General features: G+C 36.3%; 1 protein-coding gene across 1 annotated transcript; it reads left to right on the top strand.

The window, feature by feature from the left end:
- The first annotated feature begins 29,675 nt into the window (after positions 1-29,675).
- LOC125823419 (electron transfer flavoprotein-ubiquinone oxidoreductase, mitochondrial) lies at positions 29,676-55,108 on the top strand. Its single transcript, XM_049502803.1, has 17 exons — positions 29,676-30,108; positions 30,191-30,267; positions 31,200-31,306; positions 38,394-38,475; positions 38,548-38,656; positions 42,606-42,652; positions 42,755-42,829; positions 47,485-47,670; positions 47,806-47,898; positions 48,270-48,372; positions 49,496-49,620; positions 49,915-49,964; positions 50,071-50,137; positions 53,577-53,656; positions 54,227-54,355; positions 54,439-54,505; positions 54,778-55,108. The coding sequence occupies exons 1-17, from the start codon at positions 29,763-29,765 to the stop codon at positions 54,859-54,861; spliced, it is 1,827 nt and encodes a 608-aa protein (XP_049358760.1). The 5' UTR covers positions 29,676-29,762; the 3' UTR covers positions 54,862-55,108.
- The last annotated feature ends 16,981 nt before the right edge of the window (positions 55,109-72,089 follow it).

Here is a 72,089-nt window from a genome sequence, read left to right as displayed (position 1 = left end):
CATCTCTCACCCTAACTAGATGGTAAAATCAACCCTTAGAAATTATCTTTCTAGCTTCAAGATAGGAAACAAATTAACCCTTCGGCATAGAATTTCCTCCCTAACACTCTAGGATAGGCTCATTTGGGAACTGAAACTTGACTACACGGGTTCTACAATCAATAGAAGCATAACATGAGTGCAGACAGTCCATACCAAGAATCACATCAAAGTCTAACATATCAAGCTCTACCAAGTCAACAAGAGTAACTCTATGGGACAAGGAAATGGGACACTTTCTATAGACCCTTTTAGCCACAATAGAATCACCAATAAGAGTAGAGACAAAAAAAAAGGTCCTAACAACATATACAGAAGGACATCAGACCTCATAGCCACATATGGATTCATAAAAGACAAGGTAGCACCGGAATCAAGTAAAGCATAAACATCAAGTTGGAAAACTTTCGACATACCGGTAACCACATCAGGAGAACCCTCTTGTTCACCACGAGTCTAAAGTGCATAGAAGCGGGTTTTCTTAGGAGAATTAGGACCTGAACCACTAGTAGTAGCTTGCTTACTCTCTCTTACTTTAGCTGCAAGCATTGAGAAATCTCTCATTTTGTGACCACTCTTACCACAACAAAAACAACCATATGCGCCGACTATGCACTTACCCTCATGCTTCCTTCCACACTTAGTACAATTAGACCTAGACAATGAAGATCCACTACTATTACCTCCCTGAGGCTTAGGGTTAGACACCCTGTCTTGGTTGAACTTGGGAGGAGCATTGGAGTAACCTTGACCGGAAAACCTTTGTCGAAATCTAGGACGACCTTGTCCATCGGACCTTGCATGTGAGAAATTTCCATCACCGCTCTTAGCCCTCTTTACCTCTCTAGACTTTTCCTTGAGTTTCTCCTCTTTTTTTTATGCATGAACCATGAGATGAGAGATGTTCATGTCATTAATGAGCATAGTTGTTCGGCACTCTTTAACCACCCTTTCAGACACACCCAAAACAAGTTTACTCTTCTTAGCCCTTGAATCGGAAACCATGGTTAGAGAATATTTAGACAATTGTGTGAACTTAAGAGCATATTCCCTCACACTCATACTTCTTTGTCGAAGGTTAATGAACTCAAGCACATTGGCTTCCCTCATCTCAAGGGAAAAGAACCTATCAAGAAAAGTGGCCTTAAACTTCTCCCAATCAAGAGGACCCATATCTTTCTACCTCCCTTCCTTCCATTAGTTATACCATATATGAGACACAACTTTTAGTTGATAAGTGGCCAACTCAACCTTCTCCACCGGCGTAACTCCGATGATCATCAAAACCTTGTAAACCTCATCAATAAACTATTGAGGATCTTTCTCAACTTTGGAACCATGAAACTCCAGAGGATTCATCCTAGTGAAGTCCCTCACTCTTGAAGCCGTTGTACCCACATTTAGGTTCATGGGAACCACTACCTCCCAATTGGCTTAGGCCGTCATGGCTTGATCCAACACTTGAAAAGCAACCGTAAACTCCGCATTAGACATTTGTTCAGCCAAAGGATCGACTGTAACTTGAGGAGCTTGGGGTGGAGCTTCTTATTCCCATTCTCCCTCACATTCCTTCTAGTATAAGCTCTTCGTAATGCCACGTCCGGAAGAACATATGATAAGTATTAGGAGAGATACCTCATAGAGTTGAACTCTATCGCACGACTTAAGAGTAATGAGAGAAGTGAAATTTCCTAATCATCTTGTAGTCTCTCATTCATAAATGTAGCGCTCTTCACACTTATGAACAAGACTCTACTAGACGTGGCTTATTGGAGATCCTAGGACCATTCTAAACCTTGTGCTCTAATTACCAAATTTGTCACGCCCCAGGGGTACCCCCTAGATGTAACATGGTGTATAGAACCCCGAAGGACTCCATACAAGCCACTTAGCTCTCATAACATAAGAAATATAAAAATTAGAGTAAAATAATAGTTTAAGTCCAAAACATTTTATAAAGGCAAAGAGAATGTCTAGTACACTTGTCTCATCATAGTCATCTAATACAATAGAATGAAATTGGGCCTAGCCCATACATCATGTCAAAAAGAGAAATATATGAAATAAACTAAAAATAAAAGTCCATCCTCAAAGCATGAGGACTCACCAAAGTTTGGAAATCTCAAACTCAACCACTAGCCATGAAACTGATGACCCTGACTGTCAGGCCCTATATTTGGGAAAATGTAGGAAAAAGTATGCGTTAGTACAAATAATTTACCAAGTATAATAGTCGTGCATAAAACATTTAAACTAATGCTAAAAGGGACATTTCATTTCATGACATGCAATTGACCAAGCTAAACATGATATAAAAGAGTTAGAAAACATAAGTCATAACATCATGGTCAATGCAAGCTAACTTCATCTTTAAAACCTTTGAACTCATATGCGATACTTCTTGAAGTAACCTTAGTTCATTATTACATGTGGGGAATTAGCCTTAATCGACATAGAGACCATGTGAAATATAACATGATCCCTAGGTGTCTTCCACACCGAAAAAGGTTGTCCTACTTGCCAAAGTAAGGACCATGAATTTCTAGCTTAAGTGGATCCACTAGTTAATCAACCTATGTGGGCACATAGTTAAGGGATAAGGAGATTGCTACTAGAAACCATGCATCTACTAACGGCGGAGCTTCCATCTCATGAGACTGTTTCTAGAAACCCGACCTCTACTACATGAGAGCTTCTATCTCATCATCAATATCCTCTCAGCCCTAAGCATAAATCTGACGAAATAGTCATTTCTTACTTGACTTCATTAATAATGGAATGGTGTCGTTGGACAACCAATCCAAGCTAGTTGATTAGGATAACTCTTACTCTTTGATTCAATTAGGTGAGAAAACCTTTCAACCTAAGAATCCTTTCTTATGTGAGAAAACCTTTTGCATCATGCTATTATGTGTTTATGATAATATCCATTTAGAACACAACATCATCATTGGTACTTTACTCTGAAATCACCCTTACACCATTTGCATAGATTGCATAAGAAAATGCATAAGTCCATAATTTACCTCTTGAGGTTCAAAACCCACTTTCAATCATAAATGCTTATAAATCATGGTTTAGATATGGATTTCATCATAACTACATTTAAATATTGCAATACATACTTAATTTCATAAAACTCTTCTTGAAGGTCAAAATTCCACATCATATGATTCATAACTTGAAAACATGGGGATTACATAGGTTCACGAAGAAATCATCATATAATCATAGTATTTCATCAATTCATACATAAGAGATCATAATTCAATTATTTAAATCAACATTTAAGAGGACCCATGATAATTGAAGAAAACCCTAACTCAATTGGGGAATTCTACCTTTTGAAATAGAGGAATTTGAAAACTCCATGGATGAAAGGAATCCATGGATGAAAACTATCATACCTTGAATCCAAAAGCTAGCCTTCAATGGGGGAATTGAGACCTTGACTTGAAATCCTAGGTTGAATCTTCTTATTCTTCAAGTTTCTAGAGAGAAATATTTGAAGAGTTCTTCTTTTGTGAATTTGGAAGAATTAAGTATATGGGTTAATTTCGAGGTTGAAAATAATTATATAGGGGTCTTAGTGAAGGGTAAAACGACGTAGTATAGGAACTAATTAATAAAGAAAAGACCCAACTGCGCTTGAAAATAATTGGCAGCTGACCACCAACAGACCTAATCGACGGACCGTGGTCTGACCCACGGCTCATCCTGAGACCGTCGTTAGTCATTAGAAAGGTGGTTTTGTGGCCTCGAACCACGAATCCCGACCACAGACTGTGGTCTGGCCTACGGCCATAGGTCAGGCCATGGTCTTGAGCCTCTAAACCATCTTAGGCAGGGCCATCCACGGACCACACCTACGGTCCGTGCTCCCATCCACGGGTCGTGGGTGGCCCTCGTAGCTGGATCCTCCACTTTTCCAAAATTAAATCATTTTCCCTTCTTTGGATACGGGGCATTACATTCTTCCATGTCATGGTTTCCTTTCAATGTTGATCTAATTGATTGTTTTATGAACTATTATGCATGAATTGAGATAATTCTATGTTTTTAAGATGAATTATCATGAACCCATGCTTAACCCATATTTTCTAGACTATAATGATTGAAATGAGTTTGAACTATGAAAGATGAATTTGTGAAGATATGCAGTTCTTATGAAATTGATGAAAATTATCTAACTTTCTTTGAGAGTAAAAGCATAAATATTGTTGTTGTTGATTGTTGTGAAAGGATTTCTCACATAATACTCAATACATGAATGTGAAAGGTTTTCTCACATAAAGGATTCTTAGAGTTGAAAGGCTTTCTCAACTAAACTATGAATAAAGTTTTAAGACCTATTCTAATGATAAGACAAGAGGCGATTACCCATGTCCCCATAATGACAAGCAAGAGGCGACTACACATGTCCCATAAAGATAAGATGAATATGATTTATGACTATTTTGTAGGAATTACGCTTAGTACCGAGTGGACAAGTGGTGATTACCTGTGTCCCATAAACTTTGTGCTATTATAGGTTGTCTTAGATAGACATTAGCTAGTGGATCCACTTAAGCTAGAAATTATGGTTCTTACCTTGGAAAGTAAGGACACCACTTTTCGGTGTGGGGTAGACACCAGATTCCATATTATAGCTCACATGGTCTCTATGTCAGTTAAGGAAAATTTCCCACAACAATAATTATGAAGTAAGGTTACTTCTAAACGTATCTCACATGTGTTCAAAGATGATTTTACTTGCATTAACCGTGATCATGATTATACTTCCAATCTCTTATCTTATGTTATAACTTGGTCTTTGCATGTCATGAAAATGCCTTTTAGCATAATTTGATACTTTTATGCATTGGTATCATACATGGTACATTAATGTACTAACGCATATTCTTGCCTATATTCTTCTAAAAATGTAGGGTCTGACGCTCTGATTCTGCATCCCTGTGGCTAGAGATCACTTTGATAGTCTTGAGTAGTGGTGAGTCATCATGTTCCGAGGACCGAACCTTTTACACTTTTATTCTTTGCTTTTCAAATGTTGTATGTGATGTCAAGGTTACGTCCCGATCACTCTTTATGGAATAGATGGATTTCAGACTATGTAGACTTCCGTATTGTTTTTGTCAAACTCTTTATGATATAAATTGTGTTTTTAAAGTTGTCATTCTATTATATTATTTATGTATGCTAAGTGGTTTATGTAAGCCCCTTTTGAGGTCTTATACACCATGTCACATCTAGGGGTACTTTGGGTCATGAAAAAACTTGGTATTTAGAGAACTAGGTTTAGAAAAGTCCTTCGATGTCTCATAAGTCATGTCGAGTAGAGTCTTGTTCATAAGTATGAAGCATGTCACATTTATGAATCAGAAGTTATAAGATGATTAGGAAACTACACTTCTTTCATTACTCTAAGTTGTGTGATAGTGTAACTCTATATGTCCTTTCTCCTAATCTCGAGCCGATGCTTTTCAAGAATGTCCCCTCAAAGAGCATACATTAGGAGAAATGCAAATTAGAATGTACAACAAAAAGCTCATCCTCAAGCTCCTCAAGTTCTTGTCAACCTTTTGGCTAAGAAAGTAACTAATGTGGAGTTTAGGGCTGACTTTCAAGTGTTGGCTCTATCATGATTTCTCAAGCCAATAGGGAGGGTGTGGTCCCCATGAACCCAAATGTGGGTACGACGACAACTAGGATGAGAGACTTCACTAGCATGAATCCCTCGGAGTTTCATGGTTCCAAGGTTGAGGAAGATAATCCAAAGTTCATTGATGAAGTGTATAAAGTGTTGATGATCATGGGAGTGACGCTGGTGCAAAAGGCAGAATTGGCCGCTTACCAACTTAAGGGTGTTGCCCAAGCTTGGTTCAACCAATGGAAGGAATGGAGGGCGATTGATGCGGGTCCTCTTGATTGGGAAAAGTTTAAGGTTGTTTTAATTGATAGCTTTTTCCCCTTGAGATGAGGGAGGCAAAGGTATTTGAGTTCATCAACCTTTGTCAAGGAAGCATGAGTTCACACAATTGTCTATGCATGCTCATATTATGATTGTCGATCCTAGGGCAAAGATTAGTAAGTTTGTTTTAGGCGTGACTGATATGGTGGTTAAGAAACGTCGTACCGCCATGCTTATTAATGAAATGGACATTTCTCGCCTTATGGTTCATGCTCAACAAATAGAAGAGGATAAATTTAAGGAGAGATCTAGGGAGGTGAAGAAGGCAAGGAACGGTAATAGTGACTTTTCACATTCAAGATTCGATGGACATGGTCGTTCTAAGTTCCAACAAAGGTTTTGCGGTAAATGTTCCTCCAATGGTCCTCCTAAGCTCAACAAAGATAGGGTGTCCAACCCTAATCTTCAAGGAGGGTACGGTAGTAGATCTTTATTGCCTACTTGTGTTAATTGTGGAAAGAAGCATGAGGGTAGATGTCTAGTCGGTTCTAATGTGTGCTTTGGTTGTGGTAAGACGGATCACAAGATAAGGGATTGTCCCTCAGTTGCTAAGAATGAAAGAGATATTCGTCCACGGGCTCAACCTAATCCTTCATCCGGTTATAGTGGGAGTTAGAAGCAAAAAAAATTCTATGGACTTCAGACTAGTCTTGAGCAAAGGGATTCTCCCTATGTGGTTACCGATATGCTGAAAACCTTTAATCTTGATGTTTATGATTTGTTTGATCTCGGTGCTACTTGTCTTTTGTGACGCCATATATGGCTAAGATATTTGATATTCTTCCAGATGTGTTGATTGATCCATTTTCTATCTCTACTCATATAGATGAATTTATTATGGCTAAGAGAGTCTATAGAAATCGGCTCATCTTCATACCCCATAGAGTCACTCATGTTGATCTTATAGAGCTTCAAATGTTAGATTTTGATGTCATTCTTGGTAAGGATTAGTTGCATTCTTGTTATGCTTATGTTGATAGTAGAACCGAGTGGTCAAGTTTCAGTTTCAAAATGAGCCTATCCTAGAGTGGAAAGGAGGAAATTATATGCCTAAGGGTCAGTTTGTTTCTTGTCTTAAAGCTAGAAAGATGATTTCTAAGGGTTCTTTCTACCATCTAGTTAGTGCGAGGGAAATGGATTTTGAAACCCCTACTCTTGAGTCAATCCCCGTCGTAAATGAGTTTCTGAAAGTGTTTCCTGATGATCTACCCAGTCGTTCTCCCAAAAGGGAAATAAACTTCGGTACTAACCTTCTCCCAGATACACAACCTATCTCTATTCCTCCTTACCGAATGGCTCCAGTAGAATTAAAGAATTAAGAGAGAAATCAAAATATTTGTTGGATAAGGGTATCATCAGACCAAATATCTCTCCATGTGGTGCTCCAGTTTTGTTTGTTCGAAAGAAATATGATTCACTCTTATTTTCTTTCTCTTAAATTAGAAGTTCTTTTTTTATAGGAAGATAGTATAAATCAGGTAAGAAAAGATTAAAGGACGAAAGTGCTCTACCTACACTCTCTTGTTTCAAGTATTCCACTCGTTCTCAGAGTATATAGCTCTAGTAGTCCTTTCTGCCTATTACACCCCTTCGCTCTAGTGATCGCTTCGTATACTACGCTTCTTATCCAGCGTATTGAACTCGTTTATTCCACTCGCTCCCTAACTCTAAGAGCAACTCCTCTTTTTAGAATTGTTGAAGAAACTACTAACTCTAACTATCTAACTGCACTGATCGGGGTCGATCTCACTGACCCCTTGCTTCACCACGCCCAAGCCGGAGGCTAAGGAGAGCAGAATAAGGTGAAGGTGGATACCGCTCATCAAGAGCTTGGTTAAGTGTCCAAGACCGTATGCCTTGCTGGTTGGATCTGAATCTGCTCTATAGTTATCTAATCTCTTTCTTTTTCCTACCCCCCCTACGAAGGGAAGTACAAAGGAAGCTGCTTCGAAGTTGAAGGGGCTCGTCCATTCACTATATGTCTGTAATTTCATACATAAAGAGGAAGATTAAAAACTCATCGATCTCCTTACCGCTCCGTGGGGGTCTTCATTCACTCTTCTCTTACTTTCCCTACTTCTAGAAAAAAAAAAAGAAATGTTGAACAAAAACGATCTTTCTAAAGTTAAGGCAGCAGATCGGTCGGCTGCGGGACGGGGCCGGGAGCAGCAGTAGGAGAAGCGATAAGCCCTTCAATCTACTCCTCAAAGCAGGAATGGAGGGCCGCTTTCTTAATAATTCAAATAGATAGTTCTGCTCACATCAAGGGAAGCTCTTCATTAACTGAGAAGCTCATTGGCTCGCCTTTGACTCTAGCCTCTCATTTAACTCGCTACTTCGTCAACTTCTCAGTCCCTCGTGAGTGTGGCACGCACCTCTACATCTTTTCCTATCTATAGTCAGGGGACTGCTGCTCATAACTACTAGCTATCCATCTAGCCCACGATAGCGAAGGCTCAAAAAAAGATTGAATGAGGTCATTAACATTGAATCATCATAAGGAAGTCAAGTAGTCCGTGACTGACTAGCCGACGCTTCTGCCTTTCCACTTTCCACGAGTAAAAAAATGTAACGATAGCTAATAGAACTAGAGAGCTAGGGCGAAATACTTGTAGCGAGTAAAGAACGATTTCACTTGGGTGTTTGTAGTAGAGGACAACCAATCCTCTAACTACAAGCTACCCTCCTGGCCACCCTCCCATTTCCGGAATTTTACCAAGAGGGACTATGTGCTCAGATGCACCTAAATTCTGATGACCTGCGTCCTTTCACCAGTAATGGTTAATTGACTGGTGCCATCATGACATCACCCTCATTATCTCCGGAAGAGTTTGGATAAGGACATAACAACCACCTTGGTGTAGTTGAGATATCCCATCCTTCACCCATGTCGTAGCATTTCCAGATTAGTCCAAATTTGATCAAATTCTGATCTTCATTTGTTCTTCTCCAGGATTTACTACACATAGGAACTTCCATCAATTGACTGATAGTAACCTCTTCTGACAGCGCAGTAATATGGTACCAGGAAAACCATCGCAGCCACTGTTCCATCCATTGACGTACAACAGTGCGTTCAAGTATCTCCCGCTCACCATCAAACACCAACCCTTCAGGGAAGAGTTGTAACTCCTTAGGTTTTAATTCCTTTCGGAGAAAATCTATTATCTTTCCCTTCAAATAAGGATTGAGGGGCGAGGGCGCCGCCTTCCAATCCAATATTCTAGAGGTAATAGATGTGACTTACCTGGCTTTGAGCAAGCCGCTTTCAATCGTTCCCATCGTTTTGACTGGGTAGAATGAATGCGAGAACGAACACGGAAGCCCGCACCCCCCAACCTTTGTAAAATTGATATATTAATATCATATTTGGTTGCAAGGGTACAAAGACCTACGGTTGTCCTACAAGACAACAACGCTCTAAGAGATATTGGAGAAAGATCAATTTGCATATCTTTCGTCCAATACCTTTTAGCAAACTCGATGGTACCATTTTAAGATATAATCGATTTTTATTCTGAAATGGTAACACCGAGCTGATCCAGTAATTGTCTGTACTGCTCTGCCACTTTTACGTCGGTGATTAGGATATCATCACCTAGTAAAGCGTAGTCATAAAAGGAGTCCTATTCCTCGGATATGCTCTTTTTGCTGCCAACCATACAATATAATGGTGTGACAATGCAAACAATGACCAAGATCCGTAGTAACCCAAGGGTGTCCAGTCAGAAAGGCAACCTCACTCATTCTTGCCTTAATCATGGGAGGTAAGACAAGAAATGTGTTGAGGCCCAACGAGCTGTTGACTATTGAAGATGCTAAAGTACTCCCGAATATACAAGACATAAGGGAGTATATAACACTCAATGGCCAACGGTCTGTTGCTGATTTTAAGTCAAAGGAAAATGTTTGACGTTTTCTCTTTGATTTAAATCTCAACAACGGACGCTCTTGGTCAAAGTTCCATCAGTTGGAATACTGGATAGAACCTTCATTGCCCACTTGTGGACAGGAAACAGTAATTTTGCTTAATATAGCTGCAAATTGCAAAGATACGTCTCTTACCACCTCCCTCAATCACCTGAGCTAACTGACCAGTTGCTAATGGAACCCCTGTGTAAGCCCCTAGCAACATACTAAAATAGGGACCCACAGCAGATTCAAAATAATTGAACATTTGTTAGCAAAAATTACCAAGGTAAATAATAACCATACCTGGAAATTGGAATGAATGAATTTTTTGAATATTCCAGATATAAGTTGCAATTTCATGTTTCAGGTTCACAAAGATATTATGATCCTAAGCATACTTTGCAGCCTCCTTATCGACTGTATCGTCCACTTTTAAGTCAAAACTACTGGACGAAATTGTCTAATAAGGGGGTACTTTTCCAAGTTAGTTCCCAAGACATTCCTAATTCCAAGGGAATGTTTTGGAGGTGTGGTAGATAGATTGGTTGGAGGTTCTAAAAGAGGTTTTAATCTATCTAGGACTTCCAAAACTCTCCCAATATCAGGGTGAGAGAAGCCATAGAAGAAAAGGTTGCCTTAGTCACTTTCTTGGCAACCAATATCAACTTAGCTAAACCAAACCAAGATAGGTAAAGTTTAACCAATTTATCACCTCGATTAGACATCGCTCTTAATTGTTTTCGTAATACAGGGGTATGATCTTGGGAATACCATACCTGGTCAAGGATACTGGAATAGAAAGTAAATCACCTTTATAGTAATTAACACATAGTACTGTTGTAAGGATACTACACATTGCTTTAAATATAAGCAATATACAAAATCCAGATTTCTGTTTTAAGTATCTGACTTTCTTAACAAAGTAACACCCCAAGGGCAATCTCTTTGGACATCGGATGCAGTGGCGACTAGAGGAACTCGAAAGAGATGTCCCTTTAATCGCCGGGTATGTTCAAACATGACCCCGCCTGGAAAACTTAGAAGATCTTTTAATCGCACAAAATAATCTTAATAAAGTCATAATAATATGTTTTGTGTGTTTCGATGATCCCACTAAGGCTTTCCACTCTCCCTGTCAGACCAAACAAATTGGTCTCGGGGGGGGGGGGTTCCCAGGGGTTCTATTCCTTTAAAATTATCTTTTCATTAGTTGAAGCTTTTGGGAAGGCTAATCGATATCGGGATACAACCAGATATTATAACAAGATATTAGTTCTTGACCAATAGTGAAGTAGCCTTTAACAGTTACAACACAATTGACCTTCGAACACAACCCTCCCTAATATCCCCACCGAGTATTGTCAAGTTGCATATATGTTATGTGTGTATGGGGTTCCAACAAATCTTAAGGGTCCATTCGATGAATTTATTATTGGTAGTGTGTTATTGGTGTCTGATACCTTCACTTTTGTGATATGATCTTCTCTTTCATGAAAATCACATTAGTGAGGTACACTCGCGTTCGCGAAAGGTCAGGTGGATTGACCCTTGCTTTTGCGAAGACCTCATCACTTTCACGACCTTTGCTTTAGTGAAGGTCGGATCGGGAAAGAAATGGTCATTCACTAGGCAAGGTTCACTTTTGCAACCCAAGGATCACGAATACGATGGTCACATAAGAAAACCAGGGTGTCCGCTTTTGCAAGATTAGAGAGGGTTTTGACTTGCAATTTTGCGATTTCACCCCATTTTTCTCATTTGTAATTTTGGGAAACCCTTAGAGGCCATTTCAAAGAGATTTCATGTGCTAAATCATTTGTGTAAGCCTTTGTGACCTCAAAACTTCAATTCCCTTTTATCATTTATGGATTTTAACATCAAAACTTGGAATTTTGATTGGCAAATGACAAGGTTTTTCAAGAACTTGAAATCTAAAGTAAAATGGTGATTGTGAACTGATTTTAAGTCCTTTTTTGAAATAGCTTTCACCAATGAGTTCCTAATGCATGTGCCAACATTTCAAGTAAAGATTTTAGAATTCAAACCTCATTTTCAGAGTTGGGTTTTTGAGTTGAATTGACCCATTTTTCAATGTGTATGTTATGGGTGTTTTTATTCCGAGAATATTATTGTGATTGCTTGATTGAATTAAATTGTGTGACTTTGGACATTTTTTGAAAAGGAGAGGCTCACGTCTTGAATTGAATTTTAATTGAATTAAGGCAAGTGAGATTCTAAATCTTGTTAAGTCTTGTGATTTCTTGAACTCTCTTTCTTATATGCGTTAGGGAGTAATGGAAATGAAGTGATGGGTTAAATGTTCAAATTGAATAACCTTAATGATAGAGGCAAGGTTAACGAAAAATTCAACGTGTTAATAATGGTGTAATGTGAATTGCCTTGAGTGATATTGATTCAGTGATGTGATACTTGATAGTATTGTGTGTATGTGAATTGCTTGAAATTGTCATCTCTTCATTATTGCGTGAACATGTCTATTTGCATTGGTTCTGAAACACTATGATGAGATGTTATTATGATTGATGTCGAGGTCTTTGTCAGGGAATTCTATTGATGTTGAGGTCATTTTCAGAGAATGTTATTGATGTCGAGGTCATTGTTGATGAGTGTTATTGATCCTGAGGTCATTGCCGGTGAGTATTGTGATATCGAGCTCATTATCAGCAAGTACTTGGGCTATTAGTATTCCCCATGATTCCCAATTGTCAATTATGCATGATAATCTTGATACTTGTGTTTGGCATACTTGATTATTTTGCTCGATGATCTTATTACTTGTGATTGATGACTTGATACTTGTGATCCATGAACTTGATACTTGTGATTTGATGATTTGTAACTATTGATCTGAGACTATGGAACCTTGTGAGTTGTTTATTGTAAATTGTTAGGTTAGGTTGATTTCTATGTAGGCTGTAGTTTTGGCAGTTTGGTTGGGATTAAAGGAGTTTCTCATCATCTATCTAGTTTTACCTTGTTTTAGTGGTTTACTTGTTGGATACCGTGTAATGTGGTACTCACTCCTTGCTTCTACACATGTGTAGGTTCCGAGTCCAGATCTGTGTGACCTTTCTCCTTCATCTATTTCTGAGGTTTTCTAAGGATACATTGAGAGGTTTTCATCCTTGCGATCCCTCTTGTTCGTTACTTTATGTTTTGTTCTATTCGAGAACCAAAGACATTGAGACTTGTATTATCTTTCAAATTTTGGATTATTATAGTAGTGGTTTGTACACGTGACAATCAAATTTTGGGGTGTTTTAGAATGACTAAGTTTTCCGTTTTTATGCTATTGTTGTCTTACTTTCCTAGTTTCTTTCATGTTTTTGGGTTTGAGGCTGACTTATCTTGGTTAGAATATGCGAACGTCATCACATTCATTTTTGGATCGTGATATAAAAGATAGTGAATGGAAAGGTATTGCATATTTGTAGCAGAGAAGAACACACTAAGAAACAAAACTCTTAAAAAGAAGAATGGAAATATTTTGATATAGAAGTGACTTGAATATACATTCTTCATAGTGCATTTTACAGTATGTCAAAATATATGAAAAAATTTATCAACTGCCGGAAGCTAAAGGAGTAAAACACATCTGTAAAAAAATCTAAAAAAACCTAGGCATAAAAGCTGAGAATTGTAATGGGTCAACATTTATATTAATTAATAATTAACATTACATGATTTAATTTATTGTAGGGATAAATTTGTAATCCAACTTTGAGGTTAGGATCTTTCCACTTTTAGTAATATATGATGATATGATGATATGATAATATACTAAATATAGTTAAAGTGTACATGTTATGCACGTTTGTATTACGTTAATTAATAATAAACATGTAAGTTGCGATAGAAGAAAATTGAATGTCATTTTCTTTTCTATTTTAAGTACAATTCTTATCCAAAATAGCCTATATATTTTTTATAAACAACTTAAAGAAAAGTTTTAAAAAATTCAAATAAGGATTCTTGTATGTCGTTTTTACTTTTGCCTTAGAATAACCTTATGTTATACTAATTTAAGAATCAATGTCTAAATAAATTAGCTAACTCTTTGCTCCTCCTTTTTTTGGCATTAGAATTAATTCTCCTCTACATAAACAAACTCCTAAACAAAGATAAGGAAAATTAATTATATTAACTTAGTAAAATTAAATTATAATTGAAGAAAATTACATTAACTTAATAAAATTAAATAATGATTGAAGGAACAGTCATATTAATTTTTTTATACCGAAGCATTGCTTCTCCCAAAAATGTATATATATGTTTATATATTATCAGAAAAATCTCAATTATTGATAAATTTGAAAAAAAAAGATAGAAAATATAATATTTTTTTACGTCATTTAATATAGAGATCATTGTAATAATTGAGAATGAAATAACGTTTAGTTAATTGTAGAATTTTTTCTTATGGGACTATCTATTTTGTTGCCTCATTTATATTCTGATGATTATCATGAACCAACTGTAACAACTCGAACTTCAAAAGAACTAAATAGAGGTTCGTACAAGTCACCCTTAAGTTTTTAGTTTTAGGTCAACTTTAAATGACCATATCATTTAGCACATAAAGATGAGGTGGCCTATTAACTATAAAATTAAAGGTCTTTGAGTTCTCTTTCCAACATCGTCAAGTTTGCTAAATTTCGAGCTAAAAAGTTATGCCTGTTTGAGTGAAGCTTCTCTATTTAATGCATTTCATCCGTTTTAGAACAGAGTATTTTGGTCTTTTCCTTTTACCCACTAGGTTTAGCAAGTTTCCCTGACCCAATTAAGATTCTAATTAGATTCTAAATCACCTATTCACGTTCCTAAACACTTGAGGATTTAGAGCGAGGTTTCAAGAGGAGAAAAAGGGCTATGTTCAAGCGTTCTTCAAGATTTGTGGAATTCGCCAAGAACATCGTTCTTTCCAGTTATGTAAGGCTTCCCACAGTGTTGGACTTGTTCGTCCTCACACCATACATCTAATTCATCCATGAATTCGTCCATGAAATCTTTAAATTACGAGATACTTGAGTAGTTCTTCATTTTAGATTCATTCTTTAACAATGGAGGTTTTGAGGTTCTTGGGTTGAGAATCTTGAGTATGAGTTAGGATTCTTGAAAGGGATTGTATGAAATTCTTCATGTATTCGTGTTGGGTTTGATAATCAAGAAGAATTTAGGAGAAATTTCACAATCTAAACTAGTTTGAAGCTTGAATTTTACCAAAAAAAATCGTCAAAGTTGTTGGGGAGGGGCTCGAGCAGCGCATCACAGTACGCATGGAGTGCTGGGGAGACGCATCAATAGTACACCCGAATCCAGCCCCAGTTCTTTGGGGCCTGGAGTGGCGCGCCCCCACTACGCTAGGAGTGTTGGGGTGACACTCCAGCAATACGCCCAAATCGAGCCCCAGTACTTTGAGGCCTAGCGCGGCGTGCCACCAGTACGCCAGAGTGCTGGGGCAATGCACCACTAGTACGCTAGGGTCACCTGGTCCTTTTTCTTTCTTTTCTTCTTTCAGATGTTCCTTTGAATCGTTACTACGTTCTCTTCTAAGTATTATCTCCTAAAGTCTCCATTAATCCTTGAGAGATTCTACATGTCTTAATTTACATTCCAAATTAAAGTAAGTTTAAGAGGAAAGTTCAAGAGGTCTTTTTGAGTCATTTTGAGAATTCTTTTGTATCAACAATGGTTTTGAACTAAGTTTTGAGAAAGTAAATATGAGAATGAGAAAAGTTGTATTCATGATTGAAAAAGAGTATAAGGGAAGTAAGTATTCCCAAATGTAACACTTTTACATTTAAAAGAGAGAAACATTGATTTCTAAATGAGTTTATGAGTTCAGATATGTTTTAGAGTATTACCTCTTTTAAGAGGATCATTGAAGTAATTACCTCAGATTGAGAAAGAGTTATGTTTTATACATTTGAGCATGAGTTTATATATTATTGGGAGTAGTATTGAGCACCGATATGGGGATGAGTTCAGACAACTCACACTCCTCATAAACCATGTAGCCAACATGGGTAAAGGGCCGTACATTTTAGAAAAATCCTTATTGTTTTTATGCATAGCTTAGTGAATCCACTTAGTTGAGGTGTTCTATAGGCTCGACAATGTATATGACAATTCTAGTAGTGTGGGCGAGATGCTATATCCTCACATAACTCATACTGATGGTTGTCGGTCAGAGAATCTCTCAAATAAGAATAAAGAGTATTTTGTTGTATTTTATACATCATTGAGTTATATCTATAATTTTATAATGCTTTAAATATATTGCATCTCTTATTGTTGCTTTTGTATTGGAGTTGAGTTGAGGTAAGTATGTCTTCTTGTCTTGTCAGTTTAGTTATCTATGTTTTCAGTTCCCCTTGCATGCTCGTACATTCAATGTACTGATGTCATTTGACTTGCATCTTATTTATGACGCAGATACAGGTGTTCAGGGTAAACAACAGGCACTCCGTTGATATCATTTGCACTCCAACTAGCTTTAGTGAGCCTTCTTGCTTTCTGAAGGGCTTCACACTCATTTCCAATTTTTATTAAGTTGTTAAGGGTTTTGTCCCAACATTTATCTTAGTATTTAGAATCTTCATAGATGGTTAGGATTTGATGAGTCTCTAATAGCTTTCGTTGTTGATGCTTTGAGACCTTGAGATGGTTACTTATATTTTAAGTATTTCAGAATATTCATTAAGTTATAATTGAGACACTTTGAGTTTAATTATGCACTTGAATTTCCATGTTGCTTGAGTAAGTCTTGCGCTAAGCAGTCAGCCAAGCTAGGGGTTCGCTTGGGGACCAGTGATGGTTCTTCAGTGCGGCCACGTCCAGGGTGTAGGCTCGGAGCTTGAAAAATTTGGTATCAGAGCACAGAGTTCAAGAGTCCTAGGGTTTCTATGAATTCATGTATGTGGAGTCCTTTTATCAGTGTGAAGCGCGCCACATCTATAAGTAGAAGGCTATGACATTTAGGAAATACTTCACTTTCTTCTTACTCCTTTTCGTGTGATAAAGTTCAACTCTATGAAAGTTTCTTACTCGTGCTTACGAATATCTTTTCAGATCATGCCTCCAGAGGTTCCCAATGCCCCAGAAGTGCAACCCCCTCAAGGAGGTGTCACCAATGTTGAGTTCTAAAATGCTATTCAGATGTTGAATCAGGTTATGGCTAATCAGGCTAGTCAACAAAGAGTGGCTCGTCAGGATGTGGCTGATACATCCAGAATCTGTGAGTTTTGAGGATGAATCCTCAAGAATTTACAAGGTTATAACTACAACACAATTCTGAAAATTAATGCTACAATTATTTCTTTCCTCATAACCATTCTCTCCATAATTGCATCATTAAGGGAAGGAACCATTACTAATTTAAAAATTCAAAAGTCATGTTACTTAGTGTGTGTTTAGAATAGGTATTTGAATTAATTTATTTTTAAGTTATTTTTAACTTTTAAATTATTATTTTTTTTTGAAAATGTTTGAGAAATACAAGACATGCTTAATTGAAAGAATTTTAAAAAAATTAATCAAAAGTCAAAAGTTAAGTGTTTCCAACTTTTGCCTTTCGTTTATAAATCACTTTAAAAAAATCAATCTAAACACTGCCTTACACTTAAAAGCCCAGAACCTGTGTTGAAAATAAGCAAAATACATTTAAAAATTATATTGAAGTTCTATAATTTTCAAAGGTTATTATGGTGCCATATTCTTTGCTAATATTTATATTTCGTTTCAATTTTTTTAATTATGTCCTAACTTACTTTGTTTATTTTTTAATATCGATTTTAATTGCATGTGTTTTTTCATGGGTTACATGGTGATTAAAACGAAATTCAATGGGCGATTGACGTGATAGCAAACAAGGGGAAGAAAGAACGTAACGAGTAAAGATTCCCAGGTCTTTTTTATTATCACTGTTGGAATATTTTTGTTGACAACTTGGTCAGGGCGGTTCACAATTTCTTTGTTGAAGGCGTTGTTAAGCCCTAAGTTTGAATTTCAGATGATGCAAAATATTATTCTTACAAAATCTTTATTCAAGATATAATTTTAAATATGCAATGTCCATTCACGATTTCAACATCCCTAAATAACTTTTTCACCTTCTAAGTAGGTGTTCGAACATAGAAGATTTTTTTCTTTAACAGTCATGTTATTTCAATTTTGGGAAGATTATTGAAACGTGTTTTGTTATACTTATTACAAATAATATTTAAAACAATGTTCATGCTTCAATTTACTTAATTAAATATAGCTTCAAAAGTGGAAAGTGAGATGAAAAAATAATTTCAAACTTGAAATATAACTTCAAGTTGGAAAGCTGTATTTGAAATTTTCATTATAATAGATCATTTTTTAAAAATAAAATAAAAAAATTATTCCAATCCAATGGGATGATATTAATGTGTTTCATGCATCATTCATCTCTATAAATTTACAAGTTTTGCTAAAAAAAAATATTTTTAGTAGCAACTTTATTTTTATTTTTTTGTCATATAGAAGTATGAATGGTAGCATTGTCATTTAGGTGCTATTATACATAATTGAGAGTTAATTTGAGACATTTAATCAATGATTCTGTTAGATCATTTTGAGTATGAACATGAGCAATCGGATGCTCAACTGTTATCCCAATTGATATACAATAATCATTAAAATCCTGGGATGTAAATTCACCAATATTATCAAGACGAATTTTCTTAATTGTATAATCTGAAATTTGTGATCTTAACTTTATTATCTGAGCAGGTAATCTTACAAACGTCACATTGCGAGTTGATAATAAGCACACATGTGACCATTTTATAGATGTATCTATTAAAACCATATAATATTTAAATGGTCCACATGATGGGTGAATAGGCCCACATATATCACCCTGTATACGTTCCAGAAATGTTGGGGATTCAATTCCCGCTTTGACTACTAACGATCTAGTAATCAATTTTCCTTGAGAACATGCAGCACAAAAGAATTCCTTGAATTGAAGAATTTTATGGTTTTTCAAAGAGAGTCTATGTGAAGCCTCAATTATTTTGTGCATCATATTAGAATCAGGATGGCCCAACTTTTCATGGAAAATAATAAAATCATTTGATTTAATAAATATTTTTTATATGGCATGTGTTTCAACCATGCTAATACTTGTGTTGTATAAGCCGGATGAAAGCGCGAGTAACTTTTCAAGTACAAACTTCTTACCCAACATTATTGTAGTAATATAAAGATATTCATTATTTTCATCACTTGTAGTCTCAATATGATAGTCATTTTGACGAATGTCTTTGAAACTTAAAAAGTTCTTACTACAATATAATGCTTCATTTATTGTCAAATATGTTTCTCAGATAAGTACTAAGTTAACTTTTTCGGAGCCTTCAATTAATTTTGTACTACCAGATATTGTATTAACATTAGCTTCTTTCACAATCAAATAAGAAAAATATTTCTTATCTCTTAAAATAGTGTGTTGTGGCACTATCTATAAGGCATATATCATCATAATTGATTTTGGATCCAACTGATGACTGGAGAATTTCCATATTCTTCATAAAAATAAAAGATATTATAAAAAAGTGAAAAACAAACAACATAAGAAACTTTAAGAAATTACACTAAAAATGTAAAAATTAGTAAAACATAATGCCTTATGAAAAGCATTTAAGAATAACTACATAGTAGTAAACATAATAGAAAACTAACAATTATTCTTTTTCACAATTTTATCCCCAATTAGATGATCAGTTCTTCAATCAATATTCTCAAGTCTTCATCTTTCAAATGAGTAATATTTGAGATGCCTTCAAAATCATCTTTATAAGCAAGATTTGCCTCAATATCATCATATTTATTTGGGGAGTTGCTTCATTATCATCATTCCAGAAGGTCAAGTGTGCCTCCACATTATTATATTTTCTTTTGAGAGAGGCTTGATAAATTTTCACAAAATGATCAGGCGTACGACATTCACGTGCCCAATGACCCTTCATACAACATCAGTGACAAATATTGTTTCTACCTCCAAAATGATTATTGTGAGAAACTTTGTTATTCTCGTGTTTATTTCCATCATAATGACGATAATTCTTTCGTCCTCTATCACGTCGTCCTTATCCACGTCCACGATCATGACCACGGTCACGGCTACGACAATTATTTTGTCTTGATTTAGACTGATTATGTGTTGCTACAACATTCGCTCCAGGAAATGGAGCAAAATCAATAGGACAAACTTCATGATTTTTTATCAATAAAATATTATTCTGCTCAACCACAAGTAGGCATGTAATTAATTTAGAATATTTCTTAAACCCCTTTTCATGAATAGTTGTTGTAACAACACATTTGAAGAGTGAAAAGTGGAGAAAATTTTCTCAAGTAAGTCATCATAGTATCTCCACATAATTTTAATATAGAACTTACTTTATGAACAACAGAATTATACTTAGCTACAGTTTTATAATCTTGAAATCGAAGGTGTATCCACTCATATCGAGCTTTTGGTAACACCATAAATTGTAGGTGGTCATATCGATCCTTCGGATTAATCCATAATTCAAGTGGATCTTTCACAGTTAAATATTCATTTTTTTAATCCTTCACGAAGATGATGATGGAGAAAAATCATGGCCTTCAATTTATCTTGACTTGATACTATTATTTTCTTGTTTAATAGTATCACCAAGACCTTTAGCGTCAAGGTGAATTTCAACATCAAGGATCCATAACAAATAAATTTTTCCAGTAATGTCAAGAGCCACAAACTCAAGTTTTGATACATTTGACATGATGAACACTCAAAAGGAGAAATAAGTTAGAAATAATAAATTTAACTAAAACTAAACTTCTGAAGTAGATACATATAAATAGATTCTTAAGGTATGCTCATATAAAAATAAGTTGGTCACTATCATTTTCAGCACATAGATGTGTGCATAAATATCATTAAAAGACCCCTTTCAAAGTGACATAAAGTATTGTTTACTAGTACGTGCTCATACTTATGAAACAAAATTTGAGAACACCAATTATTTTAGTAATTCATTGGTGTCATTGTTTAATTAATCGTAGATTCTTGAAAAATTCACATTATTAATTGTCATGTAAAAAAAGAATTGCTTATTAAAAAGTCACAAAGAAAAAAATATTAATTAAAGGTACATAAATCAGAAATATAGAAATACGTAAATAAAATCAGCAATAAAGAAATACATAAATAAAATTCTATTGCAAGGTACATAAAAAATAGATATAATAATAACATACATAAATGAAAATTTAAGTAGTATCATAAGATGTTCAAGAAATAAATTATGGGAAAAAAATTATTTTATACATTATTTAAATATAAGAATAGTTGGAGGAAAATTGGAGACATACTAAGACTAATATAACCCAGTAAATAATAATAGAGATAGATTATACCAAATAAAGAAGTTAATTAAACTAAAAAAAATTAATAAATAAAGAAGAACTGACATGTAACTAAAAATATATAAGGTATGTATTTATTATACCTTAGATATTTGGAGAAAATTAGATTTTTGTGTTGATAACGTGTTATAAAATAAAATATTAAAGTAAAAAGAAGAAAGGTAGAGACAAAAGCAGTAGAAGAAAGGAGTAGAGTAAATGTGAGCTTGTACATGATGGATATTATTGTTGATGGCTCTAGGCCTACATTGAGGATAAATGTCATTCTCAGGTCTCTGATTGAACCGACAAATTCATATAACGACAACGAATCGATTGAAAAAGAGAACTTGGGTGATCAATCAAAGGAGAGCTTTTATGATAAATCAAATGACATCTTGGGTGATTATTCAATGAATAGGTATGATCATTCTGTGGTTGTTGAAGAACAGCCAGTAGATGTGGAAGATTTCAAACATTTTAAAAAAGTGTAGAAAGAGCATGAATTTAGATCAAAACCCAACCATTCTTTCTTTGATGGAACTAATTTTTACATGCATCAAACATTCAGTATCAAGAGTGAGCTACAATTATTATTAGCTGAAGCAACGGCGAGAAAATCTTTTGATTTTGCTACAAGATTGTACTAAATACTTAAAGGTGAAATGTCTATCTCATATTTGTGCGTGGATGCTGCGGGCATAGAAATATGAGTGTTCAAAGAGATTTCATTTCTACAAGTATATTGACAATCACAGTTGCGGTGTTGAACATGTCATCAACAACCATAGAAAAATCTCAAAGAAAATCATTGAATGAAGTTGCGGTGTTGAACATTTCATCAACAACCATAGAAAAATCTTGACGAAAGTCTCGGTGAAAATCTTCGGATAAATTACCACTGTGGAGATTCCCTCTATCTATACTACAATGCGGCGAAGACATATTCTTTGGAAGAGTTCAACAATCATTTTGCAGAAGTCAAAGACAAATACCCCGAGGTACTCGTCGTCCTTAAGCATGAAGTTGATTTTGAAAAGGGGAGCAGAGCACATTTCCCAGGCAACATGTATGATGTGATGATCACAAATATTACCGAGTCACTCAACGCTATGTTGATAAACGAGAGAGAGTACCCCGTGACATTCATATTTAATTCGATTGCTAAGAGATTTGGAGAATTGTTTAGGGAGAGACATGCATATGTCCTTAAATCAAAGGGTTTAAAATGGTGCCGACTGGCAAAAGGATCGGAAGAAAAAAATGATCGAGGACGATTCCTTGTATGTGGAGAACATAATGGGGACGACAATCAATTCACCGTGCTCAGTGCAGGTTCTACTTCCACCGTGAACCTACTGAAAAAGTCATGTTCTTGTAGGGAATATGACTTGGTCCAGATAGTGTGCGCTCACGCAATGGCTGTTTTGAGATCTAAGCATGACGATGAGGATGGTATGAGCATTTATGAATATTCTTCGCCTTTATATAAAGTTGAAACATACATCCTTACATACTCTGAATCTATTAATGTTGTCCCTATCGAGTCGTAATGGTGTGTGCTAGAAGAATTGCTAAGTGTGAATATTCTTTCACTTTTTGTCGATACCAAGCTTGGAAGGAAGAAAAAAAACATGTTAAGGGTGTCAGTGAGAATTTCAAGAGCAAGAGGAGGAACAAATGTCCAATTTGCAAGAGATCCAGATACAAGAGAACCACATGCATGAATAACAATAAATCTTAGATAGATTTGACTAACTTTGTTTTTGTAATTAATCTACTGGAGATCTCAAGCTACTGTTTATTTTGGACCCTATCATTTTGGTTAATTTAATTCAATGATTATCGAATTTATTCATAATATAATATAGATCAATTAAAAAATGACATACATTTTGTACAACAACAACAACAACAATATACCCAGTGAAATCCCACTAGGTGGAGTCTGGGGAGGGTAGAGTGTACGCAGACCTTGCCACTACCTCGTGCGAGGTAGAGAGGCTGTTTCCGAAAGACCCTCAACTCAGGTACATCAAATCCAAGTAAAAGGCGAGGAAAACAGTGTATATACAAACTATCCAATACGAAAGATAGTATACAATCAACAAAGGAAGACAGTAACATCAATAAACAATGAGAGAAGTGAAACGCATTAAACAACATAAGGCTATCAATAACACAGACAAGAACTGCAAGTGCAAGACTAGGACTACTACACACGCTAACAACCCATACCCCTGCAAGGAGAGACAACACGCTAGCCCTACTAACCTTCAACCTTAATACGCGACCTCCACTCATTCCTATCTAGAGTCATGTCTTCAGTAATGTGAAGCTAAGCCAAGTCCTGTCTAATCACCTCTCCCCAATACTTCTTTAGCCTACCTCTACCCCTCCGCGTACCCTCTACAACCAGCCCTTCACACCTCCTCACTGGGGCATCTGCGCACCGTCTCTTCATATGACCAAACCATCTCAGTCTCGCTTCCCTCAGCTTGTCCACCACAGAGGCCACTCCCACCTTCTCCCGGATAACGTCATTCCTAATCTTATCACTCCTAGTGTGCCCACACATCCATCTCAACATCCTCATTTCCGCAACCTGCATTTTCTGAACATGTAAGTTCTTGACTGGCCAACACTCCGCTCCATACAACAAGGCCGGTCTAACTACCACTCTGTAGAACTTACCTTAAAGTCTAGGTGGAATTTTCTTATCACACAAGACTCCAAAGGCAAGCCTCTATTTCATCCAAGCAACCCCAATGCGATGTGTGACATCATCATCGATGTCGCCACTTCCTTGTATTACAGACCCAAGATACTTAAAACTTTCTTTCTTAGGAATGCTCTGTGTGGCAAGTCTCACTTCTACATTTGCCTCATCCAACGCATCACTGAATTTGCACCCCAAATATTCTGTTTTGGTCCTACTCAACTTAAACCCTTTGGACTCAAGCGTTTGTCTCCACACCTCCAACTTCGCAATAACTCTGTCCCGCGTCTCATCAATCAGTACTATGTCATCCGCAAATGACATACACCATGGGACCTCCTCCTGAATAGACCGCGTCAACTCATCCATCACCAAAGCAAATAGAAAAGGGCTAAGGACTGATCCTTGGTGCAACCCCATCTCAACTGGGAAATGTTCCGAGTCACCTCCAACCGTTCTAACCCGAGTCTTGGCTCCACCGTACATGTCCTTTATCGCCCTAATATAAATCATCGGGACACATTTAGCCTCCAAGCACCTCCAGAGGACATTCCTCGGTACTTTGTCATAGGCTTTTTCAAGGTCAATGAACACCATATGTAGGTCTCTCTTCCTTTCTCTATATTTTTCTACCAGTCTTCGCATAAGATGAATGGCTTCGGTCGTCGACCATCCCGGCATGAATCCAAACTGATTCTCAGAAATGGACACCCCTCTTCTCACCCTCATCTCCACCACTCTCTCCCAAATCTTCATAGTATGGCTTAGCAATTTGATACCCCTGTAGTTGTTACAGTTCTGGATATCACCCTTGTTTTTATACAACGGGACCATTGTACTCCACCTCCATTCATCAGGCATCTTTGCTATCTTAAAAATAACATTAAACAACCCAGTCAACCACTCTATACCTGCCTTGTCCGTGCTCTTCCAAAAATCCACCGAAATCTCATCGGGTCCGATCTCTCTTCCCCTGCTCATCCTACTAATAGCACGTATAACCTTCTCGCTTCTAAAACACCTGCAGTACCCAAAGTCCCGAAGTCTTTCCGAGTGTGCCAAATCACCCAACACAATGTCTCCGCCCCCTTCTTCATTTAGAAGTTTGTGAAAGTATCTTCGCCATCTCTTCTTAATGGAGGTCTTATCCACCAATACTTTGCCTTCCTCATCCTTGATACACTTTACTTGGTCCAAGTCGCGCGCCTTCCTCTCTCTTGCTTTTGCGAGCCTATACAATTTCTTATCCCCACCTTTGTCCCCCAGCTCGACATACAAGCGCTCGAAAGCTGCCGTCTTAGCCTTCGTAACTGCTAACTTAGCTTCTGTCTTCGTTGTCTTATAGACTTTCTTAAGCGACCGTTTCTCTTCCTCGTCTATGCACTCCACCAACTTTGTGTATGCAGCCTTCTTCGCTTCCACTTTGCCTTGGACTTCCCCATTCCACCACCAATCTCCTTTACGACCTCCAAATTTACCCCTTGATACCCCCAACACCTTTGAAGCAACTTCCCTAATTCAACTAGCTGCTTTATTCCACATGGTGTCCGCATCCCCGCTACCACTCCAAGCCCCCATCCCACTCAACTTCTCACCCATCTCCCGAGAAAGGTCAGGGGTCAAGCCACCCCATTTAATCCTCGGTCGATCAGATACAATCTTCTTCCTTTTATCCCTCTTAATTTCCAAGTCCATCACCAAAAGCTTGTGTTGGGTAGTAACACTTTCACTTGGGATAACCTTGCAGTCCTTAACGAGGCCTCTATCACCCTTCCTAAGGAGTAGGTAGTCTATCTGAGTCTTAGCTACCGAGCTACGAAAGGTAACCATGTGGTTCTCCTTTTTCGGAAAGCATGAGTTAGCAATCACCAACTCAAAAGCCTTAGCAAAATCCAGAAGCGCAGTTCCACCCCCATTTCTCTCCCCAAAACCAAAGCCTCCATGAACATCATCAAAGCCATTAAAAATTGCCCCGATATGGCCATTAAAATCTCCACCAATGACAATTTTCTCGGTTATCGGTATACCTCTAACTACCTCATCCAAATCGTCATAAAAAAGCTTTTTGGCCTCCTCGCCCAATCCCACTTGAGGTGCGTAAGCACTAATAACACTCAAAGTACATCCTCCAATGACTAGCTTAATCAATATCAACCTATCACTGATCCTCCTAACCTCCACCACTTGCTCCCTCAAATCCCCGTCTACTAAAATACCCACTCCATTTCTATCCCTAGAGCCTCCTGAGTACCACAACTTAAACCCGTCGACATCCCGAGCCTTGGAACCTACCCATCTAGTCTCTTGGACACAAGCTATATTAATCTTTCTCCTCTTGAGAATTTCACTAACTCTAAGGACTTCCCCGTTAGCGAACCTATGTTCCAAGATCCTACCCTCAATTTATGGGAACCCGTAATCCACTTACCACTATTCTCCCTCGTTCTCGGCCTTAACCGAAGACATGACTCAAAACCACCATCAGGTACCAAATCCACTTGAAAACTACTGAATCTAATGTAAAATCTACACAGGAATACACTTCAAACAGAAAAAAAAATAATCTGCAACAGGTGTATACTCTAAAAGACCAGATAGCAACAACTAAACTAAAAGACCAAGTATAGTGAATTCTCCAAAAGACACGATAGCACAACTATATTATAACTAATCTGAAATATATGAGATGGAGCCCTGATATGAGCTAAAATGCTAATCAGAACCAGCCACAAAAATTTAAACAATCCAAATAATCAGAAGTATTGCACAATGCACAATCAGGTACCTTAAAAATCTACTCCTATGCTCTTCAAATTATTGAAAGTAGGGTGTGATTACCTACCAAGCAAGACTAAATTACTTAACAAGAGGGTTTCAATGAAGAAAACAAGGTAGATAGAACCTGGTCGGTGGAGATGGAGGGCTTCGGTGGTCTTAGGGCTTTTTCCGGCCAGATCTGGTCGGTCTCACCTGTGAATGCCTTGCCTGCACCGGAGTTGGCTGTTCGCAGCAGCGAGCAGTTGGAGGTCCTATTTGTTGATTTCGTACTCACTGGAACAACGAAGAACAGAGAAAGAAGCTCGCCGGTCGAAGCTGGTCCTCGCGATGCTTCTGGCCGGTGCAGCCTTCGCTTACCGGCTCGAAGAACGTATCGGCGGCGGCGCCCGATTTCCAACTGGTTTTCGCGGCTGCTCGCTGACCGTCGTTGGTCGGCGCTTCGCCTGGTTCTTTGACGGAAGAAGAGAGCAAGATGAGAGTAGAGAATATCTCTCTTTTTCTATATTCAAACTATTTTTTCAACCATTACTCATGACATACATTTTGTACACTGTCTATTAATGTTTATTATTGAGTTCACTCGTTGTGTATTAAGGTGTGTATTATTAATATATGGAAATTTATGGTATTCGTAATGCAATGATTTTAATGTATGCATTAGAATGTAATTTTCCTCAAAACATTTATTTTTACATTTTTCCCAACTAAAATTGTGAATTTTGCTCATGCATGCTATTTTTAATGCCCAAAATCAAACAATGCATAATAAATAATCTATGTATAACTAATCAAACACAACTAATTCAAGCATTACTTAGATATACACTTTACCAAATGACACCTTAAAATATTATTGAAAAATCAGACTCTGACATTGAAAAAGTAGCAATTTGTACTTTGTTATTGTTGTAAAACTTGGATATTGACTATTGTCACCGTTGATCAAAATATATAGATAATTAAGACAATCGATACATTTTCATGTGCTTCGTTTATATTGTACCAACGACATCTACACTTTAACAGTAATAAGGTATGTACGGGTTGATATCATGATCCAAAAAATGATTCATACTGCACCTACTAGAATATGATGCTTATATATAAACTGTAGCTAGTATAATTTAAAAGGTAAAATAATTAATCAATAATAAATTATATTATTGAAATTTATTCAATTAAATAAGTTTAAACAAATCATGTAGGGTCCACATACATTATGGGTAATAATCAATGATGCATGAGAAAGACTTATAGTTATACAATCAACATCCTTAGAGTAATGTTGAGAAAACATACGTTAACAGTCTAATGTCTGCCATTTATATTTTTAGGTAAAACGGAAAAAAAAACTACACTAAGCCTATTTTAGTTACTTTCTAGAATTATGACTTATTTTGATGAATTTTATCTCTTTATGACTCAAATAGATTCCGGACTCTCTCTGGACATGGTAACATCAGTAAATCTAATTATTATTATTATTTTTAGCCAAATTAATAACCAATTTATTAAAATTTGTGTTATTTTATTTTAACACTTCATATTATTTTTATAAAGTTCACGACATTTAGTCCTATTTTGTTTGAATATTTCAATCACATCTCAAATGTATCACTTAAAGAGTTAAAAACAAAGTACTTCCATTAACTATTAAGTATTTTTGAGAAAATTTCAAGCTCGTGAAATAATTTTTTAATGTATTTTTTGTCAAAAAATGGACAATTGGTTTTTATATTTTTTTTAAAGTTCTTTTGGTATGTGCGCACTTTATTTATCAGACTCCGTTTATTTCTCCTTGTTTATCAATTTTATATCCTTGTTTATCAATTTTATACCCTTTATTTCATATTAGGTGAATTTATATGGCCATGTACATTTATTAAGAAAAACATTCAAATATATAATTTAAATCATATTTTTTACTATTATTTCTGTGGAATCATAAATATAATTTTTTAAGTAATGTAATTTATCATTTAAAAAATATAAAAAATCACTCTATATTTTAAAGGGAAAAGGGTCTGATATACCCCTCAACTTTGTCATTTAGAACTGATATACCCCTCGTTGTAAAAGTGGCTCATATATACCCCTATTGTTATACAAATGACTCACATATACCCTTTTCCTCTAACGGAAGTGAAAAAGTTAATTTTAGTTTAATTTTTATTATTATTTTTTTAAAAATATAATCCTCATATTTAATCCTCCTCAAACATATATATATATTTTTTTTTTTGTTTCAATGACTAATTTAGATTTATTATTTTGATGGTCAAATTTATTTAAGTTTTGCTAATATTCTTGTAAAATTTATTATAGATGACCCAATTTTTTTCTTCAAATACAAAAACTAAATTACAATATATCCGAAAAAATAGTTTTAAATTATAATATAGCCACAAAAAATAGTTTTAAATTTTTTTCTTTACACTAAGGAATGAAAGAAAAAATAAAATAAGAATAAGAAACTCAAATAATGATAATCAAGAAATCAAAAAATAATTTATGTCCGAAAAAAATTAAAATATACTTTGAAATTTGCTAGAAAAATCATATATACCCCTAAATAAATTTTTTAAAAAATCAAAAGTCAAAAATATAAATTTAAAACTAATTTTTCACTTCCGTTAAATGAAGAGTATATGTGAGCTCATTTTATAACAATAGGGGTATGAGTTATTTGTATAACAATAAGGATATATAAGAGTCATTTTCATAACGAGAGACATATCAACTCCAAATGATAAAGTTAAGAGGTATATCAAACCTTTTTTCCTATTTTAAATGAGATGTATAAATAAAAAATACGACTAGAGATTGGCCAATTTCATATTCTCAAGTTTTCATAAAAACGAGCAAAAGCATTGAAATCATTGAGCAGTCAACAAAATCATCATGTATAAGTTCATCAGTTCTTCCTCAAAATCCAAATTAATACCCCTTTTATCTAATTCAATTCTGTATAAATCAGCATATTCATCCAATTTGGTCTCAAATTCAAGAAATGAAATTTCTAAATTTTTTCATAAGCCAAAAAATGGAAATGGAAGATGGGTTTTATGGGGTCAAAGTGGATTTAGGAGTTATAGTAGTGAATCAGATAGAGAAACTATGAATTATGATGTGGTGATTGTTGGAGCTGGACCAGCTGGGCTATCAGCTGCTATTAAGCTCAAACAATTGTGCCAACAAAAGGAAGTTGATTTATCAGTTTGTGTTGTTGAGAAAGGAGCTGAAGTGGGTAGGGTTTCTTTTCTCTTAATGGATATGGCCTGAAATTATTCATTGTTTTGTCCCTTCTGATTATTGATTTCATTCTACAGGTGCTCATATCTTGTCAGGAAATGTATTTGAGCCACGGGCACTCGATGAACTCGTTCCCCATTGGAAAGAGGAAGAGGTACTCTTTTACAATATTAAACATTTCTCCCTAATCTCAGATATTATTAGCAGACTCTTATTGAGGATTTCGAGATGATGGTGCACTATTAGGAAAAAACGGAGCTAAAAAAAATTAGAAATTTCCAATGTGACAAACTTGAAAATTTTGAAAGATTAAAGCTATACATATATATAAAGTGCCATCAATAACCACTCAGAGAGGTGTTATCCAATATTAGAAAGAACAATAAAGCAAGATAGGTATAAGATTCAAATTCCTAACCTTTCTTAGAGAGGTGCATCCAATCATCATTGCATTATAAGATACTTTGAGTGTAATTTCGGGAGGGGAGCGTGGGTTCACATGAACCCAGTGAACCCCTCCTGCATACGCCCCTGGTTATTAGTTTGAAATAATAGGTCTCCCTATACAACTTCAGCTGCATTGTTTGACATAATTCTTACATTTTGGTATTATGTTTCTACCTGGTATACAGATGCTAATAAGTCAGTGATGTATAAAATTGTTTTTCTTTTGTGCTGAATTTGATTCAATTTATTTTAATTTCAGTTCTACTTACATTTTCTTCACCTTGCTTTTACATGTCACACTGCTAAGAAAGGAACTTGGCAAGGGTTGGTTGTTTAGGCAGCCATCTACTTGAAAAGGCTCTTTCCGGACATAGATAGTTCATGTGATTATTTATGCATAATAAATTGATTAATTCCGTTTTAAGACTTGTATTCAAACAGTTACTATTCAGAACTGAATGTAGTATTTTAACTTGGGCAAGTCTGAATTGTGATAAAGGGGTCTTTATTTACTTCATTATCAAAAAATAAAGGGGTTTTATTCTGAAAATGAAGTTGGAAATAAGAATTTGGTTTCTGTGGCTTTATTTATGTCATGTGTGATACCATCATTTGCTAAAGCTCTTTTTCTGATTGCAGGCTCCCATTGATGTCCCTGTTACTTCTGATAACTTTTGGCTGCTTACGGAAAATCGTGCCTTTTCACTTCCAAGCCCATTTGACAATAAGGGAAACTATGTCATAAGGTACTTTTGTATCTACTTAGAAAATGGATTCAAGTGAGCATATAATGATATTACTCCTTTGCCTCAAATTGCTAGTCGTGGTTTCCTCTATATTTATTATTATTATTATTATTATTATTCCCTTGGAAGAAGTTGTCACATCTTCTTACTGCACAGCTAATGCTCTCCAATACGTAGGATTTGGAAGAAATCAATCAGAAGTCTTATAGGATTCCGATTTACCGGAAATTTAGGCATGGCATTTTATGAGTTCATGTATCAGTCTGTGCTATGTGTCACCACATAGATTTTTAACAACCATTAGTTATGTTTTAGGTGTGATTTTGTGAATGCGATGCCATGGCCTTGGTGCATTGATACACTCAAAATTACACCTTAAGATGTTGTAACACGGTCATATGCAAATATAGTAACCCAAACAAGGTTGGGGTCGAATCCCATAGGGAATAGGGAGAAATACCACATCCAAATACTAGTTTGACAGTCTAATTTCTTTTCTATAAGAGTTGAAAAGAATTTGTTTAACTTAAGACTAAGAATTGCAGTAACTACTTTGAGATGTAAAACTTATAATTAAAGCACTAAGCTTGTATTCCCAGAATGCACCGTTCTTCAGTTTTGATGATATTACGGTTTATTAGATTCTTAGATATGCACTCAGTCCTTAAACCATCACTCTATCTTTTCAAGAGTTGAATGATTAATCTCAATGTGATGTTCCCACAACTATATGAGTTATTTAGATAAGAACGACAGATTATGTCATGTAAATTCAACTTATCAGTAAACAAATCTATTTAACAAGTTAGTGCCTTGAGTTCATGCACGCTTTTTCTACCAAACCTTAATTGCTTTTCCAAGAAAAATTAAGATATTATGGTGCAGGTTTATGTTTGCAACTATCAACCAATAAAAGCATGGGGTTTGGGAGGAAATGGGTGAATTGGATCAAGTTTTGTGTGTCAACAGTGAAATTCTCAATCATTATAAATGGGAGTCCAGAAGGTTTCTTTCAATCACAAAGGGGACTGAGACAAGGAGATCCCATGTCCCCTTTCTTATTCCTTCTAGCAATGGAGGGACTCAACTACATGGTTAGAAAGGCTAATGAATTGGGGTGGATAAGAGGCTTTGGTGCATATACTAACAGAGCTAATAACATGGAGATTACACATCTACTGTATGCAGATGATTCTCTTGTGTTCTGTGGTGCAGAAGTGTCGCAAATTAGGCATCTGAGGGCAATACTAACCATATTTGAAGCCATCTCAGGTCTACATGTGAACTGGCAGAAGAGTTGCCTGGTCCCAGTTAATCAAGTCAATAATATGCAAGGCCTAGCCGACAACCTGGGCTGCCAAGTGGCCTCTCTTCCCACCAAATATTTGGGGATGCCCTTGGGAGCCAAGAACAAAGAATTGGAAGTATGGAGTGAAGTCTTGGAGAGAAGTGAAAGGAAGCTGACAAGGTGGAAGAGTCAATATTTATCTCTGGGAGGTAGAGTGACTCTCATAAAATTAGTTCTGGATGCCCTCCCAACTTATATGCTAAGTCTTTTTCCACTACCAAAAAGTATTGGAAAGAAACTCAACAAGTTGAGAAGGGTGTTCCTCTGGCAAGGGAACAAAGAGAAGCAAGGATACAACTTGGTTAAATGGGAAGAGGTGATAATGAGCAAAGTACAAGGAGGTCTGGGCATTACGAATTTAAGTATTCAGAACACTAGTTTGCTGCAAAAATGGTTGTGGAGATTCTGTTGCGAAGATACAGCATTATGGAGGAGGTTCATAGCTGAGAAATATGGCCTACAAAGTAATTGGATAACTGAAGAGGTGAATGGTACTTTTGGGTGCTCAGTATGGAAAACTATTAGGAGAATGTGGACTGACTTCAATGCGCAGGTGACTTTCAGAGTGGGGAATGGCCCGAAGATCAGTTTCTGGAATGAGATTTGGTTAGGCGATGTGAAAATGAGGATACTCTTTCCTGACTTGTACATCATCAACCTACAACAGAATGACACTATAAAGCAGATGTGGAGTCCTCAAGGCTGGAATCTTATATTTAGAAGGGCTCTAAATGATTGGGAGGTTGAAAGAGTAGCAGACTTACTCCAGACCTTGAACCTGTTCCTTGGCATCAATGCAGAGTCCGACAAACCAGTTTGGAAATTGCATAGTAGGGGAGTTTTTACAGTAAAGTCTTGTTACTGGGAAAGAAACACCAACCACTCTTTGACAACATCTTGGCCCTGGAAATTAATATGGAAGATTAAGATCCCTCTAAAAGTTGCTTGCTTTACTTGGTTGGTAATTAGAAGAGCTTGTCTAACACACGAAGTGCTACAAAGAAAAGGTTTATAGATATGCTCAAGGTGCTTTATGTGTGAACAAGAGGCTGAAGAAAATGGCCATTTATTTTTGCACTGCAGGATGGCTGCAGATCTGTGGAACATGTTCATTTGTATACTAGGGGTTAACTGGAAAATGCCCAGAACCACTTTTGAGGTACTAACACGCTGGCAAGGAATTGGGAAGAGAGGATCAAAGGGAGATTGGTGGAAAAATGTACCTGCTTGCATTTGGTGGACACTATGGAAAGAAAGGAATGGAAGGTGCTTTGAAGGGAGGACTAGCAGTTCCCAGATGATCAAGATGAGATGCCTTAGTCTTTTGTTTTTTTGGTGTAAGCAAGATTTAGTGGGGGAAGCAGATAGTTTAGTAGAGTTTATAGGACAATTGTAAATTTTTGAAAATTTGGTTTTGGATTTGAGAATGATGGCACCCCCGGGGGGTTTGTAAATCCCTCCTCATCAATTTCTTGATGAGGTCTTTTGTGTGAATACAAAGTTACCTATTTCAAAAAAAAAACCAATAAAAGCAAGAAGAAGGTTGATGTCTTAATTTCCAAAAATCATGCAACACACAGAAACCTATGAACGCTTCACAACCTCAGTAGAGGATTTAGCTACTGATGTCTGATGATTGAAGATAAACTACAAGAATAATGATTGAATGAATTCGTAAAGCTTACTTTGAATATGAACGATGAGAGAATTTAATTCTGTTCTTTGTTCTTCACAAGACTTGTAATCTAGAGAGAGAAAATATTGGAACTAGACCTCCAAAACTCCAAACTAGAAATTATGCGGAGTTCCCTTACAAAATAACCCTATGAAACTATTTATAATGGTCCATAAATTTGGAATCCTAACAACTTAAAATTGCCTGCCGACATGGATTGCCCTTAAGTTTGTTGTCAATTGCCCTTCAGGGTCTATGAATGTTCTTCGTGTATTGAACTACTTAATGTATATTGATCCATGGTCTGTAAGTCCAGCCGTAGGTCCTCCTACATGCTTGATCTGCTATGCATGTACGGGCCGTGAATGTGACATACATCTCCGTACTTCCCATTGTACATTGACCAATCATGCAAGGTCCTTTTGACACCTTCCCTGATTCTTTCCATGAGTGGATCCACGGCTCATGAGTTGATCTACGACTGTGTAATCCCCTCCTTTTGACATTTTTTTAAATCTTTTCCTCCTTCTAGCCATTTCAACTTCTAAAACCTACAAAACAACATTCTAACACTAAAACTCATAAAAACATGCATAAAAACATATGAAACTTCAATTAAACTACATAGGATGTGCCCTCATTTCAAGTCATATCATGCGTGCAAGGTTGAGATTGTGTTCTATTTTATACTGATATAATTAAAGGACATCAATGTAGCTTGTGCATTGTTATTGATTATCAAGGGCAGAAAAAATGAAAAAAATACGAACATACACACCCAAAAAGAAAGTTAGAGAGATTAACATAAGTGAAAAAAGTTGGACAAACCAAAAGAAGAGGAGCAAAGACAACAATAAGGTCTTGGTAGTATTGAAGGGGCTCTACTAGTTGGTGAATGAAAAGTTGGATGTGTTTGCAAATGGTTTAAGTAAAGTTGGTAATTCAATTGGCCACAAGTCCCTTCCTATATCCCAACCTTGGTGGATAGAGTAACCCAATACCCGTGCTAGTGAGAGATAACATGTGTCCCATGGAATTAGTCAAGTTGCACGCAAGCTGGCCCGGACATCACCACCACCAGCAACATACCCATTGTAATTCCACAAAGTGGGGTGTGGATAGGGTAAAGTGTACGCAGACCTTACCTTTATCTTAGAGGTAAAAATGTTGTATTAGATAGACTCTCAACTTAAGGAAAGAAATAGTCCAAAGCAGTATAGAGAGAGAAATAACGGAGATCCAATCCTAAATAGTAGTCATAACAAGATAAAACGATAATTGAAGTACATAAGCAATTGAGAATAACCAAACTTAAAGAAAAAAAAATTACAAGAGTAATACTATGCCTAATTGTACAATTAATACTCAAAGGGAAAGAAACAATGATCTAATCGAAGTACGACTACGACTACACTTAACTATCTAACTAACCTTCTATCCTGATCCGTTTCTTGCATAATCTCCCATCTATGGTCATGTTCTTAGTAAGCTAAAGCTGCATCATGTTCTGTCTAAATTGTGTCCTCCATAACCTCCGATGACCTCCCCGATATTTCTTCGGCCTACCTCGACCTCTCTTCAAACCATCCATAGCCAACCTCTCACACCTCCACATTGGGTTATCCATACATCTTCTCTGCACATGCCCGAACCATCTCAACCTCGTTTCCCGCATCTTGCCCTCTATCGGAGCCACTCCTACCTTGTGCCAGATGTCTTCATTCATAATCTTTCCTCTCCTAGTATTTTTTTTAAAAAAAAGATTGGCCACAAAGTCCTTGATCAACTAATTTTCAGATGTATCAGGGACAATTTTGAGATATGGAAATATGTATTGAATGGATTGTTGTGCTTTTGATAATTGAAAAGGAGCAAAGTATGTTGTGGATGAGCATTTCCAACTCAGGATCTGTTTGGACATGAAATGTTTTTTTTTCAGAAAACCAATTTGACTTGCGTTGTGTCAATTTTTCACTCCAAACTTGAAAAAGAGTTTTCAAGTAATTTTTTTTCTTCACAAAACTTCAATTTTTTTTCAAGCGACTGCATGTCCAAACACAACTTCAACTTCCAAATACCTTTTTTCCATCTTAACTTCAAATACTACTTTTTTTTTTTTGAAATATCACACAATTCATGTCCAAACATCTGCACTCCTATGATGTTTTACTAACCATGGAGCTTCAACTTATAGAGAATGATTGCTTGGCCAGAGCATTTTCATATACACATTGCTTGAGTGGGGTAACAGTATTTGGAAGGGTAAGACTTGGGTATGCCTTTGGGTGCTATGAATAGATCATCTCAAGTTTGGAATGTGATTGTGGAAAAGTTTGAGAGAAGGCTAGCCTCCTGGCAACAACAATACCTCTCTCTAGGGGGGAGATTAACACTCATCAATAGTGTATTGGACAGCATTCCCACCTATTTTATGTCCTTACTCCTTATGCCAGCTAAGGTGAAACAGCGACTTGACAAAATCAGGAGAGACTTTCTCTGGGAAGGCAACAACAAGGACCACAAAATTCACCTTGTTAAATGGGCCAAAGTCACTTTGCCAAAACAATATGGAGGACTGGGGATAAAAGACTTGGCCTTACATAACAAGTGTTTGCTATTGAAGTGGCACTGGAGATACAATCAAGAGGCGGCTGGCTTGTGGAAGGAAGTGATTCAAGAAAAGTATGGTAGTGATAGTTATTGGGGCTCTAATAAAGTCAGTACCTCTTATGGCACGGGGGTCTGGAGAGATATAAGGAAACTGTGGGAAAAATTCTTCAGTGATGCCTCACTTATGGTGGGAAATGGGGAACATATTCAGTTTTTGAAAGATATTTGGCTAGGAGACACTCCTCTAATGAATGTTTTTCCAAGCATTTTCCAGATTGCATCTCATCCAGACTCAACCATCTCGCAGTACAGGGAAGACAATGTGTGGAATCTGATCCTAAGGAGAAATCTTAATGACTGGGAGTTGGAAGAGGTTTTTAGCCTTATGGCCACCATTCAGACTAGTGCAATCAACAGTCAACGCAGGGACAAACTTATCTGGAGACATAACAGGGATGGATCCTACACAGTTAAAGCATGCTACCTTCAACAAAGCTCCAAGAAGACCGTAATTGATCAATGGCCATGGAAATTAATCTGGAGAACTAAGTTGCCACCTAAAGTTATTTGTTTCAGTTGGATTACTCTAAAAGACTCTTGCTTGACTCAGAATAATCTCATGAGGAGGAAATTCCAAATAGTCAACAGATGCTACATGTGCTTGTGCAACTCAGAATCTATTAATCACTTGTTCCTTCATTGCACAGTTGCAACAGGCCTATGGAACATGTTCTTCTCACTTTTTGGACTCACTTGGGTCATGCCAAGATCATTGAGAGAGGCTTTTGTGTGTTGGAGTTCTTGGAAAGTTGGGAAGTCCGTCAAGCATATCTGGTCTTTGGTTCCAGCCTGTATTTTGTGGTGCTTATGGACGGAGAGGAACAAAAGATGTTTTGATGGCACCCCAACTCCCATCTCTACCTTTAAAGCAAGATGTTTGATTACTCTTTTTGGTTGGGTTAATCTCTCTCCTGTACTTAGTGTCGATTCTTTCCTAGAATTTATCAGCTCCATAGATCTCTGCTGTTAGCTGTTTAGATACCTTTTTTTGCCTTTTTGGGAGCTGATATTTCTTTCTTTTGTAATCTGTGCATCTGCTTGATGCTTTGTTAATGACATTCTTCTTACTTCATCCAAAAAAAAAAGAAAAAAAAAAAAAGGAATTAGTCCAATGGTTAACATGGTCCGATTTGGCCTTGACTGGTGCTTGATAGGTGTATCCTTATATTTGACATTTGTTACGTGAGAAGGGAAGCGAGTTCAGTTTCCTTTGCAAATATGTAAGAGTTAAAGCACTAGATGGGGATCCCCAATTACATACTTTGTGGTCCATACACCCTCCGATATCATCATACAGACAGAAATGTGCCTGGTTTACTTCTTGAATGCACAATTTGCTGATGTAGTTACGACTTTTCCGTGTATGTTAAATCTTTAGAATCATGGTAATGCAGTTTGAGTCAGTTGGTACATTGGTTGGGGCAGAAAGCTGAAGAGCTAGGAGTTGAAATATACCCAGGTTTTGCTGCTAGTGAGGTATTAGCCTCGCTATTCTGGATTATTTCATTATTTTTTTAGTTTTTCCTTGCTAAGGTAGAAACGTTTCAGATTTTATGCAACGAACACAACGAGGTTACTGGTATTGCTACTAATGATATGGGAGTGGCTAAAGATGGTTCCAGAAAAGAGAACTACCAGCGTGGTGTTGCACTGAAGGGCAAGTTCTGTTACTCAATTTTTTCCTTGTTTATTTTCTGCAAATAAGTTCTCCAAATTTACATTCTGTCCACAGTTACTGCAGTGTTTTAGATGACTATCAAATGGAAGTTACAACTGTCCCTTTAGTTTAACATTAATTATCCCCAGTAACAATTTTGATCTGTGATTTGACGCTATAATTCAAGTAAATTGAGTATAATTATTAATGTTATTTGTGCCCAAAGATTCTAGAGGGAGTTAATCAAATATCTCAGTACTTACATTACAACACCCCAATTCAGTTTATTTGTTCCAGAAGTTTGTGGTGAGTATTTGTGTGTTATGGAAACTAATTGCCAACAATCCAAACTGGAACATCAGTTCAATTAGTATCAGTTGGAACATGATGCTATTCATATGGAGCTTTATGGGGCAGAAAGGTAACTCAGATGGTAAAAACAACAACACCATACCTAGTGTAGTCCACTAAAGTAGGGTCTGTGGAGGGTAGAATGCACTCAACAACATGTTCCACATCATATGATATCATGCACACATATTATCCATCACTTAGAACATAATTAAGCATGTATTAAGGTTAAACAAATTAAAGATTTTGTAGGGTGCTATATTCTCCCACTTAGGAACAGTCATCCTCAAATACTTTTGCTTTGGCATAGGTGAGGATATCTTGTTTTCATGCCCTTCTCTACTTTCCTAGTTGACTCTTCATTGCAATGGTTCTTCCATAGCTGGCCGAAACAACCTCTTTTTTGATGAAGTAACATGTTGTATTGCTGGCATCAAGAAGATGCAAAGATTACAAAAAGTGATGTTAGCGCCAAAGAAAAAAAGTTCTATAAGCATCTGGAGCTAACCAAAAGCAAAAGTAGGCTGTTAAGCTAGGCTCACAGAGCCAATGAAATCTACAAAAGAAACAGCATCATTTACAGGAGCATAATTACTGCAACTAAAAAGCTGTAGTAGACACCTAGCCTTAAATACTGAGTTAGGAGTTAGAAACACCATCAAAACATCTTCTATTCCTTTCTGTCCACACACTCCAAAAAGTACAACTTGGGATCATTTGCTTGATGTTCTTGACGCCTTTGCTGACTTTCCAAAAGTTTCAACTTTTAACGGCTTCCTTGATACTCTGGGGTTGTGTCCAATTGAGACCAAAAACTGATAGGAACATGTGCCAGAGGTCAGCAGCCACTGGGCAATGCAAGAAAAGACGGTTGATAGATTTCAAGTCAAGCACACATAACATCTATTCACAAGCTTTTCAAAAAAAAAAAAAAAAAACATCTATTCACAAGCTACAATTTTCTTCTACATAGATTGGCTTGAGTCAGGATGGCCCCTTTTAGTGCTGTCCAAGTGAAACAACTTACCTTTGGGGGTAATTTTGTTCTCCAAATTAACTTCCAGGCGATACATTAATAGCTTCATACCGTGAGAACATCTGGTGATAGCCTGCCTTTACACAGTATGTACCCTCCTTGGAACTGCCCCATCTCCTTCTGTCAGAGCTTTGGCTATCAACTGTACAACTGTTTGATCTTCCCAACAGATCAAATACATCATATAGCTCCCAATCTTCCATATTCCTCCTAAATTGAACATCCCATGTGTTGCCTGATCTGATTTGCTCCACTGTGGAGTTGGGGTTAGTGGCTAATAGAAAAAGAGATGGGTACATGACTTGCAAAGTGGAGTCACCAAGTCAATTCTCTTTCCAGAATTTCACCATAGAACCGCTGCCAATCTTGAAGAAAATGTCTTGCTAGAAATAATCCTTTAAGTTTTTAATGTGCTTCCAAGGACCCACTCCATGTGAGGCTCTAGTGCTCCCAGTGCTCCAATTGTCCTGATGGCCATACTTGGTCACAACTGGACCCTCTTGCCCATAGCTTCATAACCATTTCAGTAGCAGACATTTGTTGTGCTTAGCCAAGTCTCTTATCCCCAGTCCGCCCTGCATTTTTTGTTGAATTACAGTAAGGCCATTCCACCAGGGGGAATTTGTGGCCTGTTTCCTTCCCAGAGGAAGGATCTTCCCAGTTTGTCAAGTTGTTGAAGGACTTTGCTCGGCATTGAAAAAAGAGACATAATGTAAGTAGGAATACTGTCAAGGACACTGTTGATTAGGGTCACTCTTCCCCCCAATGAAAGATATTGAATTTGCCAAGCAGCCAGTTTTTTTCTCCACTTTTTCAATTACTCTACTCCATACTTCCTTTGACTAGTATTTAGCTCGCAGAGGTAATCCTAGATATATTGTAGGGAACAGGCTAATGCCACAACACATTATGCTAGCTGATTCCTCCGGGTAGGCACCTCATTCACTGGGTATAACATGCTTTTTAGCATATTAATATATGGGCCTGAAATAGATTAAAAAATAAGAAGGGTTCGATTAAAGATAATGCTGCTGCAACTTCTCTGCCCCACAGAATATTAGTGTCTCATCTGCATACAAAAGGTGGGACACTGATACAGAGGCTCCTATGCTGCTAGTGATGCTAAGCCAACAACCTCTTTTGTTCTGAATTTGTGAACTTGCCTATCAAGTATGCCATAGGAACTTTAGTTCTCAAAAAAATAAAAATTGTATGCCATAGGAACTTCTTCATATGATAATTTTTCATCAAGTTCCAGTCTAAGATTGAACAACACATGAAGGATCACTCCCAGATTTTCATAGGATCGATGCATGGAGGTTTGATTACAACTCTGGTGGCAAGGCAAGTTGATAGGTCATGTTTCAATCTGCTTGAGAATTTCATATGGCCCAATGAACTTCAAATCAAGTTACCATTCTTACCAAACCTCATTACCTTTTTCATCGGTGAAATCTTCAAAAAACACATAGTTGCCAACCATGAACTCGACCTCTCGGTGCCTCTTGTCCAAAATGACAAATAGGACCTTTCACAACTTTCAGCTGTTCTAAGACTCTCTTAATTATGTCTAACTTTCTCCAAGCATTCTTGTACAAGATTTGAGCCAAGAAGTTTGGCTTCCGACTGTTCAAAATATCCAACAGATGATCTATACAGACACCTATTAATAATTCGAATGGCTCCATTTTGATGCTCGCTTTATAGCTATTGTTATAAGCAAGCTCTATTAATCCGGAGATGCTCATCCTAGTTGCTACCGAAGTCAATGGCACATGCCCGTACATATCCTCAAGTGGTTGAGTAGGTCTTTCAGTTTTCCTGTCGGTCTAATGGTGATAAACGTGCTCAAGTTCACTTGTGTTCCAAAATCCGCTTGAAAGGATTATTAAAGAAATTGATCTTTGGCCTAACTCAATCCCAAAAGCTTGCTCATGAGAGGAGGATTGCCCAAGACCATTAAAGAGACTCAGACAACACATCCCTTTAATAACCGATGTGGGACTCAACAGGGATTACCAGAAGAATGTGGTGAACTGAGCACCTCTGTATGATATAATCGACATTGGATTACCGGTCATGCAACCTGATTATTTCCCTGAGATACAATTGTTCATATTGAGCTGTAGTGTCACACAACTCTCTTTCACTGTCCTGTCTCACCTTTTTGGCCTTGGTTAGGATCACGTTCCACGCGTTACTTGCGTTATATCATGAAACTGTCCAGGCCAAAAATGACCTTCGTGCAATAGCTATACGATGCACAAGTATGGTGTAAATCGCCTGAGAATGATTTTCATATCAAAACACTGAAATCTTCCCACTTTTTGCTACAATACCACTTCAATACATTCCAAATCATTCACACAACACATGCATCTTTATCTCAACAACATTTACAATAACATATGGTATCTTCCACATATGTTATTCATCATTTAACATGTAACTAAGCATATATTAATCCCAAACAAACTAAAAATTTTGTGGGACGCTACACCATTTGGCTCATTACCCGTACTTCCTAGTTTACTAACCCCTGTTTTCTGTGATGGTGTGTAGGGCGTGTTACTCTCCTTGCAGAAGGATGTAGAGGATCTTTATCAGAGGTATGCAGAAGGTTTATTCTTTTGTCTTTATCAACTATTTCGATGTCCTATACATCATTTAAAGTTCAGCGCCGACTTTGTTGACCCTTGTATTCCTGACAGAAATTAATCAAGAAGTACAACTTGAGAGAGAAAGGGCAGGGGCAACATCAAACCTATGCTTTAGGAATTAAAGAGGTAATTTTCTTCTGATCTCTTTTCTTTACTCCTTTTTGCCTCTTGATGCAAAGAGGCACAAACGTCTATTTAATTACTGATTCATCCTGGCAATCATAAAGCTCACCAACGTGATCTTGGAAGTCTCCTGATCACAACTAAGGGGGGTGGGGATTCGTGGGTATGCAGAAAATGCAAGTTCACCAACTTGCAAACTCACACCGGAGATAACCTTTACCCTGCAGGCATTACTTCCCTCCTTTTCTTAGGCCTGGTACCTATATTGATTATTTAGCTACTTAGAAATAAGTCCCATTTAGTGGACGAACATCTAGAAGAAGGAAGTAGGAACACCATGGCTTTGGTGAATTGTCGACTAAAACATTTCCAATCACTTTTTCTTCTAACAAGTTAATCTCTTTATTTGTTGTTGGTGTTTTTTTTAAAACGGGGCAGCAAAAAAATGATTGAAATATCTCTCAATGGATTGAAATGACTTTCAATAGCTTTCAATAACTTTATTAAGCATTGAGAGGCTTTAAATAGCCAACATAAAAAACATAATCTACATAATTTGAAATTTAAAACAACCTAAAATATCTCAGCAATTCAAACAACCTAACTAAAAGCCCCCAAGGCCTAGCTCGAGTGGCAAAGGGTGGAGGATTTGTGGCTTGGGTCACAGGTTCAAGCCCCACACCATACAAAGCGAACCCGGTATTTAAGTGGAGAAGGGTAGAGGGGCGGGCCCATTATCCACTGAGTTTAGAAGGTTGTGATTGGTCCAAAGGGCGGGTCGCAGACAGATTTCTCGGTTATAAAAAAAAATTCAAAATTCAAATTCATCTCAAACACCATGTTACTTAGACTCTTATTGGGCAACAAAATCAGGTGGTTGCTCTATATATGCCTCATGTTCGAGATCTCCTTGAAGAAAGGCATTTCTAATATCTAATTGGTAGAGAGGCCAATGATGAACCATAGCCATGGATAAAATAGACGGACTGAAGCAATCTTGGTCACAGGAGAGAAAGTATCACCATAGTCGAGACCAAAAATCTGTGTATAACCCTTGGCCACTAGTCGAGCTTTTAGGCAATCAATCTGTTCATTGAGGCCTACCTCACTGTATATACCCACCGACAACCAAGTGCAGATTTATCTGGAGGTAGAAGAAAAAGCTCCCAAGTACCACTAGAGTGTAAGGCAGACATCTCTTCAATCATAGTTTGTTGCCAACCTAGATGAGAAAGAGCTTCACCTGTAGTCTTGGGAATAGACACAGATGATAGTGATATACAAAGGCAGAAAGGATCGGTGACAAAGGGTGATAACTCAAACAAGTATAGATAGGATGAGGGTTATGAGTAGAGCAATTACCTTTTCAAGTGGCGATGGAAGGACTCTGTGTAGACAAGTCCTCATCAGGCAAGGATTCTGGCGGAGGGCGTGAATCATCTAGGCGCAAACGAAGATGTTAATAGTGGTGGAGGTGCATATAAGGAAGATAGAGTCGTAGGAGATGATGTGGAAGGATAAACTATGGCGGGATCTCCAAAAGATAGAACTAGTAGAACCTCATAAATGTATAATTGTTCAACAGAATAGGATGTAAAAGTAGGTCTGACCTTCAAAAAAAAGTAACACCAGCTGACATATGGTATTATTGGAGGTCAGGTGAGACATCAATATCCCTTCTATACCCTTGAATAACCGAGAAAGACACATTTAAGAGCACGGGGACCAAATTTGTCTTTTCCTAGAGTGAGTATATGGACAAAGCATGTGCTCCCAAGACTCATGGTGGAAGAGAGAATAAGGTTGACTTTGGAAACAAAATAGAGTGTGTTACCTGATTATGAATAGCAGAGGAAGGCATACGGTTAATCAGATAACAAGAATCGCAATGGAACATTTGCTTGATGAGAAGAGTGTGTGTAGTCTCAACAATATGCCTATTTTTTCTCTCTGCAATCTCATTTTGTTGTGCAGTGTAAGGACATGATGTCTGATGAAGAATTCCATGGGAAGACATAAATTGTTTAAATTGAGATGATGAATATTCATGTGCATTATCACTACGAAAAATGCGAATAGAAATACCAAACTAGATTTTTATTTTAGCACAAAAAGTTTGAAATATGGAAAATAATTCAGAATGATCTTGCATTAAGAACATCCAAGTGCACCTTGAGTAATCATCAATGAAAGTAGGGATAAGGCACAAGTACCCCCTAAATCGAAATCCCAGAGACGCATCTTAACTAAACTAAGGTCCTATTACCCCCTCGAACCCAATATTTTTTGTAATTTTGTACATCTTTCTGGCTTACGTGGCATCCAAACATCTCCCACGCTCCTCAACTACGTGGAGTCACGGAGTGTGTCATGTAAGCCAAAAGGTGTATAAAATTACAACAAAAATGAGTTGGGGGGTGGAGGGGAGGACCTTAGCTCAGGTGTACTTCCCCAATTGACATGACTCACAATCTAACTTAGACAATTTGGACAAGCTAGGTACTATCTTTTGAAATTTGGATAAACTAGGGTGTCCCAATCGTTTGTGGATTAAATTTGGGGAGTTTGAGATTCAACAAGTTGTAGTGGATATGTGAGAATTGAGATAATAAAGTCCATCTGACTCATGCCCTTCGCCAATCATCCTTCTCGTACTGAAGCCCTGTATGGCAAAGAAGTCACTAAAAAATGAGATGAAACAATTTAAAGCCCTAGCCAAAAGACTTGTTGACAAGAGGCTAAAGGGACAACCAAGGACAAAAAGAACATTATTTAGAGTCAAGGAAGGTAAGATTGGCTTGACCGACTCCGGCTGCCATGGTCTGAGAACCATTAGCTAATGTAATAATGGGAAGGGGCTGAGAGTAAGTAATATTAGACAATAAAGATTTGTTACCAGCAATGTGGTCAGAAGCACCTGAGTTCATAACCCTAGGGACAAGTGTGGTGGACTATGAGATACAAGCAACAGGATTGACATGATTACTAACTTGGGCAATGGTAGCTATTGATGAAGAAGTGTGCTTACTCGCCTTATACTGAAGAAAGTCATTGTATTCTACCTCAGACAAAGAGAACAATTGATTGGTGGGATTGTCAGTGTATTCAGTTTGAGCAACATGAACATTCTTTGGTTTACCATGTAGAGAGTAGCACACATCACGGGTATGCCGTAATTTGTTACAATAACCACATATTGGTTGTCGTTTCCCATGCTGATTTCCGGTCTGAAATGCAGTCTGAGATGCTATGACAGAAGAATCCGCAGGTGGTACTGGATGACTAGACGACATAGGTGGTGCATCTAGTCGTAACAATCGAGCAAACAGGTCATCCACAACTGGAACAGTAGAGCTAGCCAAAATTTGATCCCACACTGAATCAAGATCAAATGGAAGTCCAGCAAGTGTAACGACTAGAAACATCTTCTGACAGTGCTCTAATTGCTTTTCAACGCTTTGAGTACGGGGCATTCACTCATTAAATTCTTCCATAACCGCCTGAACCTGTCCAAGATAAGTTGACATATCCGAGTCCTGCTTTTTAAGGTTAGTCAACCGAGAAATCACATTATAAAAGCGGGATATGTCATTTGTGTATAGCCCACGAGCCTTTTCCCAAACAAAGAAGCAAGTTTGGAATGGTTGAAACAATGACATCAACTTTGAATCAATAAATTTCCCTAACAAACTGCACAATTGAGCATCAATCTTCTCCAATTCGCCCCTATCTTTTTCAGTAATATCCTTTGCCCGTGTAACCAAGTGATCCTGAATACCTTGTCCCTTGCACCATAATTGAACAGATGAGGACCAAGATAAATAGTTTGCACTATTTGTCAAAGGTTCTGTGGTGATGCCATGGTTTGGGTTGGTGGAACTCACAGATTAGTGCTAAACATATCGGATCCGAGAGACATGAAAAACAGATCTATTAGTGGTAAAAAATAAAGTAAATTCTGGGGAAAAACCTGAAGAACAGATCTAGACAGCTGGAAAACTGTTTGCTGTCTTGCCGGAAAAAGTTACAGGAAAAAAAACTGCCAGAAAAGTGGCTGTAAAACACCACAAGCTGCGAGGATTCCGATCGTAATGGTGGTACTGGTATATGCACAATACCCCTGGAGAGTGTCAGAGTCTCAGAACACTGGAGGTTTTGCTGGGAAAAAAAATTCTCAGCAATTTTGTTCTCTTATTATTCTTGTTTTCTCACTAAAGAAAGCTTTGATACCATGTGAGAAGACAAGAGTTTGAGAGAGAACTCAGCTTGATTATTCCCACAAGTTATTGGGGTTTAAATAGCTAAGTATACATGTCCTAAAAAGGAAAGGAAATCAATACCTAATCAATATCAAATCAAGCTAGAGTACATCTAGGAGTAAATCAAGATACCTACTATATTTACGCATATGCTATAGAATATTCCTAGGACTAACATAAACCATGTTGAAGTGTGTCCATTTCATTTAAAAGCTTAAGTTGTTAGAGAGAGCACACGGTTATTTACTTAATTATATTCTAAATAGGTTGTTCATCTAGGTTCTCAAAAACTTATAAAGAGGAGTATTTTAAAATATACATCACTCTTCACCTGAAACTTTAAATGTACTATGATCTTATATCAACTTAAGTGGATTCCTGAACTTGTTTCTATTTCAGGTCTGGGAGATTGATGCAGACAAACATCAACCTGGTTATGTGCTTCACACACTTGGTTGGCCTCTGGACCAGAAGACCTATGGAGGTTCCTTCTTGTATCATATGAAGGACAGACAAGTCGCTGTCGGCCTTGTGGTTGCTCTAGATTATGAGAACCCTTTCTTGAATCCATACGAGGAATATCAGGTAAACATGAAGATGCTATTGTTTGTATAGAGTTCTTTTACTGTTCTCTTTGGTACTCGCTCAAAGAATAAGCAATTTGAAGATTCCTTTTGTTTTAAGCATCTAGCTACTTACTCCACATATCCTAAATCTCAGAGGTTTAAACGTCATCCTGCTATTAGGCCACTTCTTGAGGGTGGAACTGTTCTCCAATATGGTGCTCGGTCTTTAAATGAAGGAGGTTTTCAGGTGTGATGGATAATACTTTTTCTTATTATTTTATGGAGTTCACATCTTGCTTGTCATATTTATAGCATTTCCTCAGCTTCAATAATGTGTTTCTAAAGAGCTGGTGCATTAGGGACTTTGCCATATAGTAATATCTGCATCTGTGATGTGGCTTATAAGGATTAGTCATGCCTTTTTTCCAAACTCCAATATGTTTAGTAGATTTCGCCTTTCAGTAAAGAAATTTGTGAATATCAGTTCAATATGAGAACACGTCTGATAAATTGAATGTACTTTAGCTCTCTTCACATACTTATTTTGACATACTCGAGGCATGTTTTTTAAAACTTATTCTTGGTCATACAAATACAAATGATTTGGTTAAATTCCAGTCTATTCCATATCCAGTTTTCCCTGGTGGAGCAATTATAGGATGCTCAGCTGGCTTCTTAAATGTGCCGAAGATTAAGGGCACTCATACAGCTATGAAATCAGGTACTACCTATTGTTCTTGTACTTAGTCTGACCTGGCAAATCAAAATAGTAGCTTCATAGCTTACTAATTGAAAGTTTAAGTTACTTTATTGAAGACTCCACGATGTTCAGTTAATTTTAAATTGTTGCCCTGCAGATGGATAGTTTAAGCTATTTGAGTGCAAAATTCATAACGAACATTGTATTGAAAAATTAAGTAGTTAAATCATCGTTGGAATATAATACCCCAAGGTTGCTTTACAAAACTTATTCCGAAAGAAAATTGTTATGTCTCGTATGATTCAATATTCAAAGGTTCACATAGATAACGTTTGAGCAACTTTCATAAAACACACTAGTATAGGTGCTGATTACTCAACACATTGATAGTTTCAGTAATTACATATCTTGTCCAAGTTACATCTAGATACGTTATATTTGCCTCTGGATACACTGTTTCTAGCGAATGTATCTCGCCTCTCTCGTCCGTCTACTTCTCTATATCTGTGTTTCACAATGTATCTGTATTTCACAATAGTTTCAAAATTTCATGTATCTGTGTATTCAAAATCAATTTCATCCAGTGTATCCGATATCAATTTCGTTAGTATATCCGGTATCAAGTATCTAGTGTACCCATGCATAGATACATGTTTCTGGGATCAAAGATACATCCCAGGTGCATGTAACTGATAGAAAATATTCATAATGTATTTGTATTTCACAATTTATCTGAGTTTCACAATTTCATGTATATGTGTATCCAAAATCAATTTCATGTATCTTTGTATCAAAAATCAATTTCATCTAGTATCTGTGCATAGACACATGTCCAAATAGGCTAAGGTCATTCTTCTGGACGGAACTTATGTCCAAATAGGCTAAGGTCATTCTTCTGGATGGATCTTTTGTAATGCTTGCTTGATTGAAGACTACATATTAACGAGTATTTGATTCTCCAACATTGTCAGTCATGCTTTAGCCTAAAGGGCTTCACGACTTCATAGCTACTGATGCATCTAAAGACTCTTTATCGTAACATAGGGGCATACGACAATATAAGTATGGGACTTTTCTGACTTTTATTCTGCTTATACTCAAGAAAATGAATGATGCTCCTGTTGGCTTAAAAAATCTGACACAGGAATGCTAGCGGCAGAATCTGCATTCAGCATGCTCCAAGAAGGCTTGAAGATGGAAAATTATTGGGACAATTTACGAAGTTCATGGATATGGGAAGAACTATATACTGCAAGGAACTATCGCCCTGTGAGTGTTGTGTTTCGAAAACCTTTTAGGAGCATATTTGTTAGGTAAACTAATCATGACATTGCATCTTCTCGATATTATTGACATATCTTTGGAGCATAGTGCACAATATTTTGCTGGAGAGGAAGCACCTCTATGCTCTTCCTTATATAGGGAGACAAATGGCTCTGATGACCAACATTTTGTTGCCTCTTATAGATTGAAGCAGCTACTATTTTTTCATTAGATTAGCTACAGGATGCCCGTTAATATTCTCGTTTTAAACTTCTATCCTTATTAATTTCTCTTTTGCAGGCATTTGAATATGGGCTGTATCCTGGTTTGGCTTTAAGTGCTGTAGAGCAGTAAGATTTCACGTGTTGCTTAGTCAAATTGTCTTTTCAACTCTCATTTTTTTTCCAAACCAGTTTCTTAAGCTGTATGACTAATGGATAAGCTTAAATTTGGCAGTTACATACTCAAGGGAAGATCTCCAGTCACTCTTAATCATGGGAAACCTGATCATGAAGCAACAAGGGTAAAACACCTTTTTTTTTTAATCATAAGAGTTCATGGATGTAATCTAATACCAGATGTTTTATTTTCGTCACACTCTAATGCTCGGGTGGGCATGATTGGCACCAGGCCCTCACTACCCGCCAAGCAAACCTTGGTTCATTCTGTTGTGATTATTCTAATCAGTGTATTAACTGAAAAGAAATGGCATAATTCAACCAATAACTGAATAATTGATTCTATATTAGTACGATATTAAACAGAGGTGGAGCTAGGATTTGAACCTTATGGGTTCTGGATTCTAGGAAACAGCCTCGGCTGCTAGTAACTGGGTTTTGAATATACGTTTTGTACATCTTTAGTAGTACCTTTAGCACATATACTGGGTTTCGATCAAAACTACTGAGTTCTTCTGCTGGCAAATAATTAGCACCCGTAAGCTTGACGTAGCTAAATGTTGCGGATGCGGATAAGTCAATTAATTAATTATTTAATTATATTTTTAAGTAGATTTATTTATTAGTTAATTATATTTTCGTAGCTCTCTTTATTATTCTAGAATAGGATTTATGTTTCATAGCTTCATAAGGAGTAAGTAAAGCTATAGTTATTAGCTTGGAATAGGATTTAGGTTTCTTACTTTCATAAAAATTAGACTTCTTGTTGATGTAATAAGACTCCTATTTTTTTTTGGAGAAAGGTAGCACAATAAGACTCCTATTTAAAGGGGTTTTTAACGAATAAATCATTGAGTCATATTTCAGCAAAAAGCAAGAGATCAGATTGAACTCTAAGGTTTCAGTCTCCCTTTAAAGAGCTGAAGAGATCGGAGTTCTCTCTTCCATTGCCTTTCACGAGCTGAATTTATATATCTTGTACATGAATCGATCCTTCTCTAGAGACCATAACACTAATCTTGGTCTTTGTGGCTCTCATGGTTGGGTAGGTTGGCTACTTCTCCCAAAATGAATGTGATCACACCAATAACTGAGTTTGAGTAAAGCATACGATCAATGCACATAACAATAACAAGTTAACATGGTCACACAAACAAGGTTATGATTACTATAAACACAAATTATCTGAGTTCTGGACCAAGTAGTACACAAGTCGCACAAGGCAATAGGTATAGCATGATTTATTGTTTTTAAGCAATTTATCAAATGCATTGAGGGCATAATCATATCAATTAGTAAGTTAGGAAATTACAGCTTTAGCTTCTCCCGGCACTTCCTTCAAGCAATACGAATCACAAACTCACAATCTACCTGATAACTGAGTTCAACTTACATTAATGCATACCTAAATATTTCAAATTTATTTTCTTTAACTTAGGAACATTAGCTTAAGTTCTCTAATTTGTGAGTTCTCTACCAATTTGTTGGAACTAAGTTTACCCACCATCTAATCCAATGGGTTGGAACCAGGGGCGAATTTAAGGGTAAAAAATGGGTCACTCGAACCCGTGGTCATCTGACAAAACTCGAAATATTATTTGTATAATTTTTAAAATATAGTAAATATTAAATTAAGGAACCCATGATCACAAATGATTGGATGGCTCACTGGTTCAAGGGTTGGTTTTTGATTGTGAGGTTGAGGGTTCGATTCCTAGAGAGGACCTCTTTTTAAAATCAATTAAAAAGCACCATTGTTTGTTATTTTTTTGAAAAAATTTCATTTTCTTTTTATAAAGTGTACTTCTTAAATTTCTTGAGATGCTGCATATATTTTTTTTTATAAATGGTTTCTTTTAATAATTCTTTTTCAATCAATAATTCATATAAAAAATGCATTTAATTTTTCTTGTGACATAATACTCGAGATTTATCAAACTTCTAATAATTTTTTCCTTTAATATTATTTTTTCCCAAAAATCGTATTTAATAGTTTTCTTATGAAAAACCTATAATCTATTATTGCTAAATTAAATGAGTCCCTCAAATTTGTGAGCCTAAAATTGTTGCCTTTTTCTTAAAGACCCGAGTCGCCCTTGACAATGGTGCACCCGTCTTTTTGAAATCCTGAATTCGCCTCTGGTTGGAACCATGGTTAGTGATGTTCCCAATCACATATTTAACACCTAATGATAAAAATCGGGTTACTTGAATAAAGACAGGAAAATATGTGGAAGAAAAATACGAAGATTAAAAATTAGAGTAGCGGAAGGTTAAGAAAATTCAAGAAAATATTTTGAATTACCACCTTTACTCAACCGTGATTAACAATCATAATCTAACTAGTGATGTAATAGGTTTATAATTACCTGATTTTAATAGAACCTTGAAAATTCTCAATTGGATGTCTCAAATGTGTCCCTAACACACAGTTATCCCCAAGTAAGTCCCAACCACTTCGGCCTCGCATTAACACTACCATTAAGCCCTTAAATTAGTCCAAGCTAGTTCTAGAGTATTACGAGGCTTTACAATTTCCCTGGGTAAAGCATAGATATTATGTATGCTCTGGTTGTGGACTTGGAAGGACATCTAAAAGCGGTTATCCTTCACAAACCTTAAAAAAATTATCTATACAAGCTGGTATGTTATGTGAGTTGCAAGAAATTTACAAAAGCATAAAAACATTCAGTTCAAGTCAAATTTATTTTCCCCTTAACGAGCCCTCCTGCTGCATTCTTTCAGAATGTCTCCAGATTGGATGCTGTAATTCAGACCATGCTGGCATGCTCCTTAATTGTACTTATTTTAGCTTTCCAGCAGATTCTGCATGGCTTCAGGCATTACTCTGAAGGACTTTTATCATCGCTCATCAGCAATATGAAATTCAGATGTTGTTTTCCATTTCTTTTGGGAAACACTCCATAGTGATTCGTTCTTTTGAAGTCACTGGATCACCGATGTAGCTTAGAGATGTTGCTCACTTTTATTTTCTTATTGTGGAAGAAGTGCGCTCTCGTTGACCTGTCGTTGATCTCTATGATATATGAAATTGAATGGCACTGGCCTATGAATGTTCATGGTGAAGATAGAAACCGAAGCAGATTGGTCAATGCTACAGAGAGGACTCATTTGCTAATGGGGAATTGGAATATTGACTCACTTTCCTGTTCATACATCACGGGAATTTTTTTGTTGTTTAGATGGAAAAATGAGAAGTAGGAGAGAAATCATTATACCACATTTTGTTATCCCCAGGTCTGGTTTCTTGTTGTTGCAAATCAAAGTTGATTTATTGATTGGCATCTTTCGAGAAACAAAAATATACTGATGTTTATTCTCTTCAAAACTAAAAGAGACCATGTTTCCCATTTATCAAATGAACCATAAACTGTAGGATCTTACATACCAAGCTGACTCAACTTTTCCGTGTTTATTTGTATCACAATATACAGCTGAGGTTAAGAGTGCTCTTTTTAGAGAAGTTGGCTATGTTCTTAAATTGCTGAGTATAGCTCACAGATCAACTATGGTAATTACATGAATTTGGTCCTTTATTTGCAGGAAGCACAATTGTTCTCACCGATTGAGTACCCAAAGCCAGATGGTGTTGTATCTTTTGATGTACCGACCTCTCTGTACAGGTAGACGGTCTGTTTGTCACAAACATCTTCTGATTCTTTAATTGGTCTGTAAGTGATTAATTTGTTTGTTCTACCTCAAGTTATATTATAGTTATATTTCCACTATAAGAAAACAAATTTATATGGCAAGTAAAATAGAATAGTTTGGTCAAAGGCAATGCAATACGATTAAATGTGTTTATCTGTTGATGCACAGTTTCACCTAAAATCTTTTTTTTGAATGGAATGGCGAAGCGGTAATTGTGATCTCTCAAATGAACAACGAATTTCTTGAGAGCCAATCGAGAATTGTTTATCCAACTGAATTCTTATTTAAGTTTTGTCATCATGTAAGAACTCTAGACCATGGTCTGTGAATCCTGGTTAAGTTTCATTTTTAATAGAGGTTGCCATCACGGTTGAACATATCACATCACTGTGCCAAATAAAAGTACTTAAATATGTGAGGTAAGACCTGTTGTGTTGAGGAAGGACTACAAGATCTTTCCTTTTTAACCCCACCTCGAGTGGTCAGATCTTCTTTCATAACAGAACTGCTGATTTTCCTCTCTAATTTCCTCCTTCCTGTAGGAGCAACACAAATCATGATCATGACCAACCATCTCATCTTCATCTGAAAGATCCTACTGTTCCAGAAAATGTCAACTTGCCCAAGTATGCTGGACCTGAGGCACGATATTGTCCTGCACGAGTTTATGAGTAATATTCTCATGTGGAAAATAATTCTTCATTTCCTTCTCATGTGCTACACATTTGTTCAATTACCCTCTTCAAAATGATAGGTACATACCGGATGAGACCGGTGACTTAAAGTTGCAGATCAATGCTCAGAACTGCTTGCACTGCAAGGTAATTCTGTTTTGTGTCCCTGGTTCAATCTTGAGTTAAAGCTGTTGTATCTTTAAGCCAGCCATGAAAATTGTGTCAGATACCTGTGTAGCTCTAAGCTGCAATAATCCATAAAAGATATTGTGCATCCGGCAAGCTGCCACGGGTCTTGCCGATAATCCTTTGGCAATTCAACGAGTCTATGGTTCACTTGCTTAGTTTATAATCATATGCAACTTGATGATGTTTCATATTGACATCCAGAAAATAGTAAAAAATTGTGTTTCTTTCAGGCCTGCAGTATTAAAGATCCGAAACAGAATATCGAATGGACAGTCCCAGAAGGTGGAGGCGGCCCTGGTTACACAATCATGTAGATGACCTTCAGCCCTCATGAACTGCTAAAAATGGATTCTCCCTAACCCTGTGAACAGAAAAGTTTAAAAATGCAGCTCTTTGCGCTCATACTTCATCTTGGATCCTAAACGTTGCTTCATTGTAAATATATTCGAGAATGAGGAAGTTAAAAAGGGATAGGTTCAGATATATACAATAAAATAATTAGTTTACAATAAATAGTCATGTTTTTGTGTCACGCTCCAAGTTTACACCTTGGACGTGGCCAATAGTTGAGAATCATTGTTGATCCCTGAGCGAACTCGTAACCTGGCTGGCTACTTAGCGGAAGACTAACTAAAGCAGATTTAAGCTTAAAGACAGAATTTAAATTTAAAAGTCTCAAAATTTCCAAAACTCAAACTATCTCAAAATAGTATATTCAAAATTGTCTAAAAATACTTTGAAAACAATAATAGTTTGTCAAAATAGTTCAAAGGTAATACCGAAAGAAACTCAACACTAGCTATCTATGAAGTCTCTATAGTTCAACATGTATGTCGGGATAAGACCCACGACACCTCAAAACTATTAAATTGAAAGACAAAAGTGGAGTCCTTCGAAATGCAAGGAAGGCTCACCAAAGTTAGCAAGAAGTGCAAAGTGATTTTAATAGAGCGCCTATTGATGATCCTGAACACTTGTATCTGTATCATGAAAGGATGCATGTCGAATGTCATCAGTATATTGAATGTACGAATATGTAATATAGCTGAGAAAAATAAATAACTGGATTGAAGAAGCTAAAGCAAGATACTCAACTGAATGTAAAGCATAAGCAGAGAGAAAATCGAGAAAATGATCAAAATGGTCCTTGATGTATTGGGGTTGCTTTATTTCGGTTCTTAATATATTCTAGGTGAATGAAATTGTCCTTCATGTATGACAAAATGTGTTCAATTTAGTCTTTTACCCTAAACTTAACAATTTACCCCAAAAAATGTTAATATAACTGTGGGGCCCACATAACTTACAAAATCCACCATTTTTACCATCTTTATTAGCTCAAAGAAAGAGTTTCATGAATTTTAAAATGTGCTAGTAATAATTACTCCTTGCATTACATTTGCTCTTCTCCACTTTTATTGACGATCCATTTCATTCAACCTTATTACAATAATTATTTTGTAATTGTGTGGTTATATGTTAGAGAAAATGGTATTTTAAAATTCATAAAACTCTTTCTTTGAGCTAATAAAGATGGTAAAAATGGTGGATTTTGTAAGTTATGTGGGCCCCACAATTATATTTAACAATTTTTGGGGTAAATTGTTAAGTTTAGGATAAAATACTAAATTGAACACATTTTGTCATACATGAAGGACTATTTCAATCACCTAGAATATATTAAGGACCAAAATAAAGCAACCCCAATACATCAAGGACCATTTTGATCATTTTCTCAGAGAAAATCATTTAAAAGCTTTACAAATAAATATGCTAACAGAATGAAATGTTCATATATAAATATGATAATGAAATACTCTTTACTCTATTTGGGAGATTCTTTAATCGACAACCATCACTATGAGTTTCGTGATGATACAACGTCTCGTCCATACTGCCAGAATTGTCCTATACCTTGTCGAGGTATAGAACACACTCATGGATCCATATAATAGGCCTTCTCAGAGGGAGTTGCCCGAATGTCGATACTATTTTATCCCACGCTGGTTACGCAATTTATGGGGAATGTAAGTTGCCTGAACTCTACCCCATATCGGTGCTCTATATATATATATATATATATATATATATATATATATATATACTATCTTAAAAGCATGAACTCCTAAATTGAATGTTGAATTACTATAATACCCCCAATTAAAAATACTCAATTTATTTTATTTATTAATTTAATTATTTGTATTATATTAAATGTAGATACCCTTTCATATTAAAGGGTTGTGATTTTCTCAAAGAGATGTGACTTTTCCAAAGGGTTGCGACTTTTTTGACGGGTTTTGACATTTTCGATGAGTTGTGACTTTTCCGAAGGATTGTGATTTTTTCAAAGGGCTGTGACTTTTCCGAAGGGTTGTGCCTTTTCCAATGAGTTGTGACTTTTCTGAAGGGTTGTGATTTTTTCAAAGAGTTGTGACTTTTCCGAAGGGTTGTGCCTTTCCGTTGAGTTGTGACTTTTGCAAAAGGTTATGATTTTTCCGATGAGCAGTGACTTTTTCGAAATGTTGTAACTTTTATGATAAGGAACAATTAACACCTATTCATACTACTATTTGTTAGTATAAATAGAGAGTTTCCTCTCACTTTTAAACTGCGATTTTTGAAAATTTTCTACTCTTCTTCTTTTTAAAAAATCTAAGGGTTATTTGCAACAATTGATTAAGTTCAAAATTCAACGAAATTTGAGGTACTACATAAGAAAGAGTTGGTGAACAAATTGTAGCAAATCATTCATAAATTCACACTTGTATTTTTTCTTACGATTTCCACGAGTTAACAATGACAAAGAGTTGTGGGAAAGACAATAATAATAAACAAATATGAAAAAAGTCACATGATTTGGGTAAGATATTTCTTCTTTATTTTTTTATTTTTTATATTTTTACCATCAAATGAAGCAATTTCTTTCCGATTTTGCTAAAACAACGGGCATCAACATTGTCCATTGAATCATTAGTTTTGATGTTAAATCCTATTTCAAAAATAGATTTTTACTTTTACATATAATATGATAATATAGACATGATAATGATTATTTTTTAATAGATATGTAAGTAAAAATGAAAGAAGAAAGTAAAGTGTTGGTGACAAGAGATTTTAATCAAATGGAACACTATAGTGAATATAGTATGGAAATATATTTTCGTCTTCCTTCTTCATTGGCTATGTATCGTTCCATAAATTTTTATTCCTATTATTTTGTGTTCATTTGAATTTGAGAAAATTTTATGTCACAAGATACACTCCTTGTTAGCTATATAAAAATAGATAAGAAAATAGTGATTGACCATAAAATAATTTTTAATCAAATTAAAGATTCTATAAACAATACTTTAAATTTTATTCATCTATTAATTTTTATTATTGAAAAGGTTTAATATATTATATCACGATACAACTTTTATAAGATTCTAGATCCTTTCATTAGACAACAACTATATGATATGTATGCGGCACGAAAAAGGAGAAGACTACAATTCTACAAAGATAAGGTAGAAAATTAAAGAAATGAAATATTTTTCACCAAAGGTGATGTTGTTCATATATTAAAATTAAATTATGCTACTGAAATATACATGTATATCTAAAATAAAGAATTGGTCAAGCTAAATATTTGACATACACTCAAACCTCAATTTTAAACATCATTCGTTATAACAATAAAGTGCCTTTTTTTTTAGAATTACCTCTCTATGATAGTCTTACTCAAATATTAATTGGTAAAACATAGATTACGTATAAATATAAAATATTGAAATATTTATGGTAATCCTCATTAGTGTCATGCACATACTAAATTTCAAGTATGAATATTTAAGAGAAACATTATACTTAAATGGTGTCCATCATTTATGAACATAGCCTCAAGAGGAAAGACTATTGGTGACATTTTTTGTATTGATAGTTGTTTAAAATTTTGTTGGTTAAATTTGTTTACAAAATAGAGTGAAGTATATAATAATACTACTAAAGAAAATGTCACTTTCTCCCCATATTTCAACTTTGAATGTATTTTGAAATGTTTCAATAATCTCTGGTCATTTTATCTCAAAATACAAGTAACTCTATGACAATCTTTATTAATCATTTAAAAGCACTTGTCCTATGTTCTTTAAATTGTAATTATTTACTAAAAAACTTTAATTTAGTAATATTAATTCTATTGACAACATCGTATACTATATATACGATACACACGTGCAACACACGTGCCGTAAAACTAGGTATATATATATATATATATATATATATATATTTAACTTAATTAGGGTTGTTCATGGTTATGGTTAAAAAACCAAATCGAATTGCAATTCGAACCAAATTGATTTTTCTCTCAACTATGCATTTTTCTCTCAGAAAGTCACTCAATTTTGAATTCTAACTCAAAAATCACTCAACTATCCACTCTTCTCTCAGAAAGTCACTCAATCTATTTAATTATTTTTTTAATTTAAATTTATTGATATTAATTGTTTAAATAACAAAAAAATTTAAAAATTTAAAATACCATTTAAACCATATAATGATCCGCTCCATTGACCCAACCCGCTAAAAATATAATATTGACCCATTTTATGACTCTTTCTCCTCCTCTTGTGCTTTTTTTTTTAACAATTATTGATATTAATTGTTTAAATAACAAAAAAATTTAAAATTTTAAAATACCATTTAAACCATATAATGATCCGCTCCATTGACCCAACCCGCTAAAAATATAATATTGACCCATTTTATGACTCTTTCTCCTCGTCTTGTGCTTTTTTTTTTTCTGGTTCTCCATTGATGTTTCTTCTTCCTCTTTTACTTTGCTCTTTTAGTTAAGTTTTAATTTATGCATCTCAATTTCAAGCTCTATATTATGTAGGAAATTAAAGGAATTTGATGCATGAGTCTTTTCTCCTATTATATCTCAATTTAAATTTGATTTTGAAACTCTATTGGTAACACTCTTAGTAATCCTAAATTCAACTCAATGACACCTAACCTGAGTGAAAGTGGAAGAGATGGCAACAAGGAAAGTTGTGGCAGACCATAGAAAAGCACCAAGAGCAATGACATAAGGCTCTGTTGTGATGAGCAGAAATATATGCAGGTTGGTAGGAAGGAAAATTTCCAATCTAAATACAGATGAATCTTGCGCAACACTCTTAAATTCATTAACTAAAAGAGGAAGAAGAAACATCAATGGAGAACTAGAAAAAAATACGCACAGGAGGAGGAGCAAGAGTCATAAAATGGGTCAATATTATATTTTTAGCGGGTCGGATTAAGTGGAGCGGGTCATTAAATGGTTTAAATGATATTTTTTATTTTTTAAAATTTTGATTTGTTATATACACAATTAATATCAGCAAATTTTAATTAAAAATAATTAAATAGATTGAGTGACTTTCTGAGAGAAGAGTGGATAGTTGCGTGACTTTTGAGTTAAAATTCAAAGTTGAATGGCTTTTTGAGAGAAAAGTGCATAGTTGAGTGACTTTCGAGTTAAAATTGAAAGTTGAGTGACTTTCTGAGAGAATAGTGCATAGTTGAGTGACCATCTGAGATATTAACTCACCATACCTTTTATAAGATAGTTACACATTCTCTTAATTGAATCACTTTATTTGTGTAATGACAACTTTCACTACAAAAGGAACCACAATTACCAACAAAAAAATTCGTTGGCAAATTGAGTTACCAACCAAATGCCAACTTATATTAATCTGTTGCCAAAAAGCTCGTCGATAAATATTACCAACCAATTTTAATTTGTTGGTAAACTTACCAACCAAAAATCAGTTGGTAAACACCCAAAGATGTTGTTACAAAATTTTGAAACATGGCCCTGAAATTTCCGTTGGTAAATTCACCAACTAATTTTTGGTTAGTATATCGTTAGTACCTTTACTAAGAAATTGAAAAGGAGTTAGTAAATTTTTTTCTTTATTATTCGATTCCGTTGATAATTATAGTAAATTTTTGTTGGTAATTTACCAATAAATTTTAAATACTTTTATTTTTTTTGGTTTCTCATCCAGTGTCCGGTACCCCACACCGGAGCCCGACTAAATCCGGATTCACGCCGGGAAGTCCCACATTGGGGAGTAAAGCGCTCCCTAACAAGGCCGACTCCGTACCCAAGGGGAATCGAACCTGAGACCTCTTGGTTAAGAATGATGCAGTAATTACCACTCCACCACAACCATTGTTGGTAATAAATTTTAAATACGTTAGTATGATTGTTTGTTTTTCTAATAAATTTACTAATTGATTGTTAGTTTGTTGGTAATATATCATTCAAGGCGACTCCGTACCCAAGGAGAATTGAACCTGAGACTTCTTGGTTAAGGATGTAAGAGTACTTACCACTCCCCCACAACCCTTGTTGGTAATAAATTTTAAATACGTTAGTATGATTATTTGTTTTTCTAATAAATTTACTAATTAATTGTTAGTTTGTTGGTAATCTATCATTCAAGTTCAATGTTAGGTTAGTAATTGATTGACAATATGTTCAAAATATTATTAACTGGATGATTATCCAATAGTAAAATATTTATTAATCTATTGCATTTAAAAATCTAAGAGCACGAATATAAATCCAAAAATACTAATATCAATTTTATAAATCATATTTGAATGAAACAATGCAAAATATATGATAACAAGTTAAATTAATCTCAATATGACACATATCATTATATCAAAATTTTTAATTTGAGCACGTTTACTAAAAATATTGACCAAATCTAAATTTTGGCCAAACTTTTAAAGTTAAAACACCTAACAACACAAACTGAAAATGGAAGCCTCAAAACCTGAACCAACCATCCTATTAGATATAAAAATGACCTTCCAAAGCTAATCGTGCTGACAGAATTCTCATCAGAGCACGTTTACAAAAAATGTAAAGGAAAGTCAAATTTGGCCAAAAGTTAAAAGTTAAAACGCATAACGGTACAAACTGAATATGAAAACCTCAAAATCCAAATCAACCATCCTATAAGACAAAAAATGACCTTCCAGAGCTAACCGTGCTGACGAAATTCAAATTTGAACATGTTTCCCAAAAAAATTGACCTAGTTCAAATTTTAGCCAAAAGTTAAAAGTTAAAACGCTTAACGACACAAACTGAAAATAAAAGTCTCAAAACCCGAACCAACCATCCTATGAGACCAAAACTGAACTTATATGGCTAACCGCGGTGACAAAATTTCAATTCGAGCACGATTACCAAAAATATTGACTAAAGTGAAATTTTGGCCAAAAGTTAAAAGTTAAAATACCTAACTGCACAAACTAAAAATGGAAGCCTCAAAACCCGAACCCTCTATCTTATTACATCAAAAATGACCTTCCGCATCTAACTGTACTGACGAAATTCTCATCTGAGCACGTTTATCAAATATATTGACCGAAGTTAAATTTGGCCAAAATTTATAAGCTAAAACACCTAACGGCACACACTAAAAATGAATGCCTCAAAACCCGAACCAACCATCCTACTAGATAGAAAATGACCTTTGGAGTTAATTACGCTGATGGAATTCTCATCTGAGCACGTTCACAAAAATATTGACGAAAGTCAATTTTTGGCCAAAACATAAGATTTAAAACACCTAACGACACAAACAAAAAATGGAAGTCTCAAAACTTGAACCAACCTTCCTGTTAGATCAAAAATGACCTTTCGAAGCTAATGACACTGACAGAGTTCTAATCTGAGCATGTTTACCAAAAATATCGACCAAAGTCAAGTTTTGGCTAAAATTTAAAAGTTAAAACGCCTAATGACACAAACTAAATATGACAGCCTCAACACTAGACGCTGATTTACCAAAAAGTTTAACTTCAATTGATAAATTTACCAACTATTCAAATATAAGTTAGTAATTAATAATTTACCAATAAATTTTATCACAGTTGGTAATAATTACTATTCAACTAAACATTCATATGTAATATTACCAACTAATAATTAATATGTTGGTAAATTTTACCAATGGATTAATGATCGGTTGGTATATTACCAACTATTTTAATGATGTTAGTAATTTACTAACTACAATCTTTATTCGTCGGAAAATTTTTCAACTAATTGGATATTGGTTGGCAAGTTTATCAACAAATTACATTTCGTTACTAATTTACCAACACATTTATATTTGGTTGGTAAATTTAGCAACACAATCTTGCCGTTGGTAAATGTTTGGTTAGTAATTCATTGGTAATATGTTAATAAATTATATAAACATTTTTTTGTCATATTTACCAACCGATATATACTTCGTTGGTAATATTACCAACAAAAGGTGTGCGTTAGTAATATTTCAGTTGGTAATCCATTGATAAAATGTTGCTAAATTTGACGCCATTTTTTCCCGCCGTATTTACCAACTAAAATACTTAGTTAGTAAGATTTTGGTTGGTAATCTGTGAGAATTTCGTTGTTAAGTTTTAAAATATAATTCAGTTAGAAATATGTTGGTAATTTGTTAGTAGAATAATAACCAACTTAAGTTGTTAGTAAAATCTGTTGGCAATTTAGGATTTTTTTGTAGTGTTTAGTATTGTTTAATTGCTTAATTGAACCAACAGTAGCTTTTCAGTGGATCGTTCATGTACTAGGTGTTTGTGTCTATTAAGATACGTATGTCCTAAAAAATTTATTACTTTCAAATTGAAAAAAACTAGAAAAATTGAACCAAACAGAGCCAAACCGTCAATAACCAAACCGGCATTTATTTTTTTCGTTTGGTTTGATTTGGTTTGAGAAATTTAAAAAACCAACTAGATTGGTTTGGTTTTAGGTTTAACCAATAACCGATCCAAACCGAACCACGAACACCACTAAACTTAATGCTCAATGAAAAAATACTTTTTGATTAAGATAAGTTCTCAAAAAGACCTCTTTAAGAGGTAACTGCTCTACATTCAATCTTTATGAAAAATCTTTACTTTTCTCAAAATAATACTCTTATGTGATACATTTGGAAATCATATAGTTCCCTAAACTTTAATTCGAAACTATGCTTTAAATTTTACTCTTGAACTCGCTTTTAACTCCTCAAAAGCAATTTATGACAAAAGATTCTTATTCAAAAGACTCTCAATCCAAACTCAGAAATTAGGGTTCATGTGGAATATAAATATGAATAACAACTCAAAGATCTCAATGCATAATATAGTGCAACTCAAAATCAAGAACTTAGAACTCACAATCAATAACTTAACTCATATCAAGAATTCTCAAAATTAAAGGTATAACCCTAGATTAAACTTTTACTGATTGAATTGAGATGTAGGGCATGAGGACGAACTAGTCCAACACTGTGAATAACCTTACATACCTGGAAGAACAAAATTCTATGTGAAATCAATGAACGCTTGCAAAATCCTATTTCTCCTCTTGGATCCTTGCTCTAAGTCTTAGGGAGTGTTTGTCACGCCCTGAAGTTACCCTCTGGACATGGACACAGGACCTAGGATCACGAGTGATCCCAAGTTAACCCTGAGCTGGCATATCATAAGCAAACTGAACATATCTATGAAAATATAAACTAATGCGGAAGCTAAATCATAATTAACTGAAATGATAGGGAATACCCAAAACTGTCTGAATAAATAAAACTGAGAGTTTAACAACAACTGAAAGGTCAAACTCAAATGCTAAAATTGAATCTAACTATGTCTGAAATAAGCCTCTAACTGACTAGAGATGTTGCGACATGTACCCAGCTAACTCTAGTAAAAACTGAAACTAAAATAAAAGACTGAAATATGAAACATGTCTATTGTCCTCGAAGAATGGGGACTCACCACTGAAGCTACTGAACTGGAGATCGGGAACCGATCTATGCGTGATCTGAATGTTGAGGACCTTAACCTATATCACGAGAAGATGTAGCGCAGAGTATGCGTCGGTACTTGAAATGTATTGAGCATGCAAGATAGAATCAAGTTGAACAATATATACATAACTGAAATAAAGCATACTGAGCAATGATATAATCTGAACATGATGGAATTAATGAAATATACTGAAATGAACTGAACTGAAGCAATGACCGAGTACATGACATGCTGAAACTGAATACTGAAATATACGGGTAACCTTGTCAATGCACTAGAATCTGACTATGGGAGCTACTAATAACCGACATAAAACCACATGAGCTAAATATGGAGTTCGATGTATATGTCCTATCGAGAGGACCCAATATACCTTGCCAAAGGTATAGAGGCATGACTAGCATGATCACTAAATATGATGCCCACAGAGGGGACTTACAAACCTACGGGGGCACGTAGTTTTGGGACTATGAGGGTGACTGACCCTAGTCCAACTCGGTGGTAAGCCTACTCCTAACTGAATAAATGTACAATACAACATAACTGAAACATATTGGATAGCTCACTGTTCTGACATGCTAACTGATAATGCAACATTAATGTACTGATAATGAAACATTTGGAAATGATGCATGTATAACTGTATAAACTGTCCTAACAAGTGTAATTCATGAACTAAACGAATCTACACAACTAGGGTTCTGAATTTCATGCAAGGAACTAAGCAATAGTGTTATAACAACATGAAAATCTGATTAGGAACATTCTAACAACTAATTGACAATAGTTTCTAACATTTAAGAAATCCTAGGTCTAGATAATATGGAGGGAATCAAGAATCTGACTGAATTCTAGGGACCTAATGGGTGAAAGGAACCCACTAGTGAAATCCCACATACCTGGTGACGAATTTCAAGGAGAAATCTTTCGATTTTGGGGTTAGAACTGAAAAAACCTTGTCGTGTTCTTGGAAGGGTTTAGGTCGCCTCTTTTCTCCTCTTTTGGTTCTAATTGGATGAATTTTGGAGAATGAATTGACTAGGGTAAGTCTAATTAAGTTACTAGGTTGAAACTGACCAAAACTACGTAGTTTAGGGGTCCAATGCATAGGGAAAAGACCAAATAACCCCTGACTTAAAAGCTGTCGGGGGTCACCGACAGATCATGGGAGAACCGACGGTCTGTTCTGGTCGGCCGTCGTTCGACGAATGGGAGCTGGGAGCTGGAAGCTGGGGTCTCGATCCATGGACCAGGAGTATGGCCCATGGTCTGACCTACGGTCCGTGGGTCGGCCTTAGACCAATTTTATGGATTTTTTTGGGGAGGACTGCAGTGGTCATCCACGGACCCCACATATGGTTCGTAAGTGGCATCGGTGGCACCTGCAACTTTTGGAATTCTGCATTTCTTGTCAGACTCGGATACGCATTATCTCCCCATTGGGAACATTCATTCTCAAATGAAGTCTAAACTTGTTGAAATAGAGGGAAAGAGCTGCAAACCCTTCCACTAAATATTGGAAATTGATTTCTGACTGAACTAAGTTCCAAGAACATGCAAATACGCTGAAAATGCAAGTACAAATGAAGGAACATGATACTAAGACTGAAACTACGCATGAATGACTGAAAAACTGGAGAGGAACTATTACTTCAATCTGCTTCCCAAGTAGCTCCCTTTACGGACCGACTCATCCACAAAACCTTAACTGAAGCGACTTCTTTGTTTCTCAACCTTCGAACCTGACGATTGAGAATCTCAACTGGCACATCCTCATAAGTGAGACTATCCTTCACAGCCACAATTTCTAAAGGTACTATAGATTCTGGATCACCCACACACTTCTTCAACAACGAAATGTGAAAGACTGGATGCACCGCTGTTAGTTTTGCTGGCAACTCTAACTCGTAAGCCACTTTACCAACCTTTTTCAAGATCTTTTAAGGGCCTACATATCTAGGACTGAACTTTCCTTTCTTGCCAAATCTCATCACCCCCTTCAGAGGTGATAGTTTCAGGAAAACCCAACCATCAACTTGGAACTCCAAGTCCCTTCTCCTTACATTTGCATAGGACTTATAGCGACTCTGGGTTGTCCTAAGTTTATATCTAATGAGCTGAACTTTTTCCATAGCATCATGGACCGAATCTGGCCCTATCAAGGTTGCTTCACCTACTTCAAACCAACTAACTGGAGATTTGTATCTACGCCCATATAATGCCTCATAAGGGGCCATCTGAATGCTGGAATGATAACTCTTATTGTAGGCGAACTCTTTAAGAAGAAGGTGATCATCCCAACTACCCTTGAAGTCGATCACACAAGCTCTCAACATGTCATCTAAGGTCTGAATGGTACGATCTGCCTGACCATCCATTTGTGGATGAAATGTTGTGCTAAGATTAACCTGAGTACCAACACCTTTCTGAAATGACTTCCAAAAATGAGATGTAAACTGAGGACCTCTATCTGAGATGATCAACAAAGGAAACCCATGCAACCTGACTAATTCATTAATGTAACGCTTGGCGTAGTCCTCCACCGAATCTATAGTCTTAACAGCCAAAAAGCGCGCAAACTTAGCAACTTTATCAATAATCACCCAAATGGAGTCATGATGTCTGTGAGTATGAGGTAAACCTGTAATGAAGTCCATGTTGATCTCTTGAGTCATACCCCCTGGTTTTTGATGTTCTACCTTCACTTGCTGACTATTGGGGTACTTAGCCACAAAATCCGCTATATCCTTTTTCATGCCATTTCACCAAAAAACTTCCCGCAGATCACGATACATCTTAATGGAGCCTGGATGAATAGAATACATGGAGTTAAGGTTCTGCAAGAATATGTTGTCTCAACTCACCCATCTTAGGAACACATAATCGACCCTGATATCGAAGCACACCATCTCCCCTTTGGGAGAAAACCTCAACTCTCTGCTGATGGACTGCACCTTTAGTTGAAGCAATATAGGATCATTGTCTTGCTTTTCCTTAACCTCCGCTACCAATGAAGATTCTGACCCATTCTGAACTGTTACACCACCCTCTGATTTGCTCATAAGGCAAACTCCCAAACGAGCAAACCTGTGAACATCTTTTTCTAGTTCTTTTCTTTCTTCCTCAACATGTGTTATACTACCCATAGATAGTCTACTAAGAGCATCTACTACTATATTGGCCTTACCAGGATGGTAATGCACACTCATATCATAATCCTTGAGGAACTCAAGTCATCTCCTCTGGCGAAGATTCAACTCTTTCTGGGTGAACACATACTAAAGGCTTTTATGGTCTGTGAACACATCTATGTGAACACCATACAAGTAATATCTCCAAATCTTAAGTGCAAACACCACTGCTGTAAGCTTGAGGTCATAATTGGATAATTCTTCTCATGCACCTTAAGCTGCCTAGAAGCATAAGCTATAACCTTACCTCGTTGAATCAACACATAACCTAGGCCGACTCTGGATGCATCACAATAGATAACATAACCGTCTGAACTCTCTGGTAGAGTCAAAATCAGAGCTGAGTCAACCTAGTTTTCAGTTCTGCGAAGCTCTTCTCACAATCATCTGACCACTGAAACTTGACCTTTTTCTGAGTTAGCTTAATCAATGGAGAAACTATGGATAAAAATCCTTCCACAAACCTTCTGTAATAACCAACTAGACCCAATAAACTTTTGATATATGTAGGAGAGGTAGGTCTGGGCCATTGTTTCACTACTTCTATTTTCTGAGAATCCACTCGGATCCCTTCGCTATATACTATATGCCCAAGCAAAGCTACTGATTGCAACCAAAACTCACATTTGCTAAACTTAGCGAATAACTGGCGATCTTTGAGAGTTTGCAGAACAACTCTCAAATGAGTTGCATGTTCTTCCTCATTCCTAGAGTAAATGAGGATATCATCAATAAAGATGATAACGAACAAGTCCAAATACTGCTTGAACACACTGTTAATCAAATCCATGAAAGTTCTAGGAGCATTGATTAGTCCAAATGACATAACCATAAATTCATAATGATCATACCGAGTTCTGAAGGGATTTTTTTTCAGAATTTCACTATCTTTGACTCTAAGCTGATGATAGCCGGATCTGAGGTCTATCATTTGAAAAATGACTAGCACCCTGAAGTTGGTCAAACAAGTCATCAATCTTGGAGATGGGATACTTATTCTTGATTGTGACTTTGTTCAGCTACCGATAGTCGATGCACATCCTGAGAGAACCATCTTACTTTTTCACGAATAACATTGGTGCACCCTATGGGGAAATACTGGGTCTGATAAAGCCCTTATCTAGAAGGTCTTTCAACTGCTCTTTCAATTCATTAAGCTTAGCTGGAGCCATTCTGTAAGGAGGAATATAAATAGGCTAGGTATCTGGAAGGAGATCAATTCCAAAGTCGATTTCCCTTTCGGGAGGAACTCCGGGAAAATCTTTTGAAAACACTTTTAGGAACTCATTAACTACTGGAACTGACTCAAGAGTTGGGTTTTCGGAGCTTGAATCCTAACCCAAACTAGATGATAGATATACCCCTTGGAAATAATTTTTCTTGCCTTAAGGTAAGAAATTAATCGACCCATAGGCGCTAAGCTACTACCCTTCCATTCTAAGGTTTGTTCGTTTGGAAACTAGAAACAAACGATCCTAGTTCTACAATCGACTGAGGCATAAGATGAATGTAACCAATCCATGCCTAGAATGATGTCGAAGTCTACCATTTCTAACTCTACAAGATCTGCTGAGGTGACTTTCTGAGAGACTGTGACAGGGCAATTTCAATATACTCGTCTAGCTATAACTGGGTCACCAACATGAGTAGAGACTGAGAAGGGTTCTGAGAGAGTTTTTGGACTAGCATTGAATTTGACTGCTATATAAGGAGTTACAAAGGAAAGAGTAGCCCCTGGATCTAACAAAGCATAATCATTTAAGTTAAAAACTCGTAACGTACTAGTGACCACATCAGGAGAATCTTCTTGATCCTGGCGAGCCTGAAGAACATACAACTTATTTTGGTGTTGACCGCCACCTGTACCAAATGAGTTACCCTGCTGAGTTGGGTGACCTGCTGGTGTTGGTGAAGTTGTAGACTGAGCTCTACCACTGTTACCTCTTTGACCCTGTTTAGAAGGACAATCTCTCAACCTGTGACCAGACTGACCACACCCAAAACATCCTTCTTTTCCTGCAAGACACTCTCCCGGATAGTTCTTACCACACTTAGGACAATTTGTGTAGGTCCAAGTACCCGAAACACTCCCCTGAGACTTAGAGCCTGATGCCCTACCTTTCTGATCCTGTCGGAACCTGGAGGATGGAACACTAGGTGATGAAGGTGCTTGGGCTAAAGATTTCTACTGAACCTGCAAGTGATTTCCACCACCCGAATCCTGTTGAGAATACTCACAGTTGCCTGTCCTAGCCTTTTTTGTTCTCCTTAGCATGTTCCCTAAGCTTATCTCCATTAACCTGCTGAGCATGAGTCATGAGCCTAGAGATGTTCATATCTTCCAGCAACATAGCATTTCTGCACTCGATTTTCACTAAGTCTGACACTCTATACATAAACTTATTCATTTGAGCCCTGGAATCGGCAACCATGTGAGGATCATACCTGGAGTGTTGGGTGACCTTGAGCCCGTACTTTTGGACTGTCGTGTTACCTTGCCTCAAATTCATGAATTCTTAAGCTCTTACCTCCCTCAATTCTCTTGGGAAGAACCTATCCAGAAAAGTTTCACTAAAACACTCCCAAGTAATAGGAGCAACATTTGTACCCTTATTTTCCTTCCACTGAGTAAACCAAATGTGAGCCACATCCTTAAGCTGGTAAAATGACAACTCAACCCTATCATTCCCAGTTATCTGCATCACTTCAAAGATCTTCTTGACCTCATCTATGAAGTTTTGGGGATCTTCTCCAACTTGCGACCCTAAAAAATCTAGGGGATTCATTCTAAAAAAATTAGGGACCCTGGCTGCAGTCCACCTATGATTAGCATTTGCAGGAATTGGAACCTGCTGGCTGTTTTGATTAGTCACACTCTGAGCCAAAAGTTGGATAGTGTTCCAAAAGTCTACATTCGAAACTTACTGATCTGGGATTGGAGGAGCTGCGTTAGCATTCTTGGCATTAGCATTCCTTTGGTAAGCTCTACGAGGAGGCATGATCACAACGCATAACGATGAGTTAGAAGGTAGATCATACCCACACACGATAAGAATATCAAGAAAGTGAAGTTATCCTAAAACACTGCGTAGCCACCCTCTCATTAGATGTGGTGCACTTTACACCCATGAAAATGACTCTACTTAGTGCGGGTTTTAGACATCCTAGGACACTTAAACCTAATGCTATGATACCAAGTTTTTCACGCCCTGAAGCTACCCCCTGGACGCAGACACGGGACCTAGGATCACGAGTGACCCCAAGCTAACCCTGAGCTGACATATCATAAGAAAATTGAACATATCTATGAAAAGATAAACTAATGTGGAAGCTAAATCATAATTAACTGAAATGATAGGGAATACCCAAAATTGTGTGAATAAATAAAACTGAGAGTTTTACAACAACTGAAAGGTCAAACTTAAATGCTAAAGCTGAATCTAACTATGTTTGAAATAAGCCCTTAACTGACTAGAGATGTTGCGACATGTCCCCAGCTAACTCTAGTAAAAATTGAAATAGGAAACATGTCTATTGTCCTCGAAGAATGAGGACTCGCCACTGAAGCTGTTGAACGGGAGATCGGGAACCGATTTATGCGTGATTTGAATGTTGATGACCTTAACCTACATCACGAGAAAATGTAGCGCATAGTATGGGTCAATACTTGAAAGGTACTGAGCATGCATGATAGAATAAAGCTGACCAATATACACATAACTGAAATAAAGCATACTGAGCAATGATATAATTTGAACATGATGGAAATACTGAAATATACTGAAATGAACTGAACTGAATGCAATGACCAAGTACATGACATACTAAAATTGAAATATACTGGGAACCTAGTCAATGCACTAGAATATGACTGTGGAAGCTACTCATAACCTAAATAAAACTACATGAGTTAAATGTGGAGTCCGATGCATACGCCCCATCGAGAGGACCCAATATACCTTGCCAAGGGTATAGAGGCATGACTGGCGTGATCACTAAATATGATGCCCACAGAGGGGACTTACAAACCTATGGGGGCACGTAGTTCTAGGACTATAAGGGTGACTAACCCTAGTCCAACTCGGTGTTAAGCCTACTACCAACTAAATAAATGTACAATACAACATAACTGAAACATAATGGATAGCTCACTGTTCTGACTTGCTAACTGATAATGCAACATTAATGTACTGATAATGAAACAATTGGAACTGATGCATGTATAACTGTATAAACTATCCTAACAAGTGTAATTCATGAACTAAACGAATCTACACAACTAGGGTTCTAAATTTCATGCAAGGAACTAAGCAACAGTGTTACAACAACATGAAAATCTGATTAGGAATATTCTAACAACTAATTCACAATAGTTTCTAACCTTCAAGAAACCCTAGTCTAAATAATATGGAGGGAATCAAGAATCTGTCTAAATTCTAGGGACCTATTAGGTGAAAGGAACCGACTAGTGAAATCCCACATACTTGGTGAC

Source organism: Solanum verrucosum, unplaced genomic scaffold (genome assembly GCF_900185275.1).
Source record: "Solanum verrucosum unplaced genomic scaffold, falcon-dt-bn FXZP01000012.1, whole genome shotgun sequence".
Taxonomy (NCBI): domain Eukaryota; kingdom Viridiplantae; phylum Streptophyta; class Magnoliopsida; order Solanales; family Solanaceae; genus Solanum; species Solanum verrucosum.
The sequence above is the reverse complement of the archived record's forward strand: the minus strand, read 5'-3'. Positions and strand labels throughout refer to the sequence as shown.

Excerpts from the sequence above, each read along its gene's own strand:
- LOC125823419 (XM_049502803.1), top strand. The coding sequence starts at position 29,763 with ATGTATAAGTTCATCAGTTCTTCCTCAAAATCCAAATTAATACCCCTT. Across the intron at positions 30,268-31,199 it reads CCCATTGGAAAGAGGAAGAG|GCTCCCATTGATGTCCCTGT; the intron begins GTACTCTTTTAC and ends TTCTGATTGCAG. Across the intron at positions 47,671-47,805 it reads ATCCATACGAGGAATATCAG|AGGTTTAAACGTCATCCTGC; the intron begins GTAAACATGAAG and ends CCTAAATCTCAG.